We start from the raw sequence: 72,089 nt of genomic DNA on the forward strand, positions 1-72,089 counted from the left end.
TTTAGGAATTTGGGTGGATTATTTTCTAAGAGTTTAACTTTTTTAAAAAAATTTTTAAAAATTATTTATTTATTCCCTTTTGTTGCCCTTGCTGTTTTATTGTTGTAGTCACCATTGATGTCATTGTTGTTGGATAGGACAGAGAGAAATGGAGAGAGGAGTGGAAGACAGAGAGGGGGAGAGAAAGACACCTGCAGACCTGCTTCACCGCTTGTGATGCGACTCCGCTGCAGGTGGGGAGCTGGGGGCTTGAACCGGGATCCTTATACCGGTCCTTGCGCTTTGCGCCACCTGCACTTAACCTGCTGCGCTACAGCCCGACTCCCAAGAGTTTAACTTTTTTTTTTAAAACTAGATTCTTTTTAAAAAAATTTTTTTAAAGTACAGTCACCTCCTCAGTGTTTTTATAATTTTATTTTATTTATTTATTCCCTTTTGTTGCCCTTGTTGTTTTATTGTTGTAGTTATTATTGTTGTTGTTGTTGTTGGATATGACAGAGAGAAATGGAGAGAGGAGGTGAAGACAGAGAGGGGGAGAGAAAGATAGTCACCTGCAGACCTGCTTCGCCGCTTGTGAAGCGACTCCTCTGCAGGTGGGGAGTCGGGGCTCGAACCAGGATCCTTATGCCGGTGCTTGTGCTTTGCGCCACCTGCGCTTAACCCGCTGCGCTACAGCCCGACTCCCAAGAGTTTAACTTTTAAACAACCTTGAGAAAAACTTATATTGTAGAAATTTGGGTTTATTTGTAACCCACCTTGTGGTTACTAGGCATTCTAAAATTCATATATGCAAACTAAATTTACATAGGTATTCTAGTGATTTATGGAGGTGGAGTAGGAGCCCTGTCCTAGAACTGGGAGCTACTGGGAAAAATGATTATCAAATAGTTTGATAAAATAAGTGTTTAGTAATTTGCTCACTAGATCAGAATTAGATATGCAACAGGAATGGGTGGATAGTCACAGTAACTGAAGGAAGAGTTGAGCTCAGTAATCTACCCAGTTGACAGCAGAATAAAGAGGGACTGGAAAAAAAGGATTGTACCTGTGACTGTGGATCAAGGGAAGCCTATTTCCTAATGTCTTAATTTCATATTTGATAACATTACGGTCGTACCTTTCAAATGTCTTCTTGAATAATATGATGATAACTAGCAGAGAAGATCTGCTTAAAGGTATAGTTACTTGTATGGTACTTATTCAGGTTTTTCTCTTTCCCAGATAGTTGAAAACTCAACTGATGACATCCATTATTATCATAACCCTGTTTTTTGGGAAATCTACAGATTAAAAGCTAACACAGCTATAAAAGATAATGTTTAGAATATACAAGAAATTTAACCTTTCAAAAGAAACTCTGAGGCCTTCTCTGTTCCTCAAAGTGAAAAACAACAATTCTTTAAATGTTTTCAGAAAATGAACATAGAATGCTATTTCTTTCTGATTACACTGAACAACTGAAGGTCACATTTACTCTGAATTCAGTAGAAAGAGAAAATGCTAGAAGCAGAGCCTTGCCACCTCCATAAAACTTTTTCCTTTTTGACAAAAACTATGAGGAAGAATAAATAAAAATGTGTTTACACAGGATGGGGTATGGATCAAACTGCTAATGTCCATATCTAGGGGAGAGGAAATTACAAAAGTAAGACCTTCCACCTTCTGCACTCCATAAGTAGAATGTTGGTCTATAGTTTCAGAGGGTTAAAAAACAGGGAATGGGACATGGAACTCTGGTGGTGGGACAACTGTGGGAAATTGTACCCCTGTTATCTCATATAATCTTATTAGTCATTATTAAATCACAAATACAAAATTTAAAGAAATTAGATGACTGGGAGGGATGGAAAGAATTGGGCAAATTGAATATACTTTATGGAACTATACACTATAGTTTACAATCTTGCAATCTACTATTGATCACAAATAAAAAATGAATAAAAAATAAAGATGCTTTAGAAAATATAAAAAAGTGTTTACTTCCAGATATGTCTTGCTTTTCCTGTCAGGTATTTCCAAATGCCTTCAAACATATTGGGAACCTGCGTTTGTCTCCTACATGTAGATTGCCTTGTTCTCGTTTGTGGCAGTCTGTCCCGTGTGGATGACTGATTATCCACCGTGGCACTGGTTTAATGGAGATTTGGAACCCCCTTCCCTCAGAATTATGCTGTCCTTTCTATTCTGGCTCAGGGACTGGGTGGGGTAGAAATGGGAATTCTGTGTCTTACCTCCCCATTTAGCTTGGATTTGTGTTGGTGTGGGTGGAAAGTCCTGTCAAACTCTACGGTTCACATAACCCTTCTTGAATATTTCTCTTCCTGTACTATCCTTGTCTAGGACTGTTGACAGTTGTAATAGACATGTATACTCATTTTTAATATTTGATTAGTTATGTTTAGGACTTAGATGTTTGACAAAAAGATCCTGAATGTCTGGTTTGGTGCAAAGCACAGTTAGGTCAGGAATGACAGTTAGTAGGCAAAGACAGATATTCAGTAACTAATTTACGGTTAATTTTTGTTCTTATAAGTTTTTTATTTATAAAAAGGAAACATTGTACAGTTAAATTTTCAACTACAGTGGTGATAAGTCCCATGGGAGAGACACATATAACTTGAGGTCAGTAAACATTTTCCTGACAGATGGAACTTAAACTGCCTTGCAAAACTCTAACTGGAGAGAAAGAAGGAGCTGGAGGTCAGTAACCTGCTTAGAGAGGAAGCAGTGTGTGTAAAGGGAAGATAAGATATATATATATATATATATATATATATTTTTTTTTTTTTTTTTTGCCTCCAGGGTTATCAGTGGGTCTTGGTGCTGGGACCACAAATCCCCTGCTCCTGGAGGGCATTTTTTCCATTTTTTTTTAATGGGATAGGACAGACAGAAATTTGAGAGAGGAAGAGAGAAAAACACCTGCAGACCTGCTTCACTGCTTGTGAACCTTCCCTCTGCAGGTGGGGATCCAGGGGCACAAACAAGAATCCTTGTGTGAGTCCTTGCACTCTGTGCCCTTAACTTGGTGCACTATAGCCCAGCCCCCTAAAATAATTCTCGAGCAGCATAAATAAGGCCATGGTGACCCAAATTTGGAGGGAGAAAGGATGAGATGGAGAGGCTAGCAAGGGTGGATGGAGTCAGGCTTTTGTGGTATTATTCTTTGTCCTAATAATGATAAGGAATAATTGAAATGATTTTTGTCAATGGAAGTGGAGATTAGAAAATGAAATAGAGGTGTTTGTCCTAATCAGTATTATATTTTCTTTCTTTCTTTTTTTTTTTTTCCTCCAGGATTGTTGCTGGGGATCTGTGTCTGCACTATGAATCCACTGCTCCTGGAGGCTATTTGTTCCCCTTGTTGTTTATTGTTGTTATTACTGCTGTCATTGTTGTTGGATAGGACAGAGAGAAATTGAGAGAGGAGGGGCAGACAGAAAAGGGGAGTGAAAGACACCTGCAGACCTGCTTCACCGCTTATGAAGTGACCCTCCTACAGGTGGGGAGCCAGGAGCTCGAACTGGGATTCTTCAGCCGGTCTTTGTGCTTCGTGCCATGTGTGCTTAACCCATTGCACTACTGCCCAGCCTCCCAGTTTGTATTTTCTACTCTTCATTCTGGCTGAGGGGTGGGCTGTTTGTGAGGATGGTGTGTGGGAAGCAATGGTGAGGAGTCCACATGTAGTAGGATGATGATGGTGACCTGGATTGGGACAGTGCAGGTAGAGAAGGAAGCGGATGAGTAATGAGCTTAAAGTTATTTTATGTGATGCTGCTAGAAGTTAGTGTTGGATTCTGTAGAAAGTTAGGCCCCTGGTTCTCAACCTGCTAAAATAAAAGCATAGATTGAGAATAAAAGAGAACTCTGAGCCAGCAAAAGATACCAAGAAATTGCATCTAGATAAAAAGCAGGCAATTCTAGGGGGCACAGTGTTGTAAAAATAGAGGAAAGGCTTATTCCTTATATCTAAAACTTGTGCTTGTTTAACAAGCCGTCAGTACTCAATAATCTCATATCAGGCTATACGGCAATAGAAATGTTCTGGGTAGATGGATATGGACACATACAACCTAGTCTACATTATGATCCCCCTCCCCATTAAGACACTTTGTTCCTAAAGAACTAATCTCCAAAACCTTCCAAAACCCAACAGTCATTTTTCAGGAAAGTGGTCTTATTTAGGAACACATTTTTTTACTTGAAAGACAGGCTATCTTTAGGAATGCAATTCCAGGCACAATAAAAACACACTTTGATGATATTGTACCTGTTAGAAGACACAGAATGTCTTCACTCCTAGCCAGAGGATTCTCTGAGTTTATTCTGATAGCCAACAGAATTGTTCACAGATGTTTAGTTATCTTGTTTGGAACATATTGTGGGATAGTACATTTATTCACCTACTTGCTTAGTTTTTAAATTTTTAATTATTTATATTTACTTATTTATTGGATACAGACAGCCAGAAATTGAGAGGAAGTGGGAGATAGAATGGGAGAAAAAAAAAAAAAAAAAAGAACATTTAGCAGAGAGTACTAGAAAATCTACTTTAAATATGAGAGAGAACTGGTACTCAGAGGAGTTAAATAACTTGCCCTGGATCACAGAGCTCGTAAAAGGCAGAAATAAGACTGGAATACAGGCTATTTGGTTAAATAACTTGCCCTGATCACAATGATGGAAAAAGGCAGAAATAAGATTGGAATACAGGCTATTTGGCTCCAGAACCTTTGATAATCCATGGTTAGTACACTGGTGTCCCCATTAGTAGCCCAGTTCTGAAGCTGACCATCTCTGAGTATCAGTAGTCCCAGTTACATTGTGGAACTGAAAAGTTTAACATGACGTATGTTTTTTCCAGACCTGGTATCTGATGGCCCAGGTCTTTCCAGCCAGCTGAACAATGTTTTAGTTATACATTCAGGCTCCGAAATCAGATAGAATGGGTTTTTGCCACATATCAGATTCACCAAACCTCTCTTTGTGCCTCAGTTTTCCCATAAGGAACACGGTGGCAATTTGATCTTTTTTAAAAATTGTTTTTTTATTACCTTTATTTATTTGTTGAATAGAGAGAGCCACAAATCAAGAGGGAAGAGGGTGACTGAGAGGGAGAGAGACATAGAGACACCTTCAGCCCTGCCTCACCACTTGCAAAGCATTCCCCTTGCAGGTGGAGACCAGGGGTTTGAACCCCGGTCCTTGTGCATTTATTGCAATGTGCACTCAACTGGGTGTGCCACCACATGGTTCCATTTCTAGCTGAGTGGATGAACCCCTCATTTGCCTGATGGCCCAGAGGTACACTCTCCATATTTCCCTGTTTGACTCATATCTGAGGTGGAAGGGAAGCCCCTGCAACTTCATTTCTTGAGCTCCCTTGCCATTTGTTCAGTGTCTTTTAAATTTCATTTTGCTTTAACCAGCTCACTGGTCAGTTCTGGCTTTTGGTAGTGGTGGGGACTGAAATTGGGACACCAAAGCCTCAGGCCCAAAAGTCTTTTTTTTAATATACTTTATTTATTTTATTTTAATGTGGAGAGAAAGACACAGAAAGGCCAGAGCACTGCTCAGCTCTGCCTTTGAGGTCCCAGGTTAAAGCCCCCCCCCCCCCCCACTTTGGTGCTGGGGATTGAATCTGGGACCTCAGAGCCTTAGGCACGAAAGTCTTTTGAAGAACCATGATGCTATCTTCCCAGTCTGCATGAAAGTCTTTTAACATAAACAGTATGAATCTTCCCTGAGCCTCCCTAGCAGTTTGCTTCAGTCAACTTGGAGGGGATGGCAGGGTTTGGGAGAGCAGAAAGAGAGAAGAGTCAGGGAGGTGTCCTCTTCTTTTTTGGGACACTTCTCTAGTAGAGACATTATCTGTGGTTTCAGATTCTTCAGGCAGGACTTCTCTCTTTGTTACCAGATGTCACCTTGGGGGCTCTGGCTTCTGATTCTAACACACTTCATTTGTTGCTTTGCCCTTAGAGAATGTAGTAATATCTGTTAACAGTGATCTCAAGGTTGACTCATTTATCTTCTTTGTCCTTTCAGCTCTTCTCAGACCTTTCTATGAAGAACTCTGTATTAAAGTTCCATGGCCACTTAGCTGACATGAGTTCTGCTTTCTAGATTTTACTATGGCAGCAACAATTGCCTGCTATAATCTCTCTGAAGTGTTAGAATTATGTGGTTGGCCCTGACTTCGCTGGGCAGACGACCCCACCAATATATCTTGGAGCCTCACCTGCCCAGTTCCCTACCCTACTAGGGAAAGAGAGAGACAGGCTGGGTGTATGGATCGACCTGCCAATGCCATGTTCAGGGGAGAAGCAATTGTAGTAGCCAGACCTCCCACTTTCTGCACCCCATAATGACCCTGGGTCCGTGTTCCCAGAGGGATAAGGGGTGGGATGGGATACGGAGTTCTGGTGGTGGGAATTGTGTGGAGTACTGCCCCTCTTATCCTATGGTCTTGTCAATATTTCCATTTTATAATTTTTTTAAAAAAAGAACTATGTGGTTGGCACAGAGGAAGGGCTCACTAAGTGTATTGTAGTTTACAACATCTCTTTAGTGTCCTCTTACTTAGATTATCTGCTGCAAATTTACCCCAGGCAAACCTCTGCCTTCATCACATTAAATTTTATTAGTGATTTAATAAAGATTAACAAGATTGTAAGATAGTAAGATAACAGGGGTATAATTCCATATAGTTTCCATTCCCTTCACTGGAGATTTCCCTATTATTTATACCTCTAAGAGTATGGACCAGATTTCTTTATGAGGTACAGAAGCTTATTGATCAGAGAGCCAAGGCTTTTAAAGGGCAGACCTGGACATGGCAAGTCAGAAACAGAAATGGCTAGGACAGGGGTGGAGAAAGTTAAAAGGGGAGTGGAAAGGTAGGTACTTCCTTAGCAACTGTTGCAAAAGTTTTAACTGGTAGGATTAATACTACCCTGCAGGCAGGGAGGGTCTTGAGGGTAGAAAGAAGATAGATGAAAGGAATGGAATGGGTGGGGATCTTTCAGGCAAAACAATGATTATGTAGATAATAAGTTTGATAAGACAAGGGGATGGATGTCCCCTCAAGTCAAGCCCTGCCCAAGATCAACCACATCCTCACAATTTCCTGACAGTCTTTGTGTGGAAAGAAGCTAGGAAATCTATTTAAGGTATGCTCCAAGGGGCCAGTTACTTTAATAATTTTTGCCTGAGCCTGATAGCTAATATGCAGGGAAACTATTGTCTGGGAAGATGGTGTCAGATTTAGAATAGGCATAGAAAGCTGAATTAAGGCAGAGAGTAGCTCCCAAATGTAAGGAAAGTGTATAAATTCCTCACAGATTCTTAATTACTGTCTGCTTACACCTTTTCACATCTCTTCTAGGCTGTTCAAATCCATAGATCTGGGTTTCTATTTGGATTCATTTACCCCAAAAGTTTGTGGTGAAGGGCAAGTGAATTTCTTCATGACATTTATGATACGTTATTATTATTATTTTTAATTCTCCAGACATTGTACTATGACTTAGAAAGACCTGTTTCATCTGACCTCATCTGGCTTGTCAGTCTCTCCCTCTGCCCACATTTGTCTTATTATTTTTTAATTTTTATTTATTAACCAGAGCCCTGTTCAGCTCTGGCTTATGGTTGTGCGGGGGATTGAACTTGGGACTTTGGCACCTCAGGCATGAGAGCCCCACATTAGACTTTACTCCACTCCAGCCCACAATGGCTTTCCTTCAGTCCTCTCTGCCAAGCTCTATCCTACCTTAGGGCTCTGAAGTGTACATTACTCTCTGGAAAGGTTTTTTTTTAGAGTTTCTTTCACACCCAAGATCTACCCAAAGCCCTGACTCAGTGGCACTGCCTCTCCCATGAAAGAGTCCACCCCAATGATCTTGGCTAATGGGGGGAGGTCACTTCTGACATCCTCAGGGACAGATGCTACTTGGAGCTCCACTGTCCTTTCTACAATGTGTTACAGTTGTATTTGTTTATTGTCTCCTTCCAACTGTCTCCCTCCCAATATGTGCCATAGAGACCATTCATTCCATAAGGATAAATGTGTAGTTACCTTAGTGTTTCCCCATGGCCTAGGGAAGAAGCTTGATACAAAGGTGTTCAGTCACTGTGTTATAAGTGGATGATAAATTAATCTTGTCTCTGAAGGGTTTATGTCAAGGGTCACTAATTTTACAGTGACCATTTCGGGGGACTTCTGTCCTCTCCCTTACCATGTCTCTTGTGCTATGCAGAAAGCTGACAAGTAGAGGTTCTGGCATATTTCAGATAGGTGTCCTTCATCCATGCTAATTTTCTAGGTCTTGTGTCAGACGCAAAAGCCTGCTATCTCCACAACAAACTTGACAATGGGGACCTTCATGCTGGCACTCCAGACTCTAGGCTCTCAATCTTTTTTTTTTAATTAATTTATTTTTATATTACAGAGTTACATGTTGACAGGGGTTTGAATCCACACCATTCCTACCACCAGAGTTCTGAAACTTCAGTTTCCCCACTAAAATCCACCACAGTTCCCCTAAGGCTGTAGACATGGACCAACCATCCTCTCTATAACTATCTGTCCACATTTATACATAGTTACCCCTTTCTGTTCTGATTCAATCCTTTCTTCCCCTCCAAACCACTCATGACAACATAGTTACCTCCATATGTCTTTCTCCTTTTCCTTCTCTCTCTCTGGGTACTGATGGAGCTGGAGTTCAGACTCCTCTTACCTTCATCCTATCACTTCTCCCCCACTGGGAATATGGGTCAAGGTTGTTTTTGAAGAGCAGAAGGTAGGAGTTCTGATTTCTGTAGTTGCTTCTTAGCTGAGCATGGGCATTGACAGGTCAATCCATATCCCCATAGGCTCTCATTCTTCATAATCCTCCCACTTTACCCTGCCTCTGAAAATCAGCCACCTTACAAAAAGCATCAGTTCATCATCAGAGCCCTGGCCCATGTTGGCTTCCACCGCTGCCCCAACAAGCTCTCCTTCTCACCCTAGATTCCACTGAAAAACATCACCAGTTGAGAGCTGTGTTTTGGTAATCTACCTCAGTCAATTATTTTCATTTTTTTGTTACTCCTGGTAACAAAAGAACCAATAATTGTAATTACTCAACATCTTTTACCTCAGGGAAAACCTCAGGGAACAGGGAAAAAGATGCCTATCATTTCTTATGGATGGACTAACAGTTGTAAAAAAAAAAAAAAAAAAACAATACAAGCTAATTTACTAATTACACTGGTAATTCCATTCAATGCTCCATTTCTCCTCCAGAACCAGAAGCCTGAGTAGCTAGAGGTCTAGAAACCTCCTGGTCTTCCCTCTTGGGGTGGGAAGGACTGGAATTTTGCTATGAGGCTCATCTTATGGAAGATTCCCCAGAAGCCTGACTACCTGTTGGTTTATTTAAAGATTCTATTTTAATTTCTAATAAGGCAGTTTTCAGTTCAAATAAAGGCTTTATTTTTTCACGAATAAAAGCTGAGTCAGAAGAGTTGCATTTTCTTTTTTTATAAAGGACTTTTTTTAAAAAAAACTTTATTTGTTTACTGGATAGAGACAACCAGCGATTCAGAGGGAAGGGGTTGGTAAGGAGGAAGAGAGACAGAAAGATACCTGCAGCACTGTTTCACCACTCACAAAGCTTTCCTCCTGCAGGTGGGTGTTGAGGGCTCAGGCCTGGGTCATTGTGCATTGTAGTACATGCAGTCAACCAGGTATACCACCAACTAGCCCCCAGAGTTCCACTTTTTCTCTCTCTTCACTCCTCAGATGCTTGTGTTATCCTAGCAGTTAGAACTGTGCTCTCCCTCAGGTTTGGACAGGGGGCTTGAACATGGGTCCTTGCCCATGGTAATATATGTGCTTAGCTGGGTGCTCCACCACCCAACTCTCTTAATAAATTTTTAATGACTCGGAGTATAGTATAACTTGTTAAATATTTTATGTGTCAGAAAAAGTAACATTTTCCAGGGCCAGGCAGTGGCGCACCTGGTTAAAGGCACACATTATGGTGCACAAGGACCCAGGTTCAAGCCTCTGGTCTCCACCTGCAGGGGGAAGCCTCACAGGTGTTGAAGTAGTGCTACAACTGTCTCATTGTGTCTCTTCCTTTTTATCTCCCCCTTCCTCCCATTTTTCTCTCTATATGTCTAATACATATATAAAAAAAAAGAAAAAGTAACATTTTCCTACTGATGTATATGTGTGTGGGGGGAGGTTTTTGTCAATATCAGTTATACCACAGTGGTTGATAACATTGTACAAGTTCCATATTTACTAACTTTCTGGTTGTTTGTTCTATCAATTATTGAAAAAAGAAGACATTATAATTGCTGTTTTTATAGCCATACATTTTGTTTTTTACTACTTCTTTTTTTTTTAAATTTAGTTTTTATTTAAGAAAGGATAAATTAACAAAACCATAGGGTAGGAGGGGTACAACTCCACACAATTCCCACCACGCAATGTCCATATCCCATCCCCTCCCCTGATAGCTTTCCCATTCTCTATCCCTCTGGAAGCATGGACCCAGGGTTGTTGTGGGTTGCAGAAGATGGAAGGTCTGGCTTCTGTAATTGCTTCCCCGCTGAACATTGGCGTTGACTGGTCAGTCCATACTCCCAGTCTGTCTCTCTCTTTCCCTAGTAGGGTGGGTCTCTGGGGAAGCGGAGCTCCAGGACACATTGGTGGGGTCTTCAGTCCAGGGAAGCGTGGCCGGCATCCTGCTGGCATCTGGAACCTGGTGGCTGAAAAGAGAGTTAACATACAAAGCCAAACAAATTGTTGAGCAATCATGGACCCAAAGGTTGGAATAGTGGAGAGGAAGTGTTAGGGGGGCACTCACTGCAAACTCTAGTGTACTTCTGCTTCAGGTATATATTTTGCACTAGTTTATGGATACGTGTGAACATACACTCTCTCTCACAGAACCTGGTGTATATCTAGGTTTTGGGATTTTGTTAGAAAGTGAACCACCTGGGATGGAATTAGAGTATACTATGAAAGGAAAGGTCTCACCGAGTAATGAAGCTGAAGGGTTGTCATTCCACACGTGAAGTCTCTGGACACAGTCTGAGCTGAAGCATGTTGAGGTGGCAATCGTTGCGTTGTTTTTACTACTTCTTATAACTTTAAGTTTTGATTAATTTACTTGAGAGTAAGTTATTTATTAGTTAATTTTCCTCTTGATTGATTGACTCTTTTATAATTGTGAAATAATCATCTTTTTTCCTGGAGTGATATTCTTTTGCATTTCATTCTACTTTGGTACTTACACATCTGCCTGAAGCTCCTAAGTCCTAGGTTCAATCCTTTGCACTACAATAAGCTGGAGCTGAGCAGTGTTCTGGGGAAAAAAAAAAAAGACAGCAAAAGAGAGAAAAAGGAAAAGGTTCCATAGCAGTGAAACTTTCCCTTGTGTGGTGGGGGCCATGTTCCTGCCTGGGTTATGTACGTGATGAAGGGGGCAAATAATTAAAGGAAGTAAACTATCTTGTTGACCCCATATAATTTATTTCTACATGCTATAAATTTCAGAGTAATGTTTTTATTTTTATGTTGTGTGATAATCTTTGATAAGAATTTTTAAAGAAGAAAAAATGTCCATTGGTCTGCATATGATTTCCAGTAGAGATTTATTTCCTTTACATAGATTGGAATTTCCATCAGATTTCATTTTCTTCCTACTGAGTAACTTTCACATTTCTTGCATCTGCTGGAGATGAGTTCTTCCATGCTTTAAGACATGTCTTGCTATTGAAATATATTTATTTGGGAAAACAATTCTCAGTTAACATTTTGCTCTTTCAGATCTTTGAAGATGTTGCCTCACTGTCTCCTTTTTTGCAACTTTCTTTTGAGAATTCAGCTGCCATTCTCATCTTTGTGTCTTTTTTTTTTTTTTTTAAAGTTTTTATTTATAAAAGGGAAACACAGACAAGACCATAGGATAAGGGAGGTACAATTCCACACAAAATTCCCGCCACCAGAACTCCATATCCCATTCCTTCCCCTGAAAGCTTTCTTATTCTTTAACCCTCTGGGAGCATGGACTCAGGGACATTACGGGATGTAGAAGGTGGAAGGTCTGGGTTCTGTAATTGCTTCCCCACTGAATATGGGCTTTGACAGGTCGATCCATACTCCCAGACCCCAACTCCCGTCTTTCACTGTCTCTCTGTCTCTCTCTCTCCTCTGAAAGCTTTAGAGATTTTCATTTTGTCACTAGTACTAAACAATTTAGTTATGACATCCCTTGGTATATTTTCCTTTATGTTTCTACTTTTAGTTCTTTGAGTTTATAGTTTCATTAAATTTGTAAAGTTGCTTTTTTTTTTTTAATCCCCTTTTTTTTCAGATCACTTTTCTGGCTTTCCTGATCTACTGCTCACCCCATATTTCTTCTTTTTTTTGAGGTGGGGGGGACTCAAATTTGAGTCTTTTTATCCCTTGTGTGTTTTATTTTAACTAGTTTTCATTAAGATGTTTTTAGGCTTATTAATATTTTTCCTAGTGATATTTAAACTGCTGGTAGCCTCATATTAGTGGGGCTTGCATGTGTTAAAAATATCAGAAATGATTTTGTAGTTGCTAGGTGTCTGAGGTAGGTTTTTATTTTATCTTATTAGTGATTTAATATTGATTTACAAAATTACATCTCAACAGGGGTATAATTCTGTACCATTCCAACCACTAGAATTCTGAATCCCCAGTCCCTTCATTGCAAGTCATAGTTTGAGGTAGGACTTTAAAAATATTATCTCTATTTTTGTTCTTACATAAAGATAGGAGGGAGAGAGAGAGAGAGAGATTGAAAGAACAGTTCAGCTCTAGTATAGAGTAGTATTAGGAATTGAACCTGGGTCTTCTGTTGTTTCAGGCATGCAAGTATGGTAAGATATTACTGTGCTATCTCCCTGGCTTCAGTGTTCCCACTTACTATGCTAAATCTTTTCTCTACTTGTTTTTTTTCTTTTTATTAATTATCTTTATTGGATATTTTTATTAATTATTTCTTTATTGGATAGAGACAGACAGAAATCGAGAGAGAAGGGGGAGATAGAGAGGAATAGAGACAGAAAGACACCTGAAACACTGCTTCATTACCCATGAAGCCTTCCTCCTGCAGGTGGGGACTGGGGGATCTAACCTCTGTCCTTGTGCATTGTAACATGTGCGCTCAATGAGGAGCACCACCACCCGGCTACTACTTTCTTGAACATATAAGAATATGGACTCAACTTTTTAAAAAACTTTATTTATTTATTCCCTGTTGTTGCCCTTGTTGTTTTATTGTTGTAGTTATTATTGTTGTTGTTATTGATGTTGTTGTCAGATAGGACAGACAGAAATGGAGAGAGGAGGAGAAGACAGAGTGGGGAGAGAAAGATAGACACCTGCAGACCTGCTTCACCACTTGTGAAGTGACTCCCCTGCAGGTGGGGAGCCAGAAGCTTGAACCTGGATCCTTGTACTAGTCCTTGTGCTTTGTGTCATGTGGCTTAACCCGCTGCACTACCTCCTGACTCCCAACTTTGATTTTTAAAATGTTCTGTTTACTGCTTCTATCATTTCTTTGACTCAAATTGGTTGCTTTTTCTCATCATTACTCTTTCTTTCCTTCTTCTCCTTCTCCTCCTTCTCCTCCTCCTCTTCCTTCTCCTTTTTCTTTACATGTCTGATGCTTTTTAACTGATAGTAGACATTGTGAATTTCGCCTTATTGTGTGCTAGATCCTTTTGATTTATCATAAATGTCATTGTGTTTGTTTGGTAACACTTGATTCTTTGGAACGGCTTGGTCCTTTTGAGGATAATATTTTTAAATGTAGTTGGGAGGGCCAGAGCAGTATTTTCTTTTCTATTTTTTCTTTTATTATTTTTTTTCCAGTATTTTCTTTAGGGTTAATTTCACTCCACTAGTGAGCCAAGACCTTTTGACTCACAAATTATGAGCTTTCCCAGTTTGGATGCCAACATCAGGACCTATTCCTGGTCTTATATGAACACTGGGTACCTTTCTACTCTGGCTTGTGCAAACAAGAACAATTTCTTGCTTAGTGTAATTTTTAATGATTGCTCTCTCTATCTCTCTCTCTGTCTCTCTCTCTCTCACTCTCTATCTGTATATGTGACTTTTGCCCCCATGGTCTTGAGTAGCTTCTTACCAGTAATGTGCAAATCTTCAGAACACACAAGAAAGACCTGGAAAATCTCCAGAGCTCCATCTTTCTCTGTATATCTCTTCCATCTCAGATCTTCCCAACTTCATCTGTTATGTCTTCCTTGGCCTCTCAGTTCTCTCTCTGTAACTGAGTTAGCCTTGTTCTTCTTGGAGTCTTTCATTGTATTAATGGCTGGTCACTCTCTGTAGTCAGCAAATGAAGGCAGTCATAATGCCTGCCTTGTTTATTTCCTCTCCTTTATAGTTCACTGTTTTATATGACTACTTCGTGCTTTATTCGGTCAGTTTTGTTGTTGTTTCTCTCTTAGTAGGAGATAAAGTTAGTCTTTGTTGCTCTGTAATGACAGGCTACACTGGATTATTCTAAATTATTATGGTTCTGTTGATGAAACAGATCTATCGCCAAGGGTGTCACCTGTATCCAAAATAACTTTCATTTAGTAACCAGAAACACCTTGCACTACAATTCACATCTTCTACAGGTTGAACAAAAACATCCTTGTGCAATGGGTGTTGCAGAAGAATTGCCTACAAATGAGCTTTATGTAAGACAATCTAATTTTCCCTTGGAGTTATCTTTTAATTTCTTTAAAGTACTCTCTACTTCGTTTCTCTTTGTTTTCTCTTTAGCAGTTGCTTCAAATCCTGAGACTATCCTTTGTTTCTCTCTCAAACCATAATCAGTGTGCAAAGTTTCAGTATTTTTTGGAATTACAGTTCTTCTCATTCAGTCATCATAGACTTAGAATACTTAGATGTATGCATAGAGGGGCAGGTGTTTGTGTGTTTGTTTGAATAAATACAATCTTTAAAAAATATTTATTTATTTATTCCCTTTTGTTGTTTTATTGTTGTAGTTATTGTTGTTATTGATGTTGTTGGATAGGGCAGAGAGAAATCAAGAGGAGGGGAAGACAGAGAGGGGGAGAGAAAGACAGACACCTGCAGACCTGCTTCCCCGGCTGTGAAGCGACTCTCCTTCAGGTGGGGATCCCGAGGCTCAAACCAGGATCCTTATGCCAGTCTTTGTGCTTCGCACCATGTGCGCTTAACCCGCTGTGCTACCGCCCAATTCCCGAGTAAATGCAATCTTTAACTTCAAGAAGCTCAAAATTTTTTTTTCCTTCCTTTTTTAAATATAAGACTATATGGAAAACTGGGGAATGTTATGCATGTACAAACTATTGTATTTACTGTTGAATGTAAAACATTAATTCCCCAATCAAGAAATAAAAAAAAAAAGAATGAAAAGAAAAAAAAATAAATATATGAATAGCAGCCAGGTGGTGGCGCACCAAGTTGAGAGCAAACATTGCCATGAGCAAGGACCCTGTTCAGCCCACACTTTGCACCTGCACAGGGAAACACCTTCCACCTGCAGGGAGACTGCTTCACTAGCAATGAAGCAGGTCTTCTGGTGTCTATCTTTTTTCACTAGCAGTGAAGCAGGTCTTCAGGTGTCTTTTTTCTTCTTCTGTATCTGTTGCCCCCTTCCCCATTTCTCTCTGTCCTATGAAATAGAAAGAAAAATATGTATAGCTCTTACTACTATTCTGGATTGTTTTATAAGAGACACACACCTGGATTTTGAGATAGATTTATTAATGAAAGTAGAAAGTTCAAAAGAAGGGATCCTAGTTTTTCTTCTTGCTCTTCAGATCCAAGAAGCACTTAGTGAGCTTTTATTGGAGCAAAGTATCGTGGCATTATCTAGGAGCCTGCAGCAAAGCACTAACACTGAGTAGTTTATAATCTTGGGAAGGTTGACACAAATTTTAAAGACCCAAGGTATGATTTCACAAGCTGGTATGATTTTTCCTGGGACAGAGAAATCAAGAAGAGCAGGCTTGGCAACTTTTGTTCAGGACAGAACTAAAGAATTCTAGGGACACTGGAGTGAGTGCAGTAAAAATGAGTGCCTTGGGTTTGGCCAGAACCAATGGCAAAGGTTAAAATAATGGACTTCTGCTGGAGAAGAAAAGTAGAGGTCTTTATCTGTGGATAGCCTAAATTGCAGACTCAGATTTTTGGCATTGTGTGTGGGGGGACGACTCAAAGTATTTTGTGGTGGTTGGACACAAAGAGGGAAGAGATGGTTAGGTAAGTGTGTGAAGAAGAGAGGAAGATTTGTGGTAGAACTGTGAGTGCAGAAAGTGTCTTAATCATCATTGTCAGCTGCCAGGTGTACCCAATGTCTGTTGTTTTAGTACATGAAAAAAGATGGTCTTTTCCTTCCAACTGGCACAAGTATTGTGAAAGAACCTCTGTGTGCCATTCCTCAAACTACTTTGTTTGCAGGCCTAAACATGGGCCAGTTCGGACTCTGAATCTGTCAAGCCTTAAGTTTTTCTCCTTGAACTCATTTTCTTCCTTTATGGAAAAGGACCTCTTGTATGGAAATTATACCATGGGCCCATTCCGATCCCTACCTCCCTGTGCTTATTAAAATGGATTCTGCAGTCTTGCCAAGCTGCGTCTAGACAGAATAACCACTCGTTTGCACAGACACCTTTGTGTACACACACCCTCGATTCAGAGTCACACGTGGTGGCCCCCGGGTCAGGGAAGAGCCGCTCTCCCCGCCCCGCTCCGGCGCGGAGCTGGCAGCCCAGGCGGCGGCGTCACTCCCCCGCGCCCGTTGCGTCATCTGCGCGCGCCACTGCAGCAGGCGGCGGCGGCGGCGGCGGCATCGGCATCGGCATCGGCATCGGCATCGGTGGCGACTTGAAGTGCGGCCGGCTGCTGCAGCTGAAGCCGGCGGAGCTGCGGTGTGTGAGCCGCGAGGGCGGGAGCGGGCTGCGGGAGGCTGCTCGGGCCGGCCGGGCGGCGCTGGGACAGGTGCGTCGTCGCTTTCTCGCTGGATCCCGGGCTCCTCCTGCAAGTCGGGGGGTGGTGGTCCATGTGCCCTGGCCCCCTTCTTCCCCGAGCCCTGGGGTCCCCCCTGCCCAGTAATGGGCCTGGCTTGTGCGGGGCCAGGGGTCGGGGTTGTTGTATCCCGGGCGGATCGGGAGGCCGGCAAGTCCCTGTGGACTGTGCACCCTGCGCACCCAAAGGGGACACGGGGACTGGTTCTGGCGTGGAGGCTGCAGGGCAGCCCAGCCAGCAGCTGGTGCTGGGAACCGTCCGATGACACATGGACGGGCTGAGCTCTCCCTGCGTGTCAGGTCCTGGGCGCTCAGATGTGACATCCAGTCCCTGCAGCCCAGGTAGTAAGATCTGTCGTGTTATGCCCATTTTCCAGATGGGGAAGCCAAGGCAGAGAAGTTAACCAACGTGTCCAAAGTCACACATGGTAAGCAGTGGGGGGTCTCGAATTCGGGTATGTTGGGCTTCAGACCTGGACCTTCTGTCTCTGTCACTCCCTTTCTGAACCTACAATTGACTCTTTTTTCAGCCCACGGTCTGTTACTTCCAACATTTTTTTTTCCCCTTCTTCTTTCTTTTAAACTTCTTGACCTTGGATAAAAGAGCAGGGAGGGAGGAACTAAGCGTAAACTTCCCAGTTGGCGCAAAAATTCTTTTCCCCTCCCCTCATTCCCTCCTCTCTGGGGCCAGCCACCTTTTTCATTTTCACAGGCAGCTAAGAGTTCTCTCTGTTGTAGCTACTTTTTGCACCTGATTTGCGGAGTATTATTATTATTACTATTATTATTAACGAGCTGTCATGCCGTTGCATTGCTTTACCCCTCTCTCCCCTTGCCTATTATGTTAGATTGCTACTTATATAAGAATTTACACAGTTAAGCTGAGAACTATAGTTACTGCAGCCAACTCAAATCAGAATACGCCCTCTAAGGAATACTTAACCAGACGTGACCCCTTGACCTGACATGAACCTTCAGGACTCTAAATGAATAATTTAAAACCAGATGAGAAAGAGCCAAAAGCTAAAATAATTTTGAGAATATGTTATGAAATTGTTGTAATTTAGTTAAATAGCAGTTATTTTTGTTGGCAGCTGTCAGTGAACATTTTCCCTCATGGTAGGAAAAAGCTAATTGAAAAGCATGAAAGCTTGTAAATCAGGTATTTTTAAACCATGGGCTTTTGTTTTGCATCTTTGCAGATGTATTAAAAATGCAAATATTGGGGCCGTGCGGGGGCGCAGCGGGTTAAGCTCACTTGGCCCAAAGCACAAGAACTGGCTTAAAAATCTGGGTTCAAGCCCCTGGCTCCCTACTTGCAGGGGCTCGCTTCACAGGCGGTGAAGCAGGTCTGCAGGTCATTATCTTTCTTTCCCCCTCTCTGTCTTCCCCTCCTCTCTGTATTTCTCTGTGTTCTATCCAACAATAACAGCAATGACAACAGTAACAATAATGAAAAAGACAACAAGGACAACAAAAATGTGAAAGAATGGCCTCCAGGAACAGTGGATTCGTAGTGCAGGCATCCACCCCCAGGGATAATCCTGGAGGCAAAAAAAAAAAAAATGCAACTACTGTTTCATTTCAAGCATTGCAAAAAACATAAGAGATGAATTCATTTTAAGAGGGAATCTTGAGGGCTGCTCTCTTTTTTTTAACCTACTGTACACCACATCATATGTTTGACCAGAAATTTCAGCATATGATTTGAAAACATTTACTTACTTTGTTCATGCATATACTTTATATTTAAATAAGCACATGTCTTTAAACTCTTAGGAGCTGTTTGTTCATCTCTTAATACACAGAATAATTCTTTGTCATGTACCTGAAATAGACTTACTGTACTCTTGTGAATTGAAAACTGTTTTGTTCAGTTAGTCCAAAGATTCAAATGCTGATTTTTTAAAATTATTATTTTTAAATAGAGACAGAGAAGCAGATGTACAAGGAGGTGTGTGTGTGTGTGGGGGGAGGGGGTTTGTGGAGAGAAAGAGACCACATCACTGAAGCTTCTTTCAATGTGGTAGAAGCCTGATTTGAACCTGAGTTACACACATGGCAACTCAACTGTCCAGCTGAGTTCTTTCTTTTTTCTTTAAATTTTTTAAAATTAATTTTATTTTTGAGAGAGATGCAGACACACACACACACACACATACACTCACACACACCAGAGCACTGCTCAGCTCTGGCTTATGGTGGTGTGGGGGGATTGAACCTGAGCCTCAGGCATGAGAGTCTTGTTTGCATCACCACTATGTTACCCCCCCCCCCAGGCTGAGTTATTTCTTTGGTCCTTCAAATCTTGATTTAAAACAAAACAAACAAGCAAACCCCCCCAGGACATTTTGAGTTTACGTAAACATATTAAAGCCCATTTTTTTATATACTTTAAATATGGTAGAAATCTTACTTATTATATAGGTCAGTAAAATGTAGAAGTCAGAATTTTGATTTCCTTATTAACTTAAATGGTATATATATATATATTTTTTTTATAGCACATGATTTGGGAATTACATCTTGTGACATGGATGAGTCTGCATTGACCCTTGGCACTATAGATGTTTCTTATCTGCCAAATTCATCAGAATACAGTGTTGTACCATGTAAGCACTCAAGTGAGGAATGGGTAAGTTTAAGATATGAGCCTAAAACATTGAACTTAAATATGCTCACTTAATGTTATTTGTGAAGGTAGAAATATTGAAAGCAACATAAGATCAAAGAGAAATTAGTAGGTAAAGAAAGTGTCTCTAGCCTAGACCATATGTTTACAAAATCTAGTACTTAAAATTCTTACGGCATTATCTTAGTTGAGGCGGAAAAAAAACCCCAAAACTTGTAGTTAAATAAGTGCAGTGGTTATGTTAAAGAGGGAAAAAGTATAACACTTTTGTACACAGAAAAACTTACAAGTGGTTATTTTGAATGGCATAATTAGAAAGTGATTTCTTTCTGTATTTGTTTTCCATATTATATTTAGTAAATTGTGTAACAGACACATTTATTTTAAAATAGGAATTTTAGTGAAAATTTCAATTCAAAGGCTATGCATCTTCTCCTATTATTTTCCTTATGAAGCATGCCATATTTTAATATCTTTTGAGCACTGTTTGCTTTATAGAAAAATAGGATGGAGGCTTTTTTTTCTTTTTTTTTTTGGCTTTTTTTTCTGTTCTTTGAAAATATTACATCATTGGCATTTGATCTAAAAACCGAGAAAAGTACTGAGAATAAAAGTACAAGACTGATTTTAATTAGCTATTACAACTCTAAAGTTCAGTCATTAGACATTCTCGTTAGGATAAAGAAATGGTATATATGTTTACTTTGTTTTCCACTACACTATTTTAAACTATACTAAAGCAGCTTAGCTTGCTGTCTAAGGCCTTTGCTATTCTTTTGTGAGAGTATATTATCTAAGGGAGACTAAATTTTACTGTTAGCATAAGGACTTAGAAATCCTATTTTATTCATATTCTACTTCTGTCAGTAATCTGTTCAGTCTTTTAAACTTGTTTTTTGAACCCATTGGGTGCAACAGTCATCGCCAACAATTACTATTCTTAGGTGTTCAACTTTTGCTTATGTTCCAAGTGTGAGTTATATAGTAACTGAGTGAAGATTATTTTAACAAATACCAAAAGAAAAATGTCTTAAGTTTTGTGGAGTCAGGGAGGTAGCGCAGTGGGTTAAGCACATGTGGATAAAGATACTGGGTCGAGTCCCCGGCTCCCCACCTGCAAGGGAGTTGCTTCACAGGCAGTGAAGCAGGTCTGCAGGTGTCTTTCTCTTCCCCTCTCTTTCTTTCCCTCCTCTACATTTCTCTCTCTCTCTTATCTAACAGCGATGACAATCATAACAACAACAAGGGCAACAAAAGGGAAAATAAATAAGAAAAAAGAAAAGTGTGTTGAGTTTCTCTTTTGTATCAACATCTTTATTTCAGAGAGCAAGTGAAAAAGTATAATTGGCTTGTACTATTTTTTTCCCTTACTGTTTATTAGGGTGAATGTGGTTTTAGACCTACAGTCTTCAGATCTGCAACCTTAAAATGGAAAGAAAGCCTAATGAATCGGAAAAGGCCTTTTGTTGGAAGATGTTGTTATTCCTGTACTCCTCAGAGCTGGGTAAGAATATTGCTGCTTACTGACCTGTAGTAAAAAGTGTACTGTGTGAAACAGATTTCCATTTTGTGTGACTTTGTGACTGTAATCCTCTGATTTGTTTCATGTTTTAGAACTTAGACCTGTGTTTGTAAACCAAATTTTCCAAGTAAAGATGTTAACTCAATTTTTCTTACATTCAGTTACTCAGTAAGTATTGGTCCAGTAATTGCTGCTAGGTAATCTGATTCTTTTCTAATCTTAAAATTAAAAACAAAAAAACTTATATTAGGGGTAGAGTAGATCTTACTTTCAGTTAAGTCTTTCAAATTTAGTGGTTACCCTTATGTAACACTTAGATGTTAACAAACTTTAGCAACAAATGTTAAAAATCTTTTGAGATGAACTGGCAGTGAGGGTACACAATAAGAAATTAAAGCTGCATTTTACACAACTCCACCTCTCCCCACGTTTCTGTTTCTGGGAGAAGCTGAGTGGGGAAGGATATCTTTGTACTCTATGGTAGTGAAAGATGGTCAATGTAACAATAGGATGGATATTAAAAATGAGTATGTATGTGTTTGTCATTTGTATTTTGGAAAAACACACATGCAAAATCTTCCGTACTGTTGGGTAGTATTGTTAAGTCACTTGAACGAGAGGTATATAGATTGCTAGAGGACTGAAGTAACACAGGCATGTAGAATCTACTGTGGTTGTGCTCTGAGGCAGTAGAGCTCTAAAGCAGTAGAGAATTTTAAGAGGTTCTTGAATATTAAGTTGTCTCTGAAATGGATCAGATATTAGGACATAGAAACTCTGCCATTCAAGTAAGTGCCTATTACTAATAGAGATTGCGTGTAACCTGTGTGAATAGGTCATCGTCAGTCTGCGTTTTCTGTTTATGATTGGCTTAACAGGAAGTAGACATCTGAGTTTGGTATGAAAGGATTTACTAACATAGGACCTGAACAGTGTAGGCTAAATATTCAGATATTTTTAAGAATGTTTTGATACAAATATTGTTCCTTTCAAATCACATGTGCCTTGTCGAAAGAATTTTGTAGGATTGACAGATCATAGAAATTTCTCATCTAGGAGGAGAACTAGTTCAGATTAATAAGTCAGTAGAAATAAAGTTTTAAATAGAACATCACATGGATTTTCTTCTTAGACAGGTTTCCTCATCTAATTCTAATTTTTTTTGAATTTTGAGTATTTTTGAATTTTGAATATTTCAAAGACCAAGGCAGTACTTTAATGTGTTTCTCAAATTAGGAGAAAGTTTAGGAAATTATTTGGTAGTAATGATGGTTTGAGAGTAGAAGTAGGAGAATAGTATAAGATAATTAGTTTTTGTCCAGATATAGTACCTAATTAAGCTGAACTTGATCAAAAATCTTCTATGCTGTGTTTGTCTAGGGTAATTTTGTCTGAAAGTATTTTACAGTAACTGTTTGTTATCTGTACCAAAATGTGTACCCTCCCCCCTGTTTTAAATGTATTTCATTTAAGTGATTTTATATCTGTTGTTGGGGGATATGCTTTTATAACATTTATTTGTATAAATTTGCATTTTTGTCCATATTGATAAAGTCATGTACTTTCTTTTCTTAAACAAACTTTGTCTTGATTAATTTACAAGGTCACATGTGAAGGTCACCTATAGCTATACATTTCTCATTAAGTGGGCAGCTATTTGAAGGGACTAGTAATCATATTTTTGCATTTGGGAACACAAGAATTTCTGGCATTCCCATCAGTGACTTAAACCTCAGTTCTTTCGGTTAGGTGAGGGAAGTGGACGAAAGAGAAGAAACTGGCAGGGAAAGAAGAGGTACTATTTCCTTTGCTAGGTATTAAGGATTAGTTTTATTGTGAAGACTGAAAAGTACTTTTTCATGAGACACTTTTTTTTTCATCATTTAAACTTTCAAGACAAAAACTAACTTTGTGCTTGATTTAGAAAAGTCATTGTGAACTAGTTGTGCAAGTTCTTCACCAGCAATTCATTTGTGTATTTATGTCAGCATTTATTTTGCTTTATCTAGGATAAATTTTTCAACTCCAGTATCCCATCTTTGGGTTTGCGGAATGTTATTTATATCAATGAAACTCACACAAGGTAAAATGATTGCTTATACTTGTAATACATCTCAAAAGTAAAATTCCATAAAGTTATGGGGCTGGAGTTATAGGTGGAGGACTTTGGTAGTGGGTGCCTTATAGAACTATATCCCAGTAATCTCACAAACCTGTAAGTCATTACTAAATTACTAATAAACACTGAATTAAAAAAGCAAGCACCATAGTTGTCAGCATATTTAGAAATAATCACCTTTAACTTTTTGGTAACTAATACACTATGAACCATTAACATGAGATTTTATCTATAACTTGAGAACAGTACAGTGACCTGAGAGACCTATTACTATAATCACTGCTGTGATTATATAATTGTTTTTATGAGAGTATGGGTATCACTTTCAGGTTTTTTAAATTTGTCCATATAGTGTTTTGCATCTGAAATGTGCCAAAATGTGACAGAGGTTTGCGAGAGGAGAGTCCAAGGTTTGAACCTCTTATTATCTATTGTGGTTATTTTACACTTCAAAATAAAGCAGTATTTCCAGTTGAATAAATGGTTTTGAGCAAGTGTTCTTTGATTTGTTGTTCGCTTAGGATGCCTACTTCTAAATTCTAGGCATATAAGAATGAACTGTTGAACACCAGACTGAGTGAAAAGAGACTTTGTCTTCTGTGCTTCTAGGCTAGAGGACAAGGAAGGGGGCAGTAACTGGAAGCTGTGTGAGAGTCTGCGATGTAAGAGAGAAAACACAGTTACACTTGAGTATGTCAGGTCACCAGATTGTATGCCTGATGCCTTAGAGGCTCGTAGGTTCAATCCCCTGTACTGCCTTATGCCAGAACAGCACAGTCCTCTGGTCTTTGCTCTTTTTGGATTTTCCCTCTTTCTGAATATTTAAATAAGAAAGAGAGGAAGAAAGTAGCCAAAAATGCTACTAGTCCCTCTAACTATTAAATGCTTGAAAAGGGTAAGCAGGGGGCTCAAGTGATAAGAAATACATCAAATCCTGTGAAATTTTCATGCAAGTTATAGATACTTAAACTTGAAGGCTTTCTGATATTACTACTCATTTTGATAATGACATTGTAAGTGAGTAGGCAGTACTACCTATACATTAAAGTGTTCTTTTTAATAGAACTAAAATTAGGAAACATATTTTTTCCTATTGTATTTATTATTTATTTTATTTTTATTATTACTTTTTTTTTTTTTTTGCCTCCAGGGTTATCACTGGGGCTTGGTGCCTGCACTAATAATCCACTGCTCTTGGAGGCCACGTTTCCCATTTTGTTGCCCTTGTTATTGTTATTGTTGCTATAGCTGCTGCTGTTGTTGTTGGATAGGACAGAAACTAATCGAGAGAGGACGGGAAGACAGAGAGAGGGAGAGACAGACACCTGCAGACCTGCTTCACCACTTGACAAGGCTACGCCTCTTCAGGTGGGGTTCGGGGGGGGGGGAGGGTTGAACAGGGATTCTTAGCCAGTCCTTGTGCTTTGTGGCTTCGTGTGCTTAACCTGCTGTGCTACCGGTAGCCCGGGCCCCATTTTTAAAAAATATTTATTTATTTATTTATTTTTTGTTGCCCTTGTTTTTATTGTTATAGTTATTATTATTGTTGTTGATGTTGTCATTGTTGGATAGGACAGAGAGAAATGGAGAGAGGAGGGGAAGACAGAGGGGGAGAGAAAGACAGACACCTGCAGACCTGCTTCACTGCCTGTGAAGCGACCCCCTGCAGGTGGGGAGCCGGGGCTTGAACCCGGATCCTGCTGCCGGTCTTTGCGCTTCGCGCCACATTTTTTTCTATTCTTATCTATCCTACACTCTCTTCTCATTCTCTTTTAAAGTAGAGAGGAAAGATTCTGTTCTACTGGTCCACCAGCCCCTGTTGTTGATAGGACTTAGATCTTGAAAAGGGTTCTCTTAATCTCTTCCTTTGAGAGGATGGGGGAGATAGAGAGGATGGGGAGATAAGAGAGACACAGAGACACCTGCAGCACTGCTTCACTACTCACAAAGCTTTCCCCCTGCAGGTGGGAAGTGGGGGCTCGAACCTAGGTCCTTGCGCATTTTGACAAGTGCACTCAACCAGGTGTGCTACCACTTGGCCCCTCAGTGAGCTATCTTTTTGACCTCCAAAATCTTTTGTCTATGTGCATATCATTGTAGAGGAAATGATACTGAAGCTATACAATCATTGCCAATGATTTCATTTCAAATCATTGCGTAGTGAAGCTCGGACGTTTTCTTATTCTGAGATCTCTATCATCAGCCTCTTATCTAAACAACACAGCTGTTAACACTGATAGGGCTTTGTCTCATTCTTCTGTTATGTTGAAAATGGTTCAAAACAAGAAAAGTAAAAACTTCTGGATTTATGAGCCCAGAGGACAAATTTTCAGACCACAGTCCAATTACCCTTGACTTCTCTCAACTGATTAACTTGTTAATTTAATATGAGAGTCATTGGTAACCTTAGAAGAATTATTACAATAAAAAGTATTGACCCTTTATGGTAAAATTTTCAAATCATCTTTTTATAGTCCATAGCTATAGTTGAGCTATAAGTTGTCTAACATACATATTACTTAACATATTTGCTCTATTAGGGTACTAATAAGATGTTTTTTCTTTATATATTTGGATTATTATTGGGTAAAGTGAAACTATTAAAACATTAGTACATTGGGAGTCGGGTGGTAGCGCAGTGGGTTAAGTGCATGTGGTGCCAAGCACAGGACTGGCTTAAGTCCTTCAGCCCCTGGCTCCCCACCTGCAGGGGAGTCGCTTCACAGGCGGTGAAGTGGGTCTGCAGGTGTCTTATCTTTCTCTCCTCCTCTCTGTCTTCCCTTCTCTCCATTTCTCTCTGTCCTATCCAATAACGATGACATCTATAACAACAACAATAACTATAACGACAACAAAAAACAAGGGCAACAAAAGGGGAAATAAATAAAATAAACAAAATTAGGAAAAATCAATACATCAATCCTGAGTTTAAATTTTAGCTGAGGATATGTGAAAGAAATTAGAAATATACTTGTTTGCATAGTATTTTGAACTATAAGAAACATTTGCTATGGGAGAACTTCAAATCTCAGGAAAGGAGAAAATGAGGATACATCTTAGTCCTTGTCGTTTTTGTTCCCCGGATGCTTTGTGCAGCGTCCTCCTAAATTCTGTGACCACAGGACTCTTGTGATGTGTAGTTGAGTGCTAACTGGAGAATTCTGGCAACTTGTTTGAATTGCTCCTAGAATACTTTCTCTCCTAAACCATTTTCACATTGCAGGCACAGGGGATGGCTGGCAAGGCGTCTTTCTTACGTGCTTTTTGTTCAAGAGCGAGATGTCCATAAAGGCATGTTTGCTACCAATGTGGCTGAAAATGTAATGAACAGCAGTAGGTAAGGGGGCTGCAAAGGGGAGGGGGAATCTGGATGGTAGGAGTGGGAAAGTAGTTTGTTCTATTAACTTTTGGTTTCCTTGGGATTCTGGGATTCTATCTTAAGACATATTTGCATTTCCAAATGTCAAATGTTAAACTCCAAAAGAAACCAAGAAATGGTAGGGGAGTAGATGTTTTTGGTGAGCAATGACGTGTGGAAATAACAGTCTTGCTTTATGGATTAATAGCTGAATGGGCTTGTAATACATGGAAAGCAAGATGGCATTCAGAGATGCATGCATTTCCAGTATTTTCTGTAATATGGTTGCTTGAAACATTGCATTTCCTATTTTGTAATCAAGAGATAACTCAATTTAGTATTCTTGTCAAATGATAATTGAGTATCTGGGTACAAGATTTCATACCCTAAAATTTATTTTTAGAATTTATTTATTTATTTATTTTTATTGCCACAAGGGTTGTTGCCAACACTATGAACCCACCATTCCTGCTGGTCATTTTCCGCACTCTGCTTTGTTCTTTATTTCTATTTTATTTGATAGTACAGAGAAATTGAGAGGGGGAAAGCGACATAGAGAGGGAAAGAGAAAGATTGACACCTACAGACTTGCTTCACTGTTCACAGAGCATTCCTCTGGGAGGTGGGGAGCAGGGACTTGAACCCTAGACTTTGTGCATATTTATATGTGCACTCAACTGGGTGTGCTACCACTAGGCCCCATCCTTAGGATTTTCAATAGAATTAGGAATTTTTCTTTCTGTCAGAGGAACTTTCCTACAAGTGGAAGAGACTTGACTTGAACTCTCTGGAATGAGAAAAAAGTTAACATGTTACAAAAGAATTTCCTGTGAAACTTGGTCTCAGTTCCAGCTCATTGGTGTGAACTTCAGTAGACATCTACCTGACTTTAAGGAGTGGGAGACCAGGCTCTATTGAAAAGCTTCTTAGAAATGCAGACTTTATGGTATGGCATTAAGGACTGACTAGTGTTGGCACCTAGTAGGGATTTAATAAATATCTACTTATTGATTGAACAGGTGTTAATGCAGATATAATATGTCATTTCCTTGCGAAAACATCTCTGGCCAGATTGAAGTAAATACACATTTCAAAGAGTAAACTCAGGATGTCTCAGTGTCCTGTGGAACTGGCTTGTTTTGTATTAATAAATTATGGGACTGTATAGAGTTTTGCTTTGCAGGAATCTAGTTAGTAGCAACAAAGGGAGAGAATACAATTAGTTGAAACTCCCTTGGATTATTCTGTAGTTACCTTTTTATGTAGAAACCTTCACATCTGGTTCATTCCATGCAAATCTGTTGACTAGTAATTAGGATATTAGAAGTGAATTAAGAGGGAGGGGTTGGGTGGTGGCACATCTGGCAGAGTACTGTGTTACCATATACAAGGACCTGAGTGTAAGCCCTGGTATCCACTTGCAGAGGGGATGTTTCACAAGTGGCAAAGTAATGCTGCAGGTGTCTTTCTTCCTTTCTATGTCTCCCACCCCTCTTAATTGCTGTCTGTCTTATTTAAAAAAAAAAAGTCCAGGAAAAAAATGACTACTGGAAGCTGTGGATTCATAGTGCAGGGACCAAGCCCCAGCAATAACCCTGGTGGGAAAAAAAACAAAACAAAACTATTTAACTTTATGTATTCTTCCCTGAATTTTGCGAAAGATAGACAAAACTGGAACAAATCTTTCCTTTTACTTCATTGCTTGTTACTCTTCTACTATAATCTTTTATTTATTTATTTTTAATTATGAGCTTGATTTGGAAAACACTTGTAAATGTTTTTGTTCTCCATCCTTTCTAGAAAGTTCTACTGAGTATAGCAATCTAAATGAGTAGTAACTTTAGATTTTCAAAGGAAAAACTGCACATTACCTTGACAGTGGGTGTTGAGCACCTCTCAGTTAGGTACCTATGTGGAAAGCCTTTCTTTTCTTCTTTTTTTTTTTTTTTCTCTTTGGCTGGAGTGTAACTTTATGACTTTTTACAGCATAGCTGAAATTCAGATTCACATTGTTGGCTACCCAGTGAATCTGCCTCTCGGGTTTCTCAGGGACTCACTGATTTTAGTACTTATGATTAAGAAGATAAATAATATCCTTAATATTTAATAGACAACTAAGGCAAATGCTTCTTTTTATTACTAATGCTTTTCATTTTTATTGGGAACATACTTTACAAGATTGCTGTTGTCCCAGGGGCACAATTTCCCATCACCTGAGAAATATGTGTTACCATAGTTCACCAACCACCAAAGCACCACCGTAGGTCACTGGGTCACCTACCTACTTTTCACATTCTCCTTCCTTTCATAATCTCAGATCTGCAGATATAGAACAAAGGTTTATTAATGTTTCAACCGGTATTTTCTCTTGTTTTTCTTCTTTCTCCTGAATTCCATATAAGAGTGAAAATATCTACCATTCTTTTTTTTTTCTTTTCTTTTTTAAATTTATTTATAAAAAGGAAACACTGACAAAACCATAGGATAGGAGGGGTACAACTCCACACAGCCCCATCACCAGAACTCTGTATCCTACCCCCTCCCTTGATAGCTTTCCTGTTCTTTAACCCTCTGGGAGTATGGACCCAAGGTCATTGTGGAATGCAGAAGGTGGAAGGTCTGGCTTCTGTAATTGCTTCCCTGCTGAACATGGACATTGACAGGTCGATCCATACTCTCAGCCTGCCTCTCTCTTTCCCTAGTGGGGCGGGGTCCTGGGGAATTGGAGCTCCAGGACACATTGGTGGGTTTGTCTGTCCAGGGAAGTCTGGTTGGCATCATGCTAGCATCTGGAACCTGGTGGTTGAAAAGAGAGTTAACATATAAAGCCAAACAAATTGTTGACCAATCATGAACCTAAAGGCTGGAATAGTGCAGATGAAGAGTGTGTGTGTGTTTGTGAGGGGGTCTCTGTTGAGGTGACATAGGCTCCTAAGCTGAATATGGGCCCCAGATCACATCAAATCGATGGGGTTTACAGTCAACAATATTTATACACCTTTCCCATATTTGGGAGCTACTCTCTTCCCTGATCCAGCTTTGTGGTCCTTTTACCAACCATGACATCATCTCCCCAGACAATTGGATCCACCTGCATGGATCTTTCAGGCTGGGCGGGGGGAACTAGTATAGCCACAGACCCTTTGGAATATAACTAAAATATGCATCTACCTTTCTTATTCTGGCTTGTTTTACTTGTTTTTATTTACTTTAGTTACATCTATGTTGTAGCCAAAGACAAGAATACATATTTAAATATTTATTTATTCACTTGTTGCCCTTTTTTTTTATTGTTGTAATTGATGTTGTCGTTGTTGGATAGGACAGAGAGAAATGGAGAAAGGAGGGGAAGACATGATGGGGAGAGAAAGATAGACACCTGCAGACCCGCTTTACCGCCTGTGAAGTAACTCCCCTGCAGGTGGGGAGCTGGGGGTTTGAACCGGGATTCTTATGCCGGTCCTTGCGCTTTGCGCCACGTGCGCTTAACCCCTGCGCTACTGTCCAACTCCCAAGATCTTACATTTTCTCATAGCTGAATAGTATGTACTAATCTTGTGTGTGTGTGTTTGTAAAATCATGTCTTATTTTTCTTTTCAATTTCCGTTGGGCACTTGGGTAGTTTCTATAGCTTTGTTTTTGCACAGAGCAATAAGGCAAACAGTTCTTAACTTGAGCTTATTCTCTCATACCATCACATATTTGAGAGAAGATAATTTTGTAATTTATAGTGGTGGTTTCGAAAATACTGAAAACAGTTTCATGTAGAATCAGTTACATTGTCTGTCTTTCTTATTTTAACCAGAGTTCAAGAAGCAATTGCAGAAGTGGCTGCCGAATTAAACCCGGATGGCTCTGTTCAGCAGCAAGCAAAAGCTGTAAATAAAGTGAAAAAGAAAGCCAAAAGGATTCTTAAAGAAATGGTTGCTACCGTCTCACCAGCAATGATCAGGTATTAAAAGGCAAGGCAAAGAGCTTTTAGCAAGAACTCACTCTCTTTTGATCAAACAGAATTTAGTCACCGGACAGCACAAAGCTCTTGGTCCAAAAGACATTCTTACTACATTCTGGTATTCAGATCAGCTCTTCTTTACAGGCTTGTTCATCACACATGGTACATGTACTATGAAATGTGTCAAAGTATCTTAATCTCTGCTAGTTGATAACAGACACTGTTTTATTGCTGACTTCTTCTCACTAGATCAGTTGACCATACTCATGTTTTGGAAGGACTGTTTTGTTTGTTTGCATTCTGTCCACCAGAATATTCTCAATTTGCTTCTGATATAGAAAGCCTGTTAGTAGAGCAAAATAGAAAAGCTTGGTCCACAGTAAATGGATGTATCTGTAAGTAGTGTGTATGCAAGGTGAACTCTTTAATTCCATGCACAAAGTTATTTAGACATAGTCTGTGGACTGAGAAACCTAATGTAGGTGAGTTACCTATATGAGCATATATATTTGTTCATCATTAACATATGTATTTTTTGTTTTCAGACTGACTGGGTGGGTGCTGCTAAAACTGTTCAACAGCTTCTTTTGGAACATTCAGATTCATAAAGGCCAACTTGAGATGGTTAAAGCTGCAACAGAGGCAAGAATGATGTCATTTTGTCTTCTTCATGCTGACAGTGTGATATCTAAAAGTTCTTTTAGATATGTGCTTTCCTTTATTGTTGTTCATTCCAACTATTTGGAAAATCTTTCCATTTCAGATAGCTACAGATAACATAAAGTTTCAAATAACTAATTATTTGCCCAGGAGTTCCCATCAAATCAAACTTCAGACCTATGCCTTTTTTACGTCACAAAGGCTGCCTCTCAGCCTACGTAGAATCAGTGTGAACTCCTGGTTGCTCTTCTCCTACCCTCATTCTGTGCTGCTTTCAGCTGGATGGGTGTTAAAGTGCTGAAAAAAATGTCCATAAGAATGAAATCATTGGTTAACCAGTATTTGAGTGACTTAATTAGATGTGAAGTTGCAAAATGTGATTGAACTTTACATTTGAATTTTAAATTTGGCATTTTCCCCTTTATTAGACAAATTTGCCGCTTATATTTCTACCAGTTCATCGATCACATATTGACTATCTGCTACTCACTTTCATTCTCTTCTGCCACAATATCAAAGCACCATACATTGCTTCTGGCAATAATCTTAACATCCCTATCTTCAGGTAAGATCAGCTTGTGTTTCACAACTGGAGATATGAAAAAGAGTACATGTTGAACTTGTTTTTTTTGTTATACCTCTCTGATACATGTATTTTAAAGATGATAGTTTTATTGCTTCCATTATAAAAGTAATAGACATCATGAAAAGTACAAAAAAGTTAAGACAACTATTCCTATTGCATTTTATATGGGATAGTTGGTGGTTTGTGAATACCTAAACTTTATGGGCAGTTTTTATCTTTTCTTTTTTTATCACTATGGGGGCATCACGGCTTCAGACTTTCCCAAAGAGGTAGGGAGGGAGAAGGAAAAACTCTTACCATACCAAAGCTTCTGCCAATGCCACAGGGACTAGGCTTGAACCTGAACATGAACTATTCAGGTAAGCTATTTTTCCAGCCCAGGGTAGTATTTATCAAATGTCTAAAAGGCAATTAGTAATACGGGTAGCAATTTTCTGGCACTAGGGGGGTGTGGTCAGGGTGATGGGATAAAGATAAGTTGGAGCTCGGAGGAGGCATACCTGCTAGGGCGCATATGTCATCATGCTCAACGGCCCAGGTTCAAGCCACTGGTCTCCACCTGCATTGGGGAGGGAGGCTTCACAAACAGGTGCACCAGTGATTCAGGTGCAAGGTGCCTTCTTTGCTATCTCTCTTTCTCTATTTCTCTTTTACCCTCTATCAACAAGCAAGCAAATAAGCCCTGGGGAAGTGGTGATGGAGTTGTGCAGGTACTGAGTCTCAGCAATAACCCTGAAGACAAAAAAAAAAAAAAAAAAAGAAGAAGAAAAACTATAATTTTTCAGCTTCATAATTTGGTAGATCTGAGATTAGATAATAGTTGCAATGTGATGAGAAAGGCATGTCAGACGTTTCTAGGAAAATACACAGTATTTCATTCAAAAGAAATCATATACGACAAGGCAGAGATAGGGTGGGGGGTATATAGTATAAAGGTTATGCAAAGAGACTCTCATGCCTGAGGCTCCAAGGTCCCATGTTCAATTCCCTGTACCATGATAAGCCAGAGCTGATCAGTGTTTTGGTGAAAGAAAGAAAGAAAGATAGAAAGAAAGAAAGAAAGAAAGAAAGAAAGAAAGAAAGAAAGAAAGAAGGAGGTAATCAAAAGCTTGGCATCGCCAAGGACTGGCAAAGGCTTTGGTAGGATTAGAATGAAGGATGCATTTGGAAAAGTTTGTGGTTGGAGGTGGTGATGACACAAGCAGACTTGTTAGATTGAAACAGTATCTAAGCCAAGTGTTTAGACAATACCCTAAACTTGAGAAAAGACATGTTCATATTTGAATTTTGAGAGCTCATTTTGGATCAGAGGGAGTTAGATCAGTCCTGCTTCTATTCTGGTAGTTCAGGCAAGAGATAATGATGGCTTAAGTGAAAAAGCATACCCGTGCTATTGGAGATGAGGCATTGATTTGAAAAAATGTTCAGTAAATGGGGTTTGCAAATCCCTGTGCTAATCCAGATGTGGCTCAACAGGATGGGAACTGGTGTTTACCATCAGGGAACTGGGTAGATAGAGTGGTTATCACTGTGGACATTGGCTGGGAGTAGGCTTAGTTGGTTTGAGAAGCTGAAGTTTTCAAACTTCCAAACACATATCATCTCTAACATCAACTCTGTGAGTAGTAGGAAGATCCCAGAAGGATGGTTTTGGAAGACAGCTGTAAAGGTAATGGGTGGCAGACAGAGTTGGGACTTGCAGAGTGGCAGCCATCAGCACTTCTCATGCTGTAAAGTCTGATCCTCAGCTTCACAGACCAAGGCGTTCCTTCCTAATCTTTTGGTTCAGAGTTCTGTGGCTAATCAGATTCATGTTAACAATGGACAAGAAGCCATTTATCCATGTAGTAAGCCTATACTTAACCAGTTGTACTTTGCACAAGAGTAAGCAATAGGGAGAGTCCTTACCTTTATTTATTTTTTACCAGCACACTGCTCAGCTGTGGTTTATGGTGGGGTTGGAAATTGAAATTAAGACCTCAAAACCCCAGGAACGAAAGTCATTTTGCAGAAGTCATTATGCTGTCTCCTTTCCCCTTGAGAACTACTTGCTTTAAAATACTCATAACCTTATCGCACCAAAGTAAAAGACTCTGGGGTAGCAGTGGGGGTGTGTGGGTGGGGAGAATACAGGTCCAAGAATGATGACAGAGGACCTAGTGGGGGTTGTATTGTTATATGGGAAACTGGGGAATGTTATGCATGTACAAACTATTGTATTTACTGTTGAATGTAAAACATTAATTCCCCAATAAAGAAATTAAAAAAAATACTCATAACCTAATGGAGATTAACTGTAATGCATTGTGATGTGACACTAGAGGGTAGGCCTGTTTTCTAAGTTTTAGAATATCTGTGTTTATTTTCCTTGGTACTTCTCAGAAAGAAGGAACTTGGAAAGTTCCTTCCAGAAAGTTGCTGGTAGGCATAGTTGTTAGAGAAAAGAGGACTATTGTATTTGGGTTCTAAGGAAGGTTTATCATATTAGATTATCTCTTCAGTAATCAGGGTAACATATGCTTCTTCCAGTTTGGGTTCCCAATTTGGATCTCTTAAGTGCTTAGTAAACAGTGATAATTTTTCACATTCCAGCTTTCTGGGTGGTTTATCTCACTTAATATGGATTTAGTGTTTTGCTTTCCAGGAGTGATATTAAAAACTGGCTACATCTTGTTATGGTCTCCTTCTGTTGGTTTTAGAAGATACTGAAGGGGAGTTAGGAGGTAGCGCATGTGACACAAAGTGCAAGGACCAGTGGAAGGATCCCGGTTCGAGCCCCCAGCTCCCCACCTGCAGGGGAGTCACTTCACAGGCGGTGAAGCAGGTCTGCAGGTGTCTAAATTTCTCTCCCCCCCCCTGTCTTCCCTTCCTCTCTCCATTTCTCTCTGTCCTATCTAACAATGATGACATCAGTAACAACAAGGGCACAAAAGGGAATAAAAAAATTTTTTTTTAAAGAAGATACTGAAAACACTTGTTAATATTTATATTACTACCAGTGTACATGGAAAGAAAAGGAGGAAGGAGACTCTGAGTTAAGACTGACTTAATGAGACTTCATTTCTTAGACAGAAGGGGAATTGCAGTTGTGAAACAATTGCTTTAATTGTGCATATGTGCACATGAAACGCATTTTTGTGTTCTGTTTTGGAAAGATGGTTATGCTTGGTTTCAGTGTGATGAAGTTATCTTTGTTTTAGAGGAATCCAAGGAATACTTAACCAGGAAAGCTATTCTAAGGACCTGTTGTAACATTACATTCATTTTGTAGCAAATGTGCTATAAGGAAATTTCACAATGTCTAATGGTCACTGTCTTGAGACCCTGTAAATGCTTTTAAGAACCCAGAAATATTTTCTAATCCTCTTAAAATCTGCATGACTACCTTTGTGGGATAATAACATGTAAAATTATTTGGGCTTGGAGTAGATGTAGTAGGGATTCATCAGATACATTGGTGTTTTAAAGACTGCTGAGTAATAAAATTGCCCATATTTTACTGTTAACAACTTAAACAACTCATGTGGTTTATATCCAAATGGCAGATGCCATGAATTAATATAGAATTTAAATGTTCCATTTTTTGCATTTTTCTTTGTAAATAATTAATGGATTCTTGAATTTATAGCACTTTGATCCACAACCTTGGGGGTTTTTTCATTCGCCGAAGACTAGATGAAACTCCAGATGGAAGGAAAGACATTTTATACAGAGCATTGCTCCATGGGGTATGTACGCTCTCAAATCCTTAAAGCTGTTATAGTGTTATTACTGCAAGGAAAAATGTTTTCTGAGTACTTTTCTAAATAATTATTTCTAGGGTGTGGGTTTATTTTTTGTTATCAAAATAAATAACATTGGTGAATGTTTTGAGATTATTTCTGTAAGACATTTTGTCAGTAGTTAAACCAGTATCTATTTTTTTTGCTTGTTTATTTTAAGATTTCACTTTGCTGAGTTTATTCTAAGCTAGGTAGTCTATAGAGTTCATGTTTTACTTTCTCTTTATACCCTAGCATATAGTTGAACTACTTCGACAACAGCAGTTCTTGGAGATTTTCCTGGAAGGCACACGCTCTAGGAGTGGCAAAACCTCCTGTGCTCGGGCAGGGCTTTTGTCAGTAGTAGTAGATACTTTGTCTACCAATACCATCCCTGACATCTTGATAATACCTGTGGGAATCTCCTATGATCGTATTATTGAAGGTCACTACAATGGCGAACAACTGGTAAGAGTGCTGCCTAGACAGAAGGCCTGTTTGCTTTTAGAATTAAGAACTTTAGAGTAATTAAGAGGAAAGAAGAGAGGAAGAGAGAGAAAGAGAGACACCTGCAGTACTGCTTCAAAGCTTGTGAAACTTCCCCCATGCAGGTGAGGTCCAAGGCCTTGAACCTGCATCCTTGTGCATTATAACATGTGTGCTCAACCAGGTACATTTACTGCCTGGCCCCTGCTACTCTCTAATTTTTAAAGATAGTAGGAAACATTGTAGAGCAGCCGTGGTGACCAGCTTTCCTGTCAGCCTGTGTTCTATATAATGTGATAGATTGCTCCTGTATTTTTCTGAGCTCCAGAGAAATCAGGTGATTAGCTTTACTAGTGTTGACATTGATCATGGGGCTGGGAGATGGGACAGCACTTGGCATAGAGTTGCTATTTCTACCAAAATTAATTTCAGGAGTAGCAGTAATTTTTTTTAAAGACTTTATTTATTTATTAATGAGAAACATAGGAGGAGAGAGAAAGAGCCAGACATCACTCTGGTACATGTGCTGCCGGGGATTGAACTCAGAACCTCATGCTTGAAAGTCTGATGCTCCATTCACTGCGCCACCTCCTGGACCACAGTAGCAGTAATTTTTATAGTAAACTTTAAAAAAAATTTTATTTATTTGTTATTTTATTTTATGTTATTTTATTTTTTTAACCAGAGCACTGCTCACCTCTGACTGATGGTGGTGCAGGGGGATTGAATCTGGGACTTTGGAGCTGTAAGCATTAGAATCTCTTTGCATATTCATTATGCTATCTACCCCTACCCTATAGTAAACATTTTATTGAAGTAACTATGATAGTTACTGAAGGGGGCATGTAGCCTAAAGTAAACACATCCATGTCAAGGGACAATACTGTCAGGATCATAGTAAACCCCCTTATATCCTTCTCACTACAATTCCCTTAAGAGTATCCATTTATGGTTACGCCCTCATCACCAGAGCACATGCATTACAATGCACAAGGACCTAGGTTCAAGCCCCTGGTGTCTGTCTGTCTGCAGGGGCAAAACTTTATGGGCTGTGAAACAATACCATAGGTATCTCTCTTTCTCCCTCTGTATTCCCCATTCCCTTTTGATCTCTGTCTCTGTCAAATCAATCAATCAATCAATCAATCAATCAATAAATGAGTAAATATCTTGACTTTTTGCAGAATAGATTAATTTTCCATTTTATTTTGAACTCACAATATAGTATGTGGTCTTGTTTGCTATTGTTGTTTCCAGGGCTTCACTGCTCCAATCTGCCTTTTTCAGATAGAAAGGGAGAGACAGAGACAGAGACAGAGGGAAAGATACCACGACACCAAAACTTCCTCTACTGAGGTGGGGACTGAGCTCAAAACAAGTGCATTGTGCAGGTGAGCTATTTTGCCAGTCTAGCACGTGGTCTTCTTTGCCTCTGGTTTTCGGATTTTTAAAAGCTATTATTGTTATTATTATTACTATTTTGTATTTTTGCCACCTGGGTTATCTCTGGGGCCCAGTGCCTGCACTACAAATCTATTGTTCCTGGAGGCCATTTATCTGTCTGTCTGTCTATCTTTTCCTTTATCTTTTTTGAATAGAGACAGAAATTTCAGCAAAGGGGGAAGTAGTGAGGGAGATCTACAGTACTGCTTCACCATATGTGAAGCTTCCTCCCTGCAGATGGAGGCCAGAGACTGAAACCCAGGTCACTGTGCATCTTGATTGCTTTGCTGGATGTGCCACCGCCTGGCCCCTTGCCTCTAATTTTCTCTGCTGAGATAGTTGCTTGTGATATTCACCCACACTGTGTACCTACTTGGTCGAGATTTTGTAGCTGTATAGTACTTTAATAGAGGAATATGCAGTGCATCTGTTCTGCTATTGAGAGACATTTTGGTTTCCAGTGTTTGACCATCTTTTGTTTCATTTGGTGAACATATGTGCTCTACACATTTTGTTGACTGTGTACCTAGAACTAGAATTGGGGGGTGTCACAAAAATACATATTATTATGTATATACACATATATGTTCAGTTTTGTAGATAGTGCTGGTTTTCCTGAAACATTTAACCAGTTTATTTACTATTTGTGTAAGTAGTGTGTGTTTCAGAGTAAGTTAGTTTGGCTCTTATTTTCTTGGTCAAGGTACTTATTTCAAGCTTACCAGTCACTTAAGGATGCTTGATAATAGTAGTCTTTAAAAATTAAATGATAGGTCTCACTATTACCCGTGTCTTAAGCAGTTCCTCCTTGTGTTGTATATGTCTGTCCTGAGTATGTTTTCTTTCCTCCCTGACTGTGTCCATTCTTCGCCCACCATTGAGCAGTATATGTATTAAATAATCAGTAGATGTTCCAAATGAAAAATTAGCTTAAACATCACTATGGGGGCTGGATTTCACAGTTAGTTTTATAAAGTTAGGTATTTGGACTCTGGTGACCACCCCCTACCTCAGAGAAGTGTTTTTGTTTGTTTATTATTATTTTTTGACATACTATTTTTATCTAGGACCTTCAGAACAGATTTCCAGCCTGGCACATCAATTTTATCTCTAACTTGTTCACACTTGTATTCTTATAAAATAATGTCAACCATCTACATAATAAATTGATGTTCATTGTTTTGTTCTTCAGTGACCAAGTTGCCTCTTCCAGAGACATAACCTTTCAGTCAATTTTAATTTCCTCATCAATGCCTCGCACTGATATAAAATTTGGGGAGTTCTAGTCCACACCACTGCATGTGCTGTCCCGCCACACCCACTACCAGGTTTTAGTGCTATCTATCACTCTGGAAAATTACCTGTTCCTCTCACTTCCTTCCTCTTCCCTTCTGGTCATCACCATATTTTCCTCACATAACCTTTGCATCTTTTAATGCTAAATATTTTCTGTCAATTTTATTTTTCCTGCTACCAGGGTTATCACTGGAGCTCAGATACCTGTACTAAAAATCCATCCATCCCTCCAAGCAGCCATTTTTCCCCTATTTTTTTTTTCTTAGATAAGGACAGAGAGATATTGAAAGGGGAGGGAGAAGAGAAAGAGAGAAATAGATAAATAGAGGCGCCTGCAGCACTGCTCTTGAAGCTTCCCCCCTGCAGGCGAGGAGTAGGAGCTTGAACCCAGGTCCTTGCACATGATAACTAGTGTAGTAGACATTGTGTACCACTATCCAGCCCCCTCTTGACAGATCTTAGTCATTGAATATTTTGTTTTCCATCTTTATTCCTTAATTGTCTTCCCCCCCAGATAAACCTCCAGTTTCTCCAAGAAATTAATCTTGTTCTTTAAATAACAGAATACATCTTTTTTTTTGTTTGTTTCTTAATCTTTTAATCAATTTTAGCTTTATTCCTTACCGTACTATTCTTTCAAAATTGTAATTTAGGGAAAACCTAAGAAGAATGAGAGTCTTTGGGGTATAGCAAGAGGTGTTATCAGGATGCTACGAAAAAACTACGGATGTGTAAGAGTGGATTTTGCACAGCCATTCTCCTTAAAGGTAAGTGTGTTAAAACTTGTGCACATCAGCGTCAGATCTGGGCTGAAGCCTCAACTATAGTGTGGGCTCTCATGTTGCTTCTTCATGTGACTTACGGCCTCACTCTTTTCTTATAAAATGAGGATTGTGACAATAATGGCATTCCTTAAATTTTCACCAAAGTTGACAAAGGTCAATGTCCATTTTTGGGAAGTTACATCTTCAAAATTGATGGCATCTTCTAAAATTTGTGAGAATCTTGTATGTTGGTTTGTAGTACATGTCACTGCTTTACATTTTTAAGTTGCCTTTGAAGAATTTTTCAAAACATATTTCCTAAAAACTGGGTAAAAATGGCCATCTAGGCTGGTGTTCTGTCCTACTGAGTAGAACTTGATACATATTCCAAGGGGTAGGGGGAGAGTGCTGTGCTCACACGGCAGCCTGGGACAAGCTGGTCCCTGAGCTGGCAGTTTTATACTGGTCCCTGTGCTTCGTGACAAGTGCACTTAACTCGCTGCGCTACCGCCCGGCCCCCGAGTTGGCAGTTTTAAATCCCAAATATTTTGAATTGGTAAAGGAAGTCTGCTAAGGGGAGTTGCAGAGATCTGCTTCTCCTTCTGTCGTACTTCTTTGTTTTACTTGAAAAGATTCTAAGTGTTATGCTAGATGCTTTCTGGCCTCTACCTTGTGATATGTTTTTGAAGTAAGTTTCCTCTGAATATTTTGTGACCCTTAGGTTGTAAAATTTCCTTTAAAAAGTACAGATGTATTGATTGACACTTTTAAGAATATTAGGAGTATCAAATAATTTCATGAAGATGTGAGCAAAGTTACTGGGTTATCAGAAAAGGCATGACATATTTTTCTGTTTCCCTATACAAAAATGCATCATGATTTTTCATAATTTTCCCCTCTTAATTTTTAAATGATTTTTTGTTTAAGTGCCATCATCCTGCTCTTTAAATTTTGACTCTTCAGTTTTCATGTTTGATGATATTCTGAGTTGTTATGGGCTTCTAAATATAGTTTAGGATGTGGGCAGTATGTCTCATCCATTATAGTAGATTCTGTTTTTATAAACAAGTCCCATTTGGAAGGTCAGATTCGATTTTATGCATTTATGTAAGGGAAGACATTGAGAGAAAGTGACTGTGTTGTGTTTCTCCTCCCCCCCCCCAGGAATACTTAGAAAGCCAAAGTCAGAAACCTGTGTCTGTTCCAGCATCTCTAGAACAAGCATTATTACCAGCTATACTTCCTTCTAAGTAAGATTTGCATTCGCTATTGTATCTCACATTGCTTAGAGAAAGTGGGTTAACTCCCTTACTTGAGTAGCTTTTCTTATGGTCCAAAGAATGAGTTTAAAATGATAGGCTTTTAATATTAGTGTGGACAACTTTTTAACTTATTTTGCATTATACTTATAATTTTATGAATAATGTGGGAGATCTTTGACTTAAGCTTCTGAATGTTTGAGTGAGTCCTTTTTGGTAGTAGGTTAGGCTATGCATATTGTACATAAGTGTGACATATAAAAGAATCTTCCAGAATTCAAATTGAATGTTTAAAATTTTATTTATTCATTATAAAAATGAATTGTCATGACCCTCCTTTAGTTTAAGTGTTGATTTTTCAGAAATGGCTTAGGAGATGTTTTCTTTCTGTTTTTTTAAAAATATTTTTTAAATTTTTTATATTTATTTATTTTCCATTTTGTTGCCCTTATTTTTTTTTTTATTGTTGTTGTAGTTATTATTGCTGTTGTTATTGATGTTGTTGTTGGATAGGACAGAGAGAAATGGAGAGAGGAGGGGAAGACAGAGCAGGAGAGAAAGAGAGACACCTGCAGACCTGCTTCACCATCTGTGAAGCAACTCCCCTGCAGGTGGGGAGCCGGGGGCTTGAACTGGGATCCTTATGCTGGTCCTTGCGCTTTGCGCCATGTGCGCTTAACCCTCTGCACTACCACCTGACTCCCAGGAGATGTTTTCTTTATGCATTCATTCTCTCAGTGAATTTTGAAAATGATGCACCAGTATATTGTTTAGTCATAGTTAAATGGTTTGCTTGGCCAGAAGCTATATTAAACATAATGAAGTATATTAAGAGGAAAACAGCCACAGGAATAACCTACTTGTTTTTAAATTTAGGACAGGTAATAATTTAATTCATACCCCCGGTGTCTTATAGTTTGCTCTGTAAAAGACTGGCTAGTTAAAAACCAATAAACAAATCAACAAACACTTTCCAGACCCAATGATGCTGCTGATGAAGAGGGAGAAACATCCATTAATGAGTCCAGAAATGAAACAGACGAATCTTTCCGAAGACGACTGATTGCGAATCTTGCCGAGCACATTCTTTTCAGTAAGTAGAATACCAGTTTAATTGGTATGAATTAATTCCATGATGTATACAGAACAGTGCAAATCATACAGATCTGGGGATCTGTAGAGAGAAAGTGGTGCTGTGGAGAGTGTTATTGGGTAAACATTTTCACACAGTGCCTGATAACCAGTAGGTGTTTATGTGGTGGTCCCTATATTTTAGAAAAAAATTGTTTTTGTCAAGATGATCTGTTGCTTTATTTGCTCATGAAAATACTTTTTTTTTAATTTTCCCATTCCATTGTTAGTTTTGTTAGCTAACTTGTGAATGTTTCTCCTCTGACCCTGTGATCATTTCTGCCATCTTGAGTGTCTTGTTATGTCTAAAGATTTGCTTTCGTTTGGAGTGCAAATTAAGTAAGTAATGGTTCTGCACTCAGATAGCTTCTACTTTTCTCAGTGGGCTAGTTGGACTCAACTAATTCAAGTGGAAGGGGCGCAGGGCAGAGTGCTTATTGAGTACAGAATTAGCCTGCTTTAAGCTCCAAGTTGCAGCATTAGGTAATGTTGCAGAGACTGCATTGAATCCTCATAAGGGCAGTAGTATGAACATAGAACTGTGGCCCCAGTGGGATCTCCTCATTGGTCTCTGAGCCTCATCCTTGCCAGGATCTCAGCACTTACTGCTGAGAAACTTCCTCATTTCATTTCATTCCTTCTGTCCCAGCTGCTCCCATCCCTGCCTTATGCTGAGCCAGAGTATTCTTTTTTAAGCACACCTGATTGTGTCTCTTTACCCTGATCAAGAGCTAGATGCTAGAAATAATAACAATAACCATAAATAATAATAAATAATTAACATATTATTAAAATAATAATAATGAAATAATAACATCTTTAGTGTTGAGATATAAATTTAAAATTCCACTACCCAGGTAATCAGGGGTGTTGCTTAGTATTTTTCCCACCAGTTTTTATTGTGTTGTTTCCACTCATTATAAGACATGAATAAAAACATTTATTACTATAAATACTCTCATTGATGGCTATAATGATGGTTTTAAGTTTTTTGTTGTTGTTGTCTTATTAAATGCTGTAGACAAACTTAAGTATGAGTGAAATATTCATGAATTTATAGTTATCTTAACTCATAAATGGTGCCTTCAGTTTAGATTATTTTCTGATTTTCCTAGTCATAAATTTATGTAAACCTTTAAGTGCTGAGTTATGAACTATAGTCATTCGCAGAGGTATTTTTACCCCTTTTCTCTACTTCTGAGCTAGGTTGAAAATCATTCTCATGTTATGCAACCTAACAAACTCTTAGATAACATTCTCACTTTTCTTTTTTTTTTTTTTGTAATTTTATTTATTTATCTTCCCTTTTGTTGCCCTTGTTGTCTTTTTATTGTTGTTGTAGTTGATGTTGTCGTTGTTGGATAGGACAGAGAGAAATGGAGAGAGGAGGGGAAGACAGAGGGGAGGAGAGAAAGACAGACACCTGCAGATCCGCTTCACCGCCTGTGAAGCGACTCCCCTGCAGGTGGGGAGCCGGGGCCTCGAACCAGGATCCTCATGCCGGTCCTTGCGCTTAGCGCCACCTGCGCTTAACCCGCTGTGCTACCGCCCGGCTCCCACATTCTCACTTTTCTAGAGAGGAATTTGAAGCTTGGGAAATTAAATAACATACTGAAATTAGTCACGTGTAGAAGCTGGGTTTTGAACCCAGGTTTTCTGGCTTCTAATTCACATAATCTTTGCTTTAATGCAATGGTGAACACCCGTATGAAGAGTGAAGTTGATTCTCAGTTATAGATTAAAGTCAGTTATAGTGAAAACCCATTAATATCCGACGTCCTATAGAATTTCTAGAAAGGCTCCTTGTTTGAAGTCTTAGTATTTCCACAAAGGTTTCATTAGTTCTTCAGTAACTAAATCCTACTGGTTTGAATTGAGGTGAGCCTCTCTTTGACTGAATTCTCGATATTGAAATTGATGAATAATGATCTCTAGTGAGTCCCATTGACCTGGAACAGGATTGATGTAATGTTAGAGCTTTTCTTTGGTACATCCTAGTAGAGCACTCTTAACAGTTTTCGAATGCTTCCAAGTAACACGATCTTTTTTTTTTTTAATAAATTTTTTTCTTTTTTTTAAATATTTATTTATTTTCCCTTTTGTTGCCCTTGTTGTTTAACATTGTTGTGGTTATTGATGTCGTTGTTGGATAGGACAGAGAGAAATGGAGAGAGGAAGGGAAGGCAGAGAGTGGGAGAGAAAGATAGACACGTGCAGACCTGCTTCACCGCCTGTGAAGCGACTCCCCTGCAAGTGGGGAGCGGGGGGCTGGAACCGGGATCTTTATGTCGGTCCTTGCACTTTGCACCACGTGCACTTAACCCGCTGCACCACCGCCTGACTCCCGTAACACGCTCTTTTAAATAAAAGTTTCAATCAGTAGGACATGGGTAGATATCATAATGGTTATGCAAAGAGACTCTCATGCCTGATGCTACAAAGTCCCAGGTTCAATCCCCTGTACCACCATAAGCCAGAGCTGAGCAGTGCTCTTGTTAAAAAAAAAAAGAAAAAAAAGAAAAAGGTTTCAACTATATTAAAATCTGTACAACCAAAAATTTATGTTTGTCTTCCAGCTGCTAGCAAATCTTGTGCCATTATGTCAACACACATTGTGGCCTGCTTGCTCCTCTACAGACACAGGCAGGTAGGTCTGCTATGTTTTCTGGAGTTTAATAGAGTAGCAAGGGGAATTCTTTCTAAAAGAAAACAAAAGCACTCCCTTTGTGGTCTTACATACTCAGTTGTAATCAAGGGTGTTGCTTTATATTATTTTTTTCCACCAGTTTTTATTGTGTTGTTTCCATTTATGAGGGGTGTGTGTGTGTGTGTGTGTGTGTGTGTGTGTGTGTGTGTTTTCTGACATGTGAAGTATCTCCATCTTCCTGAGGGCCCAATTTCTTAACCACTTTCCTGAGTTACACTGCACTCGTCTCTGTATGTGCTAACAGTAGGCTGCCAAGTAGTCAAGGCAAAAACTATCTCTTGAACCATGTCTCAACTTTTCATCTATATGAAGCCATTTCTGTCTGTTTCTCTAGGGAATTGATCTCTCCACATTGGTAGAGGATTTCTTTGTGATGAAGGAAGAAGTCCTGGCTCGTGATTTTGACCTGGGGTTTTCAGGAAATTCAGAAGATGTAGTCATGCATGCCATACAGCTGCTGGGCAATTGTGTCATTATCACCCACACCAGCAGGAATGATGAGTTTTTTATCACTCCCAGCACAACTGTCCCATCAGTTTTTGAACTCAACTTCTATAGCAATGGTGTGCTCCATGTCTTCATCATGGAGGCCATCATAGGTATGTTGAACATTGCATTGTTTTCATGGAAAGTAAAAGGGCCTAAGACAAAAAGTGACGCCCGCTTCAGTAAAGATGATAGCCTCTATTCCGAGGGTGTGTGTTGCTCTACTTCTTCTTCTTCTAGCGTTTGCCCTTCTTCCGTAGCCAGTCAACAGGTCAGGTTGAAAGCTGTCAGGAGCTGCTTGTTGCTGGCTTTGAAAGTGACTGGGATCCATGTGGATTCAGTTGGCTAGGAAGAATCGTCAGTTTCCCCAATGAATGGGTACTCATGGGATGCACCACGAGAAGGTCGATCCAATCTACTGATATGTTTTCAATGAAAATGCAGTTTGCTCCTAAATTGCTGATTTATCTTGAACTACTACTAGTAGTTCTAAGATTTCTACATGCATAATAACGCTGTCAAGGAGAAGAGGTAGGGTATCTTGCTATTCAGAGTTGAAAATCTAGAGTAAGACCAGACATATACATGGCAGTGAGGTGAGTGGAAGGGACTCACATATTATGAAGAGGGAACAGAAGAGGAGAAAGGGGACTATGGCGTTTGAGAAGAGTTTTGTTTGTTTGCTTAAATTAAATAGAGGTCTACAAGATAACAAGATTACAGGGGTAGAATTCCATACCACAGGGAGTCGGGCTGTAGCGCAGTGGGTTAAGCGCAGGTGGCGCAAAGCACAAGGACCGGCATAAGGATCCCGGTTCAAACCCTGGCTCCCCACCTGCAGGGGAGTCGCTTCACAGGCGGTGAAGCAGGTCTGCAGGTGTCTGTCTTTCTCTCCTCCTCTCTGTCTTCCCTTCCTCTCTCCATTTCTCTCTGTCCTATCCAACAACGACAACAACAATAATAACTACAACAATAAAACAACAAGGGCAACAAAAGGGAATAAATAAATACAATAAATATTTAAAAAAAAAAAGAATTCCATACCACATTAAAACAGTCTGTCCCAAAGACAGCCTCTCCTATTTTTACAGATAACTTTCAGAGTTCTCATTTTAGAGACATTTCAGCTCTTTCCTTTTTTGTTTGTTTGTTTGTTTTGTTTTGTTTTGCAAGTTCTTAGAACCTCAGGGAGGGTTTTGATGGAGTCAGGATCACATGGTATCATAAGAAGTGAATCCTGAATCCTGAACTGTTTTACTTAAATTTATCCTTTAAATGTAGGTCATTAGTTAAGACATATTAGCAATATATTTAAGCTAATCTGATTTTCTTGACTAGCTAAAGGTTTTTTTTTTCTTTTTTTCTGGAGATCTGAACTTACCACTTCAATAATGCCTTTTTCTTCTTTTTCTCTTAGCCTGCAGCCTCTATGCAGTTCTGAACAAGAGGGGCTCTGGGGGGCCCTCTGGTATGTCCCCTAGCTTGGTCAGCCAGGAGCAGCTGGTGCAGAAAGCGGCCAGCCTATGCTACCTTCTCTCCAACGAAGGCACCATATCTCTCGTAAGTGAACTCTTTACTGTTGTCTTCTTTTCCTTGAACATTTTTTTATTTGTTTGTTTTTAAAGCATAAACCACCCTTCCCCCCCTCCCCCTCAAGTATTTGATATATTTGATCCACTCTTGAAGTTTACATTGTCAAGTCCCAGTGGCAAATAAAAACAATGTCCTTTACTATTCTTGGTTTGCTGCCAGGGTCACTGCCCCAGTGAACCCTTCATGCAGCTGCATGATAGGGCGGATTAGTCAGTGCTCTCCTCAAACAGAATCAAAGTTACTGAGCTCTCACTGTGTATAGAGCACTGGGTCAGAGGTTTCTAAGTGGCTAGCATGACTCACTCCTGAATGATAGAACCAAGAAGATAGGAGTCAGAAGGAAACTTAAAATCATATACTCAGTCCCTTCTGTCTTTTCAAATGGGGGAATCAGGGCCTTGTGCTAATGAGTATTTGTGTTATATCACAGAAAGTTTTGGACACATGTAATGAGGTAATATTAAACAGAAGATGGATATTTTCCTCAAAATCATTAACACATAAAATTCATGTTTTATTTAAAATTTGCTATATTTTTGCATATATGCATGCATTCTGAGTCACTTATGAGTACATATTGTCAAGAATACACCCCTCCAGGGGGTTGGAGGGTAGCACAGCGGGTTACCCAGCGTAAGGATCCCGGTTTGAGCCCCCGGCTCCCCACCTGCAGGGGGGTCTCTTCATGGGCGGTGGAGCAGGTCTGTCTTTCTCTCCCCCTCTCTGTCTTACCCTCCTCTCTCCATTTCTCTTTGTCCTATCCAGCAACGAGTGACAGGAACAATAATAACCACAACAAGGCTACAACAACAAGGGCAACAAAAGGCGGGGGGCAATGGCCTCCAGGAGCAGTGGATTCATGGTGCAGGCACTGAGCCCCAGCAATAACCCTGGAGGCAAAAAAAAAAAAAAAAAAAAACAAACAAACACCCCTCCTCCACAGAGTTTTTTGTTTATGGTGTGGTGTTGACCCTAGATTCTGTTTTGTATGAACCTGGGGTGACAGGATAGACTGGAGAAAGTTGGGCAGGTTTGGGTAGGCAAAGCTCCCAAGTTTGATCTTGTCTACTGGCATCTCTTGTGAGTTATTTGAATATCATCTTTCTACAGTCTTTTCATGCAATATGTATGATAGATTTTAGCACAGAAATTTTAAAGAAAAGGAACAGTTGGTGGTTGTGGTGGTGGTGTTGCGGGGGGTAGGGGCAAGCAATTCTTCTTAAGAGCTTGCTCCCCAGTGGGGAGAAAATTGAGCTCAGAAGCATTCTACGTTGAGTGAAGTTTCCTCTCAGGTTTTGCCACTCTCCTCAAGGGTTGACATCAGAAATCTTAGGACTTGCTCAGTGAAGTGAGGCAGCTGATAATCATAACGTCATGGATGTATTTGACAGCCACATTCTGTCCTCCCCCTCCTCCCCCACCTCCTTTTATTTTTAGCCCTGCCAGACATTTTACCAAGTTTGCCATGAAACGGTAGGAAGATTTATCCAGTATGGCATTCTCACAGTGGCTGAGGTAAGAGGAATACCTTTCCTTTATTTAATTCCTTGCTCTTTATTTTCTTACCTTTTCTACCCATATTTTCAAGCAATATTATGACTATTTTATCCAGTGATGATATGTGATAAAATCCTGATGAAGGAAAAAAAAAAAGAATGGGGAGATTCAATTTATCTTGAGATCCTTTAATGTTTTGATTTCTTTGATGTCTAGTATTGCCTATAATATTTCTCTTATGCTGTGACATCTGGAAGTTTTGCCTTCTAAAATAAAGTGATTTCTTACTAGTGTGTTTTGATTTACACATAAGCACTTTTCTCGCTTAAGGTTTTGTTTTAATTTTGGTGTATCTAATGCAAAAATCCTAGTTTAAAAAAGCAGATCTCACTTTAGAAAAGGTGACGAGGGCATTTTAATTAGATTTTTTTTTTCTTCTTTCCTTGGTGATCTTGAGTTTGGAAAGGGAAGTGGATTGGTTCTGTAATAGAAGCAGAGAAGAGGAGGGGAAAGAGTGAGTGAGGGATGCTTTGTCTGAGGTCAAGATGTTTGTGTGACCATGCATGTGTATTTACTGTTGATCATCTCCTTGGCATAGCAAGATGATCAAGAAGATAATAGTCCTGGTCTTGCTGAGCAGAACTGGGGCAAGAAGCTCCCTGAACCTTTGTCTTGGAGAAGCGATGAAGAAGATGAAGATAGTGATTTTGGTGAGGAGCAGAGAGATTGCTATCTTAAGGTACTTTGGTGATGAATTCTGGTAGATATTACAGTGATGGGTTAAGTTTGTTTCTTAAATTTATTTTATTATTTATTGGATAGGGACAGATATTGAGTGGGAAGGAGGGGATAGAGAAGTAGTGAGAGAAGGAGAGACACCAGCAGCACTGCTTCACTGCTCATGAAGCTTTCTCTACCCCCCCCACCCCCCCGCGGGTGGGGACCGGGAGCTTAAGCCTATGTCCTTCTATGTTGCCACTGGTTACTGTGCTTCTTGTAAACTGAAATTCTGTTTTCTTAGTCATATAAAAAGCACCCATTAACTAATGATACCCATGGTCCTTTCTATGTAGTGGAGATAAATGAATTAATGTTTGACATTGCTCAGTTTGGGTATGGGTAAATGGAAATAGGAGCCTGACAATTCCATGAGCTAAATGGTATAAATCACTTTTCATGACTCTCACCAGAATGCATAGGCACATAGGTCTACCCATACCCCCATTCATTACCCAAGAGATACTATTTTTCCACCTTGGTCTTCACCAAAACAAGGAAGTACTTTGCCAGGTCTGGCATGAGAGAAGTGAATTTCAATTGTCTCTGACCTGCTTGCTTCTTTTGAGCTACTTTTCAATCTTGCCAGCCCTCACAAAATGTCCTATGTTAAAGCCTGTTATCCTTTAATTAAAACAAATCCTCTGGGGATTTGGGGTGATGCATCCTTTGGGACAAAATGGATGGAATGGAAGCAGGTTGTGCATAGTGAAATAAGTAAAAAAGATGAAAGATAACTACCAGATGGTTTCACTCATATGTGGAATCTAGAGAACTGAAACACATGGAATTGCAACAATAACAGCATCTGAAAAATAAACAATAGAAGTGAAGTCTTTGTGAGATAGCAGCAGAAAACTTTGGTGGTAATCTCACAGTTATGTAAACCACTACTAATTAAACACACACACACCCATATCTAAATCATTAATGTTGGAGATTCCCAAATTTCTTGTTGTCTACTGCTTGATGTTGGAGACTCTTGAATTATAATGCTCATTACTTTTTAAAAAATATATTTTTTACTCTATTTTTTTAACTGGATAGGACAGAGAGAAATTAAGAGGGGAGGGGGAAACAGAGAGGGAGAGAGACAGAGAGACACCTGCAGACCCACTTCACTACTTGAGTGTATAGCATCCCCCCTGCTGGTGGGGGCCAGAGGCTCATACCTAGGTTCGTATACATTGTAATATGTGTGCTTAATCAGATATGCCATCGCCGGTCCCCTCTCCTCCATTTCTTATTGGTACTATCTTTCATTGTTGATTTTCTGCTGTTCCATTTCCTCAGTTACTAAGAACTATGCATGGAACAAAAGAATACTTGACCACCTGCAGTCATTCATGCTCTCCCCCACCACCCCCCCACCCCCCCACCCCCCCACCCCCACCCTGCTACGGTTCCTATTCTCTTACTGGTAGCATCTGGTGGATGACACAAGTTCAGGAGCAGTTGAGTCAGTCAGCCCCCAAAGGCAAAAAGGCCTAAGCTGCATATTATGGCAGTCTGGGCTGCCCTTCCCAGACTATGAAATTTGTAATATGGACATAATGCATGCCTACTGCATAGCCAGAGGACCACATGACCATGCTCCCGTGGTCCAGCATTAACTGTCAATTTGTGTGCCTCTGCAGATATGCTTCTGATGTCCCTTGTTCCATGCTCTGATACAGTATAAACTTTGGTTAGTAAATACCAGGAGAGGAGTCTATTCAGGCTCACACTCAGCAAAGTCCCATCATGGGATGTGTCCACTCAGACAACTCTTATACTTGCTGATGGTTGTTTGAGTTAATCTCTTCAATACTGGGTCACGTCAGGACCCTGGACCCCAGCAGCCATATCTACCACAATACTTCTCCAGTAAAGCAGTAAAAACAAACAAACAAACAAAAAAACCACAAGTACAAATACAAAGAAAATAATATAGCTGCAGACTGCAAGGAGTAAAGCTGAGTTGAAACTTGTGAGTATGTGACCAGCTGTTTTCAGAAATGGCATTATGCCAAAGTCATGCCATTCATGTACGACCGTCTCTTCTGGGAAGCTGTTTGTTGTCTGTAAGCTGCAAATACTGTAAAATGATCACAGTGATGACACACATTTCAGAATCAACAGCAATTTGTAAAGACGCCACACACACAGGGCAGGGCTACTGCTGTGTAGTGACGGTGTGAGTGGCCGCCGTCTCAAGTTACTGGTTCTCTTTAGGAAGGCTCGAGAATAGTGTGCTTCGGTGCTTCTGTCCCTTGCACGCAACTTTATCTCCTGCTGCTGCCCTTCCAGGTCAGCCAGTCCAAGGAACACCAGCAGTTCATCACCTTCTTACAGAGACTCCTTGGGCCTTTGCTGGAGGCTTATAGCTCTGCCGCCATCTTCATTCACAACTTCAGTGGGCCAGTTGCAGAGCCCGAATATCTGCAGAAGCTGCACAGATACCTGCTAACCAGAACTGAAAGAAGCGTTGCAGTGTATGGTATGTTGTCTTGGCTTCCTTTAAAAACAGCGCCATTTGTGATTAACAGAATCTTCCAGTTGCAGACAACTGGGAAAATTGTGCAAAACCATATTGATCTCTAATTCTTTAGATGACTGTTGTTCTCTGTAAGTTATGTAAACCACATGATACAATTATATACTCTTATGTCTTATTATTATTATTTTTTTTTCACTTAACATCACCCATGGGCTATTAACATGTTGTTGCATATAGTTGTTTGTTTATGACAGCTGCGTGCTAACATCCCATAGTATAATCACTTGTAGCATTTTGTTTCTTCATTTTGTTGATTGGTATTTGAGTTGTTTGCAGTCTAGAGCTACTGTTAATGGTGCTACTGTAAATTTCCTTGGCTATGTCTTTGTGTAACTCTATGTACTTCGTTTATGTTGGGGTGTAGCTAGGAACAGAGCTGGCCAGGGGATGGTTATGTTTAGCTGCAGTAGGTGCTGTCAAATGGTTTCAAACCAGTGTGCCAATAGCAGGGTATGATTCAGTTGTTCACATGCTGGCATTACCAACTGAGGGTGACTGGGGTATGAGGAACATTTTACACAGTTAGGGTTTTGAACTGAAACTTCTTTTTTATTTTTATTTTATTTTATTTATAAAAAGGAAACACTGACAAAACCATAGGATAAAAGGGGTACAACTCCACACAGTTCCCACCACCAGAACTCTGTATCTCATCCCCTCCCCTGATAGCTTTCCTATTCTTTAACCCTTTGGGAGTATGGACCCAAGGTCATTGTGGGATGCAGAAGGTGGAAGGTCTGGTTTCTGTAATTGCTTCCCGGCTGAACATGGGCATTGACAGGTCGATCCATACTCCCAGCCTGTCTCTCTCTTTCCCTGGTGGGGCAGAGATCTGGGGAACCGGAGCTCCAGGACGCATTGGTGGGGTTATCTGTCCAGGGAAATTTGGTTGGCATCATGCTAGCATCTGGAACCTGGTGGCTAATAAGAGAGTTGACATACAAAGCCAAACAACTTGTTGACCAATCATGGACCTAAAGGCTGGAGTAGTGCAGATGAACAGTTGGGGGGGGGGGTGTCTCCATTTTGTAGACAGCTAGTAGGCATATTTTAGTTGTATTTCAAAGGACCAGATCACATCAAATCGATGGGGTTTACAGTCAACAATGTTTATACACCTTTTCCATACTTAGGAGCTACTCTTTTCCCTGATCCAGCTTTCTGGTCCTTTTTCCAGCCATGACATCATCTCCTCAGATAATAACTTGGATTCACCTGCATATCAGATTTCAGGCTCCGGGGGAGAAAACAGACAAAAAGACTAGTATAGCCACACACCCTTTGGAATTGAAACTTCTTTGAATCAATAGCTTTTAGAACAAGATAGGATCTAGAGGTAATCTATTTCTGGAGAGATCTCTTGAGATATCTACATGTCTTCTACCTGTCTGCCTACCCATATGATCAGATGTCTACATGTACATCTAGAGATGGATTCGCCTTTATAAACAGGGAAGCTATCCCAAGAGACATAGTTAATGGTCAAACCTAGATCTGGAATTCATCTTTTCGATCCTCTAAACTTGTGCTCCTTCTAGATACATTGATAAGGGGATTGTCTGAGCAACTGGAAGAATTTCTATATACTTCTCACTTGATTCTCACAAAAAACTTTCCAGGGTTAATGTTTTAGAACTTTACCCCGCTTTTCCTTTTTGCCCTCTCTTTCCTCCTTACCTTTCTATTTCACTCTTATTCCTCTTGCTTTTCTTTTCTCCCCTTGAACTTGACACAGTAGCTTTTTTTTTTTTATTTAATTTTATTTATAAAAAGGAAACACTGACAAAAACTGTAGGATAAGAGGGGTAGAACTCCACACAGTTCCCACCACCAGAACTCCTTATCCCCTCCCCTGATACAAAGTAGCTTTAAAGAAACACAGATTGGGCGAGCAAAATGGCTCACTTGGATAGTGCCTTTCCTCTGCTGTACACATGGCCGAGGTTCTAGTCTGGCTATATGACACTGGAGAGAGCTTCTGTGCCAATGCTATCTTTGTTTGTCTATGTCTCTGTATAATCTCTATCTGAAAAAGTCAGCAGGGAGCAATGAAACTCCAGTGATAACAGAAAACAAAGAAACACACACAGATCATTAGTGACCTCAGAGACCACCACAGCAGAACTGGAATTTGACCCCAGCCTGTGACACTTTTTAATCTTCTTCATAGACTCCCATATGTTTTTGCTGAGTGTTAGGTCTTTCCTGGGACTAAACATTTGACAGAATCACATTCTTTCATTTCAGCTGAGAGTGCCACATACTGTCTTGTGAAGAATGCTGTGAAAATGTTCAAGGATATTGGAGTAAGTGTCCACTACTTATAAAAACTTTGTGTTAACTTCTACTCACCCCTGTTTAGATGCAGTCTGTTTGAGCCATCTTTGTGTTGGGGCAGACACTGAGAGAAATAGTTTCTGTTGGGATAATAATCATGAAGGTGATTCTGGGGGTCAGGAGTGAGGTGCTTTGAAGGTGAGACTTAGCAGTGTATATTTCTTTGAAGACTATAGAATTTCCCTAGTTTTCATTTTTATTCCCAAACAGTTTTTGAGGTTCTTTGAAGGTGAGACTTAGCAGTGTATATTTCTTTGAAGACTATAGAGTTTCCCTAGTTTTCATTTTTATTCCCAAACTGTTTTTATGTGACATACATCATTATGTTCAGGGATATTAGTTAATGCTTCAGGATTTTGAGTTACAGTGTTTTTAACCGGTATTGCTAGGCATATCCTTGGGAAACTTTACCTTCATGTGTACGATATGTAAGATGAATCAGTACTCCATGGAGGTGTCAGTAGCATTTGTCTGACACTTGTTGTAGCTTCATTCTAACCCAGATTTTAATGTATTGGTTTAGCTGTCCAGAAGCACTATACCTATTCCTGTCATCTCCCTGCCCCATACTTGCACAATCCCACAGGGCCAGGATACAGTCTTTGTGCTTTCCTGCCTTGTGGGCTCTGGATTAGTAATAGGAATTGCTTTTTGTCTGTTTGCTAGTCTTTAATTTAATCTAAACTTTCTCCATAGGTTTTCAAAGAGACCAAACAAAAGAGAGTGTCAGTTTTAGAACTCAGCAGCACTTTTCTACCTCAGTGTAACCGGCAAAAACTCCTTGAGTATATTCTGAGTTTTGTGGTGCTGTAGGTGATGTGTGGCATCTCTGAGAAAGAAGTGAAGGGCCTGGGATGAGTCCCTCGTGGGCTGCCGCCTCTGGCTTGAGAGTTGAAGGTGCCATCGTGTGATCAGGCCTGACTTGTCCTGATGTGACTTCCTGGAAGACAAGTGCCTTCACCCCACACGGATTTATGATCACCTCAACTCTGAGATGACACAGTAGCCTCCAGATAACATTTCGGGGCCTCCTTGGCCAGCCTCCATTTGCAATCATAATCAGTAGATTACACAATGAAATCTCAACAGATATTTTGGAGTTTATTAAAGCTTTTCCATTTTAAGTACAGCTGTTAAGGACTAATTACTATGATGGATACACAACGGTAGTTGTATTCTAGAACTGAATCTTGTATAATATACTTAATGCTGTTAGGTAATTCACTGATATATTTTCTGAACGGTCAATGCTTCCTTTAAAAAATAACTGAGTCATCCATTCACTGTTTTTATTTATGTTTAGTTTCATTTTTGTCCACAGTAGCTAAATTTCAGATGGGAATACCTTTTCATTCAAAAGTGCTTTACAGACAACTCCACTGATGTACATCACACCCAAGTGTCACTGTACTGTCCTGGGCTGTCAGATTAAGAAAGTGTTTTCACAGGTACAGGAAAACACAATATTCGTCTAGGTCAGGAGGAAAGATCATGTGACCAGACAGCAAAATTGGCTGGAAAAATTCAAGGTTAGCTTCACCAGAAAACTGGCTTTCAAAACCTTTACTCATAAAAAGAAAAAAAAGAAAAAGTGCCACTGAGTTTTAAATGACCAGCAAGTATTTAGGAATAGCTCCCGGTTTTATGTCTCTTCTGTGCCTGACTCTCACAGGTACAGCTGTCCTTAGCAATCCTCCAAGCAAGTAGCAACCATCCTGAGTAGATTAGCTTGGCCTGAGAGACTGTTGGCAGAAAGAGCTCTGGTGAAAGGCACTTTGTCAGAGCTTTTTGGCAGAGCAGGCAGGTAGTGCCCAGAACCTCGTGTGGTGCCTACTACCTGCTCAAGTAGTGCTGTGTACAGTCTGTGTGGTGCCTGTGTCTACCTCTGTTGACAGGTAAATAGATGGAGACAGAGGTTTTTAACACTGAGGGGAGAAAAATATCACAGTTCTTAAAATATATATATATGAATTTTCTATGCTTAGATCCAGATACCACACTGTGGTAACTAATTATGAAAGATTGTCTGTTCCTGATGGCTTTCTGTGAACAGGGGAGCAGAGTTGTTAATTGATCATAGTAACTGTGAAGGTTTCTTTTAAAAATCATGTGATACTAAACATTTTCTAACTTTTATTATTCTTGCCTTCCATGGTATTATGGAATTAGGGATTTTTTTTTTTTCTAGTGAATATTGCACAGTCTTTGAATTTAGTATGGAAGTACTAAAAATTATGTTTGTATTTTTGTAACCATGAATTTCAAACACTACTAAGAATTCATGAACATCTGTGTGACTTGGGAGAAGGAAAGATCTCATTAGTGTTTGACATGGTCTGAAATATCTCCTTTGAAGCTCAGAACAATGATAGTATTGTGATTTCCCTCCGTTCTGTTCTGTTCAAGGTCTGTATTTAGAGCCTTTTTTTTTTTTTTTTCTTTTTTCGTTTCTGTATAGGAACCATTAAGCCATCATCAGTGTTGTAGCAGAGGACCTTTTCACCATAGCTTCTGACTAGAACTCTGCTTTTAGGGGAATCCCCAGGGACTTACTCATCTCCTTGCGTGTTCCTTCTTGGGTGGGCAAACGTTTCACCGGTCTCTTACTCATCCTCTTAATCATAGATAAAGTATTACTCAAACTTTTTGCTGGGAGGTCAAAGTCGGGACTGAGTTCCTGATGATATCGCTGCCCTGCCTGTGGCTTCTGCTGTGACCTGTTGCTGTGCCAGCTTTGCCAGCTTGGACAGGGCACAGTGGCTTCTCTGGCTGTCTTTCCCCCTTTCAGTTGGTTTGAATCCTAGAAATCTAATCAAATGCTTTCAGGAATGCAGTATATGATTTGCTAGCTCTCTTGTCACTTAACTCACTGTGAGTATAAATATGCATGCTTTTTTTTTTTTTTGTAATTAACTGGTGCTTTGAAAAACCTTTTCTAAGGAAGAAAAATCTCAACCAAAGTTATGCTCATCCAGACAAGCTGACCCTCGAGTGAAGTGTAGCACGGCTTGTTCTTCAGTGCCTCCTAACTGAGAAGCATATGTCAGTCAGCACAGCAAAGCTTCCAGATAGCGCTGTTTGGCTCAAAGATTTCTTCTCCTTGTTTTCTAAAAGTAAATTGCTTTCATGTAAGATTAAACAAACTAGGTGCTTGTAAATAATTCACTACAGTTTACTCTACTGCATTTCTACAAGATGGAAATGCATGCTTTCCAGGGGAAGACTGTGAGTCAAGTTATACAAAATAAAACAAAAAACAATAATAAGCAATATGAAACCACACTCTTTGAGAATGTCCTAAGTAATTCGAAAGAGGGGGAAGAATTTTTTGCTCTCCTAAAGTCTGAAGGAAGGTAAGGGGTGGGGGAGGGAAGTCAGAGCATACTGTGTAGGACTTACAACAGAGAAAGTATTATCTTCCTCCTCAGATCTGTTAAGTCTCACAGAATCTTGACGGTGAGTAGAGAGAATATACTGGGAATTGCAGTGAAGAATAATTTCTAAGTCACATGGATAGTGAAAGCACTTCCTGTAGTTTTCCATAGAGTATGAGTGCACTGTGAGATGCTCACCAGTGATTTGTAGATAAAAGTGTTGCTGGTAAAATGAATTTGCATAGGGATCCTTTTCCCTAGAAACTCACAGTGCACTTTAGCACAGTAAGGGCTAAGGAGCCTCTGGTACCAAACTTATTAGCTCAGCATTTCCTAACTGTTGTACCCCCAGGAACTTTTACCCCCACTGGGACACCTGTGAACTCTCACTTGTATCCCATGGGAAATATTTTGGGAAGCCCTAGGCTAGATTTATCTAAAAGGACCAAAACAACAACAACAAAAAAAAACTTAACAGATGGCACTGAGGTGGGATTTGCATGTATTTTGTACAATCAGCTGTTGCATTTTTCTCCCCTAGAGACAATAAGCACAGAAAACTCTTAAGCTAGGTAGTCAGAGCACATTCCTTTGACGGGCAGATCAGTCATTACTGGTCCTAGGTTTTTCAATGAAATTAGATAAATTAACACAAGGCTTAATTGGAATAAGTAATAAAGACTTTAATTCAGATCTAGAAGAAAATATTGCATAATTGAATGCAGATTTTTTTTTAACCCACTGATAGTTCTAGGGTTTAGAAATTATGTGATCTATCATTGAAATTTGTAAGATATAATTTGGATGTAAATCTTTTTTTAAACACTTTTTAGGGACATGAAACTTGACATCTGGCATTTTAGTTTAATACAGACTAATGATTGCATTTGAAAGAGACCTGATTTTATTTCTGAATATCTAAAGCTCTGAAATGACTTGATGGACGTGTTAAACTATTTGCCTGCTGTACAAAGAAATGTTAGATTGTTGTAAAGAATTACGATGAAGGTACTGTAAAATAACACTGCGTGATTTTGTGAGTGAAACTTATTTGGAAACACTGATTTTTATGTCTGTTAATGTAGTGTAAGAAGCACAGAAGTGTAGTTTTATTTTAATAAACCAAAAAAAAAAGAATCTATTCTTCATGTCTTGCATTTATTACTGAGAGCTTCATGCATGATTCATCATACAGTTATTCTTGTTTGAATTTTTGTAGACCTTTATTAAAATGCATATAAGAAATACTCGGAAGTCGGGTAGTAGCACACCGGGTTAAGCATACGTGGTGTGAAGTGCAAGGACCTGCATAAGGATCCCGGTTCGAGCCCCCAGCTGCCCACCTGCAGGGGAGTCGCTTCACAGGCTGTGAAGCAGGTCTGCAGGTGTCTTTCTCTACCCTTCTCTGTCTTCCCCTCTTCTCTCCATTTCTCTCTGTCCTATCCAACAACGACGGCATCAATAACAACAACAATAATAACTACAATAATAAAAAACCAAGGGCAACAAAAGGGTAAATAAATAAATTAAAAAAAAAAAACTCTTGGGGTCGGGTGGTGGTGCACCTGGTTGAGCTCACATGTTCCAATGCACAAGGTCGCAGTTTCGAGCCCTGGTCCCCACCTGCAGGGGAAAGCTTCACAAGTGGTGAAGCAGGGCTGCAAGTGTCTCTCTGTCTCTCAACCTCTCTGCCACCCCTTCTCTCTAAATTTCTGGCTGTCTCTGTCCAATAAATAAATAAAGATAATAATAAAAAATTAAAAAAATACTCTCACATAAATTTACAAACCTGTAGTACATGCTTTTGTTTATTGACCCAACACTCTGAAAATTTAGTCAAACATGGAGATGTTGGGATCTACATCTTATTGGTTGCTCTCCATAGTGAATATTCACGTCACAGAGATTCTGGATTTATGTAAAGATATTTCAATTTTTTGTTTCCTTATTTGATAGGGCAGAGTGAAGTTGAGAGGAGAAGGGGAGATAGGAAGAGGGACAGTGAAACACCTGCAGCACCACCATTTGTGAAGTCACCCTGCCCTGCAGTTGGGGGCTGGGAACTTGATCCTGGGTCCTTGCACATTGTACTTGTGCCAGTGTCTGGTTCAAAATATGTCAAGATTTTTTAAAAGTGCTTTTGTCATTTTTGTATACTTAATTTATGAAAGTAGTGCTAGGTTTTTCCCGCTAGTTCATATTTCTTCAGAATGTATTAGTTTAGACTCTTGACAAGCATGCTGTTAAGAGTACTTATTTCTGTGCGTCTTTTGAAAATGCTCAAGTGCAACCTTCTGTCAAGAGCTTATGCTCCTGAAAAGTTGGTGAATGTGTGCCTGGTGATTTCTGCCAGCGCCTCTATCTGAACTTTCACCTATGCTCTGATTTCCTCTGCGATGTTGCCATGACTGTCCCCTTACTTGCCTTTAGTTGTATTCACTCTTCCTCTTTATTATTATTATTATTATTTATTTATAAAAAGGAAACACTGACAAAACCATAGGATAAGAGGGGTACAACTCCACACAGTTAACCACCACCAGAACTCTGCATCCTATCCTCTCCTATGCCTGAGGCTCTGAAGTCCCAGGTTCAATCCCTTACCCCATCATAAACCAGAGCTGAGTGGTGCTCTGGTTAAAAGAAAAAAAAAAGTACCTAACAATAGTAACTATAAATCCCATTCACCCTCTTTAAGCACCTATTAAGCATAAGTATACACACCTACTAAGTATCCTGATCTCTGGATACTTGGATTTAAGTTTAGTCATTTATTTACTTTTTAACACTGAGAAATAGGCCTTTTACACAGGTGTAGTAAAATTCTAGTGTATCCCCTTGATAAATACAAAGGTCTGGTCAAACTGAAAAAACTTCAAGTAGCCTTGCATTTATTTATTGCATTGTGTACATTTCAGGAGTGCGTCATTGAAAACCAACATGTTTATAGATTGTATTAAGTTCACTGAACCAGTTCAGTTCTGCATTTACCATAAATCTTTGCTCTGATTAGTCCAATCCTTACCTCCCTTTCACTTTTCTTCTAATTACCACTAACTAGTCTTAGAGTCCAAACACTGATTTTTTTTTTTAATTCATGTTTCTTCGTTTCCTGTATATACCACATATGAGTGAAACCAGAGTACTTGTCTTTCTCTGTCTAGCTTTTTTTTCACTTAGCATAATATCTTCTAGATGCATCCATGTTGTTAAAATGGTAGGTTTTTTTTTTTTTTTTGTATAGCTGGGTAGTATTTTATCACACACATATGATGGAATATACTACATTTTTATCCTTTGTTGGTCAGTAGATTGTTTCTACTTCTTTGGCAACTGTAAATAAAGGCATTTTTTTTTTTTTCGTGCTGCCGGAGGATTTTTTTTCTTTCTTTCTGGGATTTCATGCCTGTATGAGTCCATTGTTTCTGGCTGATTTTTTTTAATAAGAGGGTGAGAGAGGACAGACACTATGGTACTTCTATGCCACTCATGAATCTCCTGCCTGCCCCATTTGCATGATGTTCCCATGTGGTGGTTGAGAGTTCTAGCCCAGGTCCTCATGCATGGCAGAGTGTGAGCTCTGCCACATGAACTGGATCCTGACATTCCCTTCATTGTTCACAACACTGATGTCCATACCTCGTCTCTCTTGAGAACTCAGCCGCTGTTTCCCTTCCATTAGTTTCCATGGTTCTATTGTCTCTTTTTATCCTCTTCACGGCTCCACTTGGTTCTAGCGTTTCTTTGCCTTCCTTCCCTCTCCACATAAGTCTCAGTTGGTGAAGCCTATGATTAATGTTTTTTTTAAAAATTTTGTCTAAAAAATTGTATTTTTTTAAAAAAAGATTGTATTTATTAATGAAGAAGACAGGAGGAGAGAGAGAGAACCAGACATCGTTCTGGTGCATGTTTTGTTGGGGATTGAACTGGGGACCTCATGCTTGAGAGTCTTATGCTTAATCCACTGTGCCACCTCCTGGACCACTAAAACTTGTGTGTGTATATATATAATTTTTTTTTGAAAACACTCACTTTTACATGTTGGCACAACAAAGTATGTGGGTTTTCTTGGCCATTTTTAACAACTAGGAAAAAGAGAAAGAAGAAAGAGGTACCAATTCAGAGCACCCCTCCAAGGAGACAGAGGGTTATTTGTATCTGGGAGGAAGGAGGCTGCTCTTGCTCATCTTAGTTAAGCAGGAATAAACTCTTTAAAATTTTTTTTATCATCTTTATTTATTGGATAGAGACAGAAATAGAAAAGGGAGGCAGAGAGAGGGTGAGAGACAGGAGACACCTGCAGCCCTGCTTCACCACTTGTGAAGCTTTCCCCCTGCAGGTGGGGACCAGGGGCTTGAACCTGGGTCCTTGCGCATTGTTACATGTGCACTCAACCAGGTGTGCTACCACCCGGCCCCAGGAATTAACTCTTGAAGCAGATCTCAAATGAGGACTGTTAGGATACTCTCCTAGCCGTGGGCAATTGGGTCTGCTTTCGGCATCAGGTTCATCTTTAAGCACAAGTCAGGAAGAGTGTGTCAAAACAAACCAGTGCTGGTCACCGTCAGTGGTTTTGGTGCTAGTGTAAAAGCCACTTGTGACATGGAGGGATGAGTCAAGTGAACGCACCCGCTCCATTTCTCCATTTCTGGGACAACATCCTGTCATCTTCACATTGCAGGGCAGCTGCGATTAGAAAATACATAGGGACACAACCTCAAACCCCTGAAACTCCCCAACCTGCATAGCCAAGAGGGAGAACTTAGAAGTAAGGCAGTTGCCATGTCTGGCAGACAAGCAGTTACAGAAACCAGATCTTCCACCTTCTGCACCCAACAAAGGATGTCAGTCCCTACTCTCAGAGGGGTAAATGTTAGGGAAAGAAGAACAGAGGGCTCTGAACTCCAATTTCATCAGGACCAGGAGAGAAGAGGGATATATAGATAAATACACTCAGAAGTGGTGTGTGTGTGACTTAGAAAGGAAGAGAAGGCAGCATCTGTCTCCTATACCCTTTGACTACCTGGATCTACTTTCTGGAGTGTTCTCTGACTCGTATACCCTTTGACTACCTGGATTTATGTTCTGGAGTGTTCTCTGTCTCCTATACCCTTTGACTACCTGGATCTACTTGCTGGAGTGTTCTCTGACTCCTATACCCTTTGACCACCTGGATCTACTTTCTGGAGTGTTCTGACTCCTATACCCTTTGACTACCTGGACCTACTTGCTGGAGTGTTCTCTGACTCCGGAGCAGATTAGTCCCCCAGAGAGGTCTGGAAGTGCTGGGGAGAAGACATTCTAGATGTGACCCCTACTTAATGAATGTGGCTCAGTGGAACATATTGAAAGGTCTGTAGGATTTAAGTGCCATTTGTTCAAAGAAGTGATCCACTTGTTGATACCCATTTCTTATCTCCTTAGACGTCTCCTTGTCCTGTCCCTGTTGGTGCTTCCAGGTATCACCTCAGACTTAAAGGACTTGCCATCAAGTACTTTTACCAGGAGCTGCTTTCAGGGAAACTGAAACTAAGACAATCCTCATGACAATTCATTGTCTGGAGTGCCAGCTACAGAGCAATGTCAACGCTCAGTCTTTTTGAAAACAAAGTTGGATTTATCAATACGTTGTTGAGCCAGGTTGCAGAAACACTAGATATAGAGAGACTCTAGCATTCCTAACTCCCGGTTTGAGATCCCAGCATAAAGATGCTGACTAGAACTGACCTACAAACATTGCTTTGCCTTCTTTGCTGGCTGCTGGTGGTGAGAAAGGTCAACATTACTAGTTAGGGATTAGAGTTCAAGATGGTAAATATTCAGAGTGCTATTGCTACCCATTACCATCTCAGACAGACAGAGTTTAGAGTTAAATGTTTGTTCCATAGAGCACACAGGACCTTAGTCATGAAAGTCAACCAATGGTTTTGTAGTTGGTGGCAGCAAACAGATTCTCTGTGGGAGAGGTGGCTCCTGGGCAGAGGTTCATGACAGGATGAGTCTTTATTTATTTTTCTAAATGAACTGTATAGTTTTACTATTGGTTTACACTATGGGGCCAGGTGGTGGTGCACCTGGTTGAGTGTACACATTACAGTGTGCAAGGACCAAGGTTGAAGCTCCCGGCCCCCACCTTTGGGGGGCAAGCTTTGCAAATGTTGAAGCAGGGCTGCAGTGCTGCAGGTGTCTTTCTGCCTCACTTCTTTGCTATCTTCCCCATCCTTCTCAATTTCTCTCTGTCTCTAACCACTAAATAAATTAAGAATTATTTTTTTAAAGTCACTATTGTTTTACAGTACTATAATATTTTAGGAGCACAGCTTTACACCTCCATGAGTGTACAGCTTCCTTTTTACCTGCACCCACCAACTAGGCTCTAGATCCATCAGGGTCGGTCTCTTCTTGAGTCTGACAGCAAGAGTGAGCACTGGACAGTGGGGACAGGAACCCTTTATAACCCTCACTTGATAACTAGATATATTTGAAATGCCCATCGTGGGCTGGATGTGTGCACCTGTAGGCTTAATTCAGCCTGCAGATAACTTCCACTTGTCAAAGATATGGAGTCAGCATTGAAGCTAGCAAAAAGTCTACTTAAAATCCTGGGTTTTGCATAATCTCTTTGATGATCTGACAGCCCCAGGCCTGTATTTCTCATGGGATGATGGATTGGTGATGAATGAGGATCATTCAGCTGGGACATAGTCTGCGTAGTGGGCTTCCCTGCCCTGTATCAAGGGTCATTCAGAGGAATCACTAGACTTGTAGTTTTTTTTTTTTCCAGAACACAAAGCCATGTCTCCAAGTGCATGTCTTCATTTAAAATGGTAAAAAGAAAGTCAGTTGAGCGATTTGATTTGAGAGATGGATAAAGGAAGTCATGTGGAGCCTGGATGCATTGCCTGCACTGAGAGACAGCCTTGCAGGCATGCCAGTCACTCCCACTTTATAGAGGAAGGGAGGGGAGTGGCTTCAGGTGTCTCAAGAGGCACCCCCTCACCCCCCCCCCCAAAAAAAAAACCCAGATAGCTAACCAGTCCACCTCCTAAGACCCACATTTGCCTGGAGTTAAACCCATTCAATTCAGATCAAAGAATCTTCAGCTATGTGAAGGAGTGGGCTTCAGGGCTCAGCTGGTGTCAGGTGTGGGGGCTAGGGTGCAGAAAGATGGAAAGAAGGCCATGGGCTGAAAGCCAGGGGCCAGCCCATTATCATGACTTTTCTTTGTGCACAGCTCTGTGCTTCACGAGGAGAATGGACTGAGCAGTCCAGGTTTTCAGGGTGATTCTGAGCCCAGGCTGAGGCTACTTCCCTTCCTGAGATTCAAATACCAGCTCCACTCTCACCAGTTACTAACCTACTTAATTTAATTTAAAATTTAAATAAAAGTATTTATTTTGGATAGGGACAGAGAGAAATGTATGAAGAAGGGGGAGACAGAGAGTGAGAGAGACCTGCAGCACTGTTTTACCACTTGTGGAGCTACCCCCTGCAGTTGGAGACTGGGTGCTTGAACCTCAGTCCTTATACAGTATAATATGTGTGTTCAACTGGGCGCACCAAAATCTGGCCCCTATTTTATAGAATAAAGAAATCAAGAGGGAAGGGAGAGAGAAAGGGATAAAGTGTTACCTGCAGCACTGCTTCAGGGTTTATGAAGCTTCCCTCCTGCAGGAAGGGTCCAGGGGCTTGAACCCCCTTGTACATTAACCTACTTTTTTTTTTTTTAGACTTTTTTTCACTAGTGAGTTACTATTGGTTTATAAAATTACAAGATAACAGGGGTTTGACTCTGTACCATTCCCACCACCAGAGTTCTGGATCCCCAGTTCCTCCACTGTAAGCTACAGCAGTTCTCCCAAGGTTGTAAATATGGACATTAACCTACTTTTTTCTTCCTTTCCTTCTCCTTTTCTTTCTTTTAAAAAGGGTATTATGGCAGAGAGAATAAGGTTGGGGAAAGACCAGTATATTAGCCAGTTCTGCCATAAGGTACTCACAGGCATGCGAGTGCGGTGACCTCACAGACCTTCACCTATTTCCCGATTACTCTCCTTCACCAGAGGGCGCACATGAAATAATGAATGCATACGAAGCATTTAGCACCAAGCCTGGCACACAGGACTTTACCAAAGATTTCAGTCTGGCTTAGAGTCTGCTCCTCCCTCTCTCTTCCTCTCTTTTCTAATTAACTTTATTTATAGGATAGAGACAGCCAGAAATCCAGAGGGAGTGGGGAGAGCTAGAGAGGGAGAGAGAGAGACACCTGTGACACTGCTTCACCACTCCGCAAAGCTTTTCCCCTGCAGGTGGGGACCCGGGGCTCAAACCTGGGTCCTTAAGCGTTATAAATTTGTGCATCCCGAGTCTGTCTCATTCTGCTAAACCCTCTGCTTTTTCCATCTGCCCACTTCCTCCCTCAGCCAGTGTTTCCAGAGTACTCTGAAGCTATGCAACTCCCCCCACCCCGTCCCCGGGGGGGGGGGGGGCAAACCACAGAGCTGTAGCAGTCCTGTATTGGAGAGAGCTTTGTGTTTCCCCAGCCTCCTCAGCCTGGCTCATCAATTCTCAAACCCAGTTCTACCTACACCCGGAGGGAGGCAGGGTGTGGTCATGCGGCTCATTCCTGCTGTGTCCACTAGGTGGCGCTGGAAGTTCATCAAGCTCCCAGATGTCTTGTAGTTGAAAAAATTAGTAACCCAGTCAGACCAAGGGAAGGGAGTTTGTGTGTGCTTCCCAGGCCCGGCTTGGGATGGACCTTAGAGATGGGGCTTCCTCCCACTGACAGGAAGGAGACCTTAGGTAGAGAGAAGACAGAAATGTGTGTGTGGGTGGGCGGGGGTGGGGGCGGGCTTGGTGGAAGTGGGAACAGTGGGTGTGCTTACCACAGTCCAGGGTCTCCTGTCTCCTTGCCTGTTTACTTCTGTGCCCAGTTGGATGGGGCTGGTTTCAGCTTGGTCTTTGACCAGGCCCTGTCACCTCTGCCTCGTCTCCTGTCCGTGGCCCTGTCTCTGTCCCAGACATGTGCCCATGCCGGTTAGGCGCTCTGGTCACTGTCACTGTTTCAGGGACATCTGCATGAGCACTGTCAGTCCCCTGTCCCTCCTTGCAGCTCATCTCCCGTGAGCCTTTCTGATCTTCTGTTAATATGCCCCAGAGCAGAACCAGAAAACAGCTCAGTGTAGAGCACAGTGCTTTACCTGCAGTGAGGCCCCGTTTTGGATCTGAGCACAAGGGAACCCAAACAGGAGGAGATAACTCCTACGGAGTGGTGTTGTGGTTTCTTCCTCTCTTTCTTCTCTTCCTATACAAAAGAAAATAAAGACAGAAGATGTCAGCCTGGAAGGAGTTATTGTGCAGGCATGAGGCTCAGAGTTGAAAAAAAGAAACTTTTCAGAACTCTCCAAGACTCCAACTTCTCTCGCTCTTTCTTTTAAAAATATTTATGTATTTATTTTCCCCTTTTTTGCCCTTGTTGTTTTATTGTTGTAGTTATTATTGTTGTTGTTATTGATGTCGTCATTGTTGGATAGGACAGAGAGAAATGGAGAGAGGAGGGGAAGACAGAGAGGGGGAGAGAAAGATAGACACCTGCAGACCTGCTTCACCAACTGTGAAGTGACTCCCCTGCAGGTGGGGAGCCGGGGGCTCGAACTGGGATCCTTATGCTGGTCCTTGCACTTTGGCCATCTGTGCTTAACCTGCAGGCTACCGCCCCACACCCTTTAAAAAAATTTCTTTATTGGGGGATTAGTGGTTTACAGTCGATAGTAAAATAGAATAGTCTGTACATGTGTAACATTTCCCAGTTTTCCACGTAACAATTCAACCCCCACTAGGTCTTCTCTGCCATCATGTTCCAGGACCTGGACCCTTCCTACAACCCCTTTCTAAATCTTCGTGATTCATTTATCAGTTTGACCTTTCCAAGTTTCCTCATGTCTCTCCTTTCCCTCCATCTTGACTTTGAGCCTGTACTCCCTTTTGTTCTTTTTCTCTTTCTTCCTTCCTTCCTTTCTTTCTTTCTTTCTTTCTTTCTTTCCTTCTTTCTTTCTTTTTCTTTCTTCCTTCTTTTCTCTTTTTTACCTTTTTTATCACTAGCCTCTGCACTTACATGATTCCTATGCCCCTTACAGGCCCTTTCTTTTTTATTTTAATTTTGTTTTTTTACTTTGGAAGATAGAGGAGAGAGGGAGAGAAGGAGAGACACTGCGGCACTGACCCACCACTAATGAAACTTCTCCTGTGCTGGTGTGCTGCCTGTGTGGTGGCCAGGAGCTTGAACCCTGGGCCTCCCACATGGCAAAGTTTACTCTCTACTGGGTGAACCATCGCACCTGCACTTTGACTGTCACCACCACTACCTGGCCAAACCTTCTCATGCTTCTTCCTGAGTCATTTAGAAGTGGCTGATTCTCCTTTTGAGTCCCCCTTGCATCTCTCCCTGTGACACTGGGCCATTCATTCATTCCAGTCACCACTGAGCACCTGCCCTGTGCTGGAAGCCACAGTGGCTGAGGATACCCACATGCCATACTCTGGGGCTCCTGCTCTAGCTGGTGTGCCAGGTACAATTGGAGTAAACAGAGAGCAGATGAAACACAGTGGGTGAATGCAGTGACAGACCATGGGGGCACTGAGGAGGCTGTAACTGTGAGTGTGGGCTGGGGGTGTCTGTTCTCTGCACACAGAGACCTAAGCTGAGTCCTAGGCAGAGGGGCCCAGGCTCGTGTCATTCAGATACTTATGGGCACCAGCAGGGTTGATAATAAGAACAGATGGGGCACCAGAAAAGCCCAGGGAGAATGGAGTCCAGCGTCTGAGCACAGGTATGGAAAGTTCCTTTTCTTTCTTTCTTTCTTTCTTTCTTTCTTTCTTTCTTTCTTTCTTTCTTTTTATTTATGTACTTGTTTTATGAGAGAGAAAGGGAGAGAGAGAGAAAGAGAGGAGGAGAGAGAGAGGGAGTGAGAGAGAGATAAAGGAGAGAGAGAGATACCAAAGCACTCCCTCGGCCTCTGCAGTGCCAGGAACTGGACCCAGAGCCTTGCCTATGCAAGTCCTCGGTTCTACAACTGTCCCCCTGCAGTGGTATGAAAATGGCATTGAAGGGGAATCATCAGAGTTTCTGGAGAGAGTTGGTGCTGCCCTGTGTACATCCTGGGGGAGAGAGGCAAGGAAGTCACAGCACAGCTAGAAACAAGGGAGTCAGACTCAGTGGGAAGCTGGGCCACTGGTGGATTTGGAGTGTGTTCTAGACCTCACACTGGGCAAATCCTCCCTAGAGTTAAGACTTGGGGTGGCGTTTCAGAGGGTACAGCACCCTGAGAGGCAGAGGGAGGTGACTGAGTGGCCAGTTCTTTGTGGGTAGGGTTTGGGTGGAGTGGACAGCATGGCCTGCACGGTTGGGTTAGCATTTGAGTAAGAGACTCTAAACTCCTTGAGGACTAGGGCTGGGCTTGAGTTAATGCTGTGTCCCTAAAAAGCCTGTTATGGGGTGTCCTCCCTTTGGACCAAAGATCTGGTACTGTGGGAGACAATGGCTGCCCAGGGACTTGCAGCAGGGCTCCTGGCGGCTGCAGAGTAGGGGCCTGCCTGGTCTTGGCTTCCTCTGAGCCCCTGGGGCCTTCACTACTTACTGCATAACCACGGAGTGCTGGCTGAGTCTTCCTTCCCTTTCTGCCCCATCTTCTTCCCTTCTGGCAAGTGGAGGTGCTAAGGGTTCATGATTCCTATAGACTCACTTTCTAGAAGAGGGAGGTGGGGTCTCTCATCCTCCCCCACCCCCCCAATGCCCCAGGATGCCAGGATTCGATGGGAACATCACTCTTGGCAAATACTCTTCCAGTTGCAAACTGCCCTGTTTTCCATTTGCGGTGTGAAGTTAGCACCTTGTGAGAAGAGAACCACAGAACAAGCTGTTGGAAGGGAGGTGGCTGAAAGGTGCAAGCTTGTATCTGGATCTGTAGGAAACTGGGAAGCAGGGGATTCTGGGGCAGGAGGATGAGAGCCCTGTACTAAGCGGTGTTGCCCTGGGCAGGTCTTTTTCTGGGCAGTTGGATGTGTTCCCTGTGAAGAGGTAGACTCCCAAACGTGCAGTCCAGGCTCAACAAGGTAAAAGTCCTTCCTTCCACAAGAGGGCGCCCGCACCCTTCTGTGCAGCCTACAGTTGTAAAAGCGGCTTCAAAGCAATTGTCAGGGGGAGAGATTGGGGGCCTTGGGTGGAGCGTTTTAGGGAACTCAGAGGTACCACAGTGCTCCAACTGCTGTCCTGTACCTTCCCTGAACCCTTCCTCCTTTCTGCTGCTTCAGCGTAGCTGCTGTTTCCTTGAGCATCTCAGAAAACGATTTCACCCCTCCTCCACCCTCCCCACTGGGGCCTGAGCCCCTGGGTGAGTGGGGATCCTGGGCGGGTCCCCAGGCTTTGAGCTTCTGGAAAATAATATGTTGTTTTATTTTTTATATATTTTAAGAAATATTTATTTATCCCCTTTTGTTGTTATTGTTGTAGTTATTATTGTTATTGATGTCGTTGTTGGATACGACAGAGAAAAATGGAAAGAGGAGGGGAAGACAGAGAGGGGGAGAGAAAGATAGACACTAGCAGACCTGCTTCACAGTCTGTGAAGTGACTCCCTTGCAGGTGGGGAGCTGGGGGCTCGAACCAGGATCCTTATGCTGGTCCTTGCGCTTCGCGCCACGTGCACTTAACCCGCTGCGCTATCGCCCGCTAGCGCCTTTTTATGTATTTTACCAGAGCTGATGGTGAGGTTAGGGATTGAACCTGAGACCTTAGAGCCTCCCTCAGGCATGAACATCTTCTGAATAACCACTCTGCAGTCTCCCTAGCCTTGGGCTTTGAGCTTCTGTGTGCAATCAGAGGGGCTCCTCAACCTGCCCCTGTGTGTGGCCAGGCCTCCTTGCTGCAGATGGAACTTGTCTGGAGTGTCTTCCCTCTGGGTCCTCTCTGCACTCACAGGGATGTGAATCCAGAGGGGGAGGGTGCATATGGTGGTGGAGGCACCCTGGGCAACAGTCATTGGATGAGAAGGGGATGTAGACCAGGCTGGTGGGTGCTGCAGCATGGGTTTGAGAAGCAGCTGGAAGACTGGGGTTCTAAATGAGGAGGGGGGTAGGACAGCAGGAGGCAGTGGCAGGGGAGGAGGAAGGGAAAGAGGTGGGAAGACTGTGGGCTCATGATCTCAGATGCATGGAGGGAGAGGCTGCAGGCAAGTCCCACACCCAGCGGCGCCTGCTTTTTCTCCACAATTAAGGGACCAGCCCACTCAGCCAGCTCTGCTTCCGGTTTCCAAAGTCCATTCTATTGGGCTGCCCTTGACCAGGGCCCCCAGAGGAATTCTATTTTTTCCCTCCATCATTTTATTGAGAGGTTAATGGTCTACAATCCCGTTGTTGACGCAGAAGTACAATTTCTTGGTGGAAAAACTCTCTTACCTCCAACAGTACGTTCTTTTCAACCATCATGTGCCGTCTCCTCAACTCAAATCCTCCTCCCTTTCTTTCTTCCCCAGAATCCTCTGCTTTGGGGCAATGCACTAAACCCAGTCCAAATTTGACTTTGTTGTTTTCCCTTTCGGTCGCTGTTTCTTTTCCTTTTTTTCAATTATGATTTATTTCACTATTATTATTTATCATTATTACTATTTAATAATGATCAACAAGACCATAGCTAAGAGAGGTACAATTCCACACAATTCCCACCACAAGAGTTCTGTATCCTATCCCCTCCACTGGAAGCTTTTCTATTTTTTAATCCCTCTGGGAGCATGGACCCAGGATCCTTATGGGGTGGGGTGCAGAAGGCAGAAGGTCTGGCTTCTCTAATTGCTTCTCCACTGTGGTCCCTGTTTCTTACATTCTATCTACGAGGCTCATCATCTGGCATTTATCCTTATCTCTGTCTCTCTCTCTCTCTTTTTTTTTTTAACTTATCTCACTTAAACAGGACTCCAGTGGAGTATGCACCAGTGTGGTGACCCAGGCGGAGTGTCAGGGGGGACAATGGGGAGATTTCTGGGGGGAAGCAAAATGTCATTGAGCATTGTTGGAGGACAGTTTAGTCACCTAATGACTGATTAAGGATGTCCCTAAGGAAACAGAAACAAAGACTAACAGGTGACAAGCAAACAGCCACAGTTAGCATTACTGGAGCTCACTAGACACTCCTGCCAGGCAGTGAGGTTTTGGGGTCCTCACCCAGAAGTGACTAGGGTTCTGTGAGAGCCAGGAGCCAGTCAAGGGACCTCATCTTTATTAGTGACAGAGCTTGAAGTTTGACAGTAAGGGAGGGGGCTTAAAAAACTTAGCTCTTGTGGGGTCCAGGAGGTGGCTCAGATGATGAAACACTGACTCTCAATCACGAGGTCCTGAATTCAATCCCTGGCAGCACATGTACTAGAGTGAGGTCTGGTTCTCTCTCACCTCTTATCTTTCTCATTAATAAATACTTAAAGTCTTAAAAAAAAAACAAACTCAGCTCTTAATTCACAGCACACTGCATGCGGCAGAGTAATGCTGTTTCCCATTGTCTGTTTCCCTCCCTGCCTCCCTTTTCCTCTCCTTCCACCTCTCTAATAAACAAACAAATAAATGCATCTTTAGAAAAAAAAAAACAACTTCTTGTTCACCGTGGAGCTTTTCAAACTCTTACAAAAGTGGAATGAATAGCATAGCCAGCCCCCATGCTCCTGCCATCCACGCCAGCAATTGTCAGCTCAGAGGCCAGATG

The 72,089-nt window shown here is 40.8% G+C and overlaps 1 protein-coding gene across 1 annotated transcript; it reads left to right on the forward strand.

The window, feature by feature from the left end:
* Positions 1-16,826: 16,826 nt before the first annotated feature.
* GPAM (glycerol-3-phosphate acyltransferase, mitochondrial) lies at positions 16,827-55,901 on the forward strand. The gene is made up of 22 exons (XM_060171330.1): positions 16,827-16,968; positions 17,442-17,492; positions 19,569-19,699; positions 21,078-21,200; positions 23,228-23,301; positions 26,561-26,674; positions 30,501-30,647; positions 31,193-31,289; positions 31,736-31,872; positions 35,522-35,621; positions 35,910-36,122; positions 39,533-39,646; positions 40,808-40,893; positions 41,880-41,995; positions 44,610-44,680; positions 45,075-45,339; positions 46,644-46,786; positions 48,257-48,334; positions 48,915-49,055; positions 51,383-51,572; positions 53,880-53,938; positions 54,666-55,901. Exons 3-22 carry the CDS (start codon positions 19,598-19,600, stop codon positions 54,780-54,782), a joined length of 2,487 nt encoding a protein of 828 aa, XP_060027313.1. The 5' UTR covers positions 16,827-16,968; positions 17,442-17,492; positions 19,569-19,597; the 3' UTR covers positions 54,783-55,901.
* The last annotated feature ends 16,188 nt before the right edge of the window (positions 55,902-72,089 follow it).

This window comes from Erinaceus europaeus, chromosome 14 (genome assembly GCF_950295315.1).
Source record: "Erinaceus europaeus chromosome 14, mEriEur2.1, whole genome shotgun sequence".
NCBI classification, from domain to species: domain Eukaryota; kingdom Metazoa; phylum Chordata; class Mammalia; order Eulipotyphla; family Erinaceidae; genus Erinaceus; species Erinaceus europaeus.

Bases quoted from the DNA above. Each gene is read 5' to 3' on its own strand.
- GPAM (XM_060171330.1), top strand. From the start codon at position 19,598: ATGGATGAGTCTGCATTGACCCTTGGCACTATAGATGTTTCTTATCTG. The intron at 21,201-23,227 runs GTAAGAATATTG...TGCTTTATCTAG, and splicing joins CCTGTACTCCTCAGAGCTGG to GATAAATTTTTCAACTCCAG. The intron at 26,675-30,500 runs GTAAGGGGGCTG...TATTTTAACCAG, and splicing joins AATGTAATGAACAGCAGTAG to AGTTCAAGAAGCAATTGCAG.